Genomic DNA, 59,191 nt, shown 5'->3' on the forward strand with positions numbered 1-59,191 from the left:
CGCCGTTCCGTTGCCAAAAGCCATCAGCCGCCACGAGCGATGTCGCCTCCCGATGTTGCCCGCAACAATCGATGGCAATCGGAACATACTGGGCTTAGCCCCATGCGCACGGCACCTTGCGGCGCTACTTGCACGAGGCCTCTCCGTTCAGTTGCCAAAAGCCATCAACCGCCACGAGCGATGCCAAACACAACTCACAACAACCGATGGCAATCGGAACGTACTGAGTTTAGCCCCATGCGCACGGCACCTTGCGGCGCTACTTGCACGAGACCTCGCCGTTCAGTTGCCAAAAGCCATCAGCTGCCACGAGCGATGTCGCCTCCCGATTTTGCCCGCAACAACTGATGGCATTCGGAACATACTAAGCTTAGCCCCATGCGTATGGCACCTTGCGGCGCTACTTGCACGACGCTCCGCCGTTCCGTTGCCAAAAGCCATCGGCCGCCACAAGCGATGCCCACCACCAGACGTACTACGAGCACACACGAGTACTTGCTGACACGCGTTGCGAACATCTGGGACGTAGCACGGACAAGCCGTGCATGCCCCCAATGCCCACGCCGCATGCCAGCGTCCCCCGTGCATGCCCGCCTCGGCCAGGCAGCAAGCACCTTGAGGTGCCTTTCAACACCTCTACCCCCCTTATATATGTCTTAAAAAAAAAACCCAAGTGACAGGAGTAGACATGTTTTGGCCAGAGAATCATAATAGACATGTACAACACCAAAATGCACAAACCGAAGTACAACTTAGCTAATATATTCACAAATGACTTTTAAACATTGTAAATGATATATTTTACAAAAAATAATATTTTTTTTAATAAATATTTATTATAAAACGAAAAAATACATAATAAAATACAAAAAAATAAGAAAATTATTATAAATATAGAAAAAACAATGGAGAAAATTTCCAATACATCAAGTAATAATATAACACATAAAATAATAAATATTTTATAAAACAAGTACGATAAAAACTATTTAAAAATACAAACAATGCATAAAATTTAATAAAAAATATGTAAAAAATAGGTAAAATACATAATATTATTATAAAAATATATAGATGACCAACCACCAATAACCATGACGCACCTCCATTGTGACAACCACCATAAGTGATTCCGATATCAAACCACCGCTGCAAACCACCAACCATCGCCGATCACTACCGCTCGAACCACCGCAATTTTCCACCACCGCCAGCCACGACCACCAACCACCAACATCATTGTGCTTGACATCTTGTTAAACATTGGCTAGCACTAGATATGGTGCGACGTGGTGCGACGTCGTGCCATGGCCACGCCCTGCCATGTCCTGCGTCCTGCCGTGGCCATGTCCTGTCATGTCCTGCATTGTGCCATGGCCATGTCCTGCCACATCCGACGCCGTGCCATGAGACGTCCGATGCCGTGCCATGGACACGCCCTGCGTCGTGCCATGGCCATGTCCTTCCACGTCCGACGCCGAGCCATGGCCACGTCCGACGCCGAGCCATGGCCACGCCCTGCCATGTCCTGCGTCCTGCCATGTCCTGCGTCCTGCCGTGGCCACGTCCTGCCATGTCCTGCGTCCTGCCATGTCCATGTCCTGCGACGTCCGACGCCGTGCCATGAGACGTCCGATGCCGTGCCATGGCCACGCCCTGCGTCGTGCCATGGCCATGTCCTTCCACGTCCGATGCCGAGCCATGGCCATGTCCGACGCCGAGCCATGGCCACGCCCTGCCATGTCCTGCGTCCTGCCAGTGAATGATTCAAAATGAGGTTTTCCTCAGTGTATGATTCAGAGGTTCGACATTCTATTTCCAGCATAGGAAAGGCAATTGGACTATGAATGTTCAGGTTTGGGATATATAGTAACGAGACTTGGTATTTTCGAGCATGGTGGAATTCTCAACTGTGATGTGGTGTCATCGTCCTTGTTGAACACGCTAAGGTTCGCCGGTGTTACTGTCTTCATCAATTTTCCTTCGGGGCAGGGTAGTGAGGAATGGTGCCAGAGAGGCGATTGTCAGAGATAGCGGGGTGTAGCAATTTCAGAATCAAATGGGTATTTCTAATATTGGTGGCTCGAGAAGGATGATCTTCTAGGAGGCTTGGAGTTGGTGCAATTTATTAGGACAAGGAAGGACACGTGGGAGGTATTTTGCGGTGGGTGAGTTACAAACAGGTCAAGTATGAGAAGCAGAGATCGAGTAGTTACTTAAAGAAGATGGTTTAGCCGACGTGGGAGTGACAGAGTAGCGTATGGATTCTGCGGTAGGATAGCCACATGACTTGAGGAAGTTTGGAGTAATTTGGGATTCATAGTGGATAGTGACTAGGTCTACAGACTTAATTTGAAATGTTGGCTACTATACTGAGGAGGATTGGATACGACAAAGAGAAGTCTGCTTGATACGAAGGAAAATTCAACATGACTTCGGATTGGAATATATTGTCGCGCTTTTAGTTGATGTCAATGAGGAGTGAACGGACTTGTACAGCTGGTGAGTAAGCACGGGCTTAGGAAGGTTTACCGATTTCATAGTAATTATATACAGCGCATTGCCATTGGGAGATGTCAGCATAGAATTCCCACAGGTGAGTTATCTCCTATGAGCATGTTAGCGGTTGCGTGATGTTGATGAAGCTTCTACGAAGAATTCTACTGGCTATCCGGTAAGAGGTCGAATATGTAAATATGGATAGTGATTCAAAGTATTCATAAAATATTTAACAGAAAGATTTCGAGAAAATTTGGTGGGTTGATTGTGCAAGATCATGTCCACGAGGAAGAAGGGATCTTGGTGGGTTCCAGGGCTATGTAATGGTAGATTCAAGCTAAGTGGGAGAACTCTACCATCTACGAATTGAGTGCATGGTTGTCTACTTGTGAGGTTCCCGGTTATCGGTGTATTGGTGGGTATTACGACTAAGGAAAGGAGACATCAATGGTAATTTGAGCAAATGATTTGAGGAATGTGTGTTATACTTGGGCCTTATCGATTCATGTTCAGTTTTGAGAAGACTCAGAGTTTCTGCTTCTAGTGGGAGTAATGTACAAGGGAAAAGAATTCAGTTAGGTTCTTCTTTGATAGGGTGTTCACGTGCTGACAGAGCACTAGAGTTTGGCTTATACTCAGGGCTAAGACAGAGTGGGCGACTCTCAACAGTGGTCCTGGTGGGTTCAAGAATTTGAGTACAGTGCCTAAGGACTTAGAATGTTCTACGTTATCATTGGGTATGCGGTGCGGTATTGGAGGAAGGGAATAAGTAGCTTTGGATTCACGGAAGGTCTTGCAGAACGGGTGTACCAGTTGGCGATGCTATTGTGCGCTTAAGGAGAATTTGAGATGGTTCATGGGTATTGAGACGATGTGGTCTCGTGGATTGGGTCACTCGGGATGAGTGTGGTTGGGTTTCGTTACGTTAATGAATGAAGCTATTATTATTTCTAAGGCAAGTTGAGAATAAATTGGAAGAAGACGGGTCGACTAGTAATGGTTGAATCGATATGATTGTGGCCTTGATTAGTTCCTCCAGCGTGTTAAGTTATATATGTGATTTGTGGCGGTACATGCAAGGCTTGACAGGCACCATAATTCGATTGATTTGGGAGGTATTTTGTTCTAAGCACTAGGTTGAGTAAATGAATTTCGGAAGAGTCATGGCGGTTTAGATCATGACAGGAGGCTTGTATTTCCCGCGTTTTGAGAATTCAGTCGCGTGTTGCAATGGTTTTCCAGAAATGAGCTAAGTGAAAGGCTTCTATATGACGGAATAAGTGGTTCAAGAGTTATGATGAAATTCTTGTGCTCTCATGTATTTGTAGGATAGGTGCAGTGAGCGACATGGAAAATGAAAGATGAGGATCAAGGTTACGGTTCGGTATTGACAAGAATGTCACGAGCTCGGATGAGCAGGAAAGAATTCAGACGTTTAGAGTAAGCTGGTATTGTCTTTAGCATCTCCTGAGATCGGTGTCATGTGGAAGAGGCTTTGTATATTGACTTGCGAATTTTTGATTCACTTTACAGAATTAGAGCGATTGGCGGTATGGATGTGCGGACCTTGCTACCTGAGCGGAATGATCGTGGGAGCATGCCCCACGAGGAGATTTGTATAAGTGTGATATATCAGTCACTTGATTGTTAAAGATTGAAACCAGATATGGAGGTCATGGTAATATCGCAAGTGCGAGAGTTTATGCCTAAAAGGCATTCTATTCCTTGGGTTGTGACCGTGTGAGTCTATTCCTGATTTGACGATTGTTCTTATGTGTCGTGAATAGGTCAAAGTGGGTCTTTGAGAGGCTATTTGCCAAGTATGGTATGATCAGAATCAGTTTGAGGTCGGTTGATGGGTCCAAATGTGGATGTGTACTCTACGCCAGCCTGGGCGTGTTCATTCAGCATATCATTCCTTATGGAAGAGCATTCGGGCGTTGGATGTTATTTTCGTCGTCAACTATTTCACGTAATACTCTATTGCGTCATGTGGGTTATGAGGCAGCTTGATTATTCGCGCATGTGTTGTGGTCCTGTGTAACTTGCGGTGTTTGATGTTTGGCTATAATTCCATATTTTTAGTGCATTACTTACCTTACATTTTGGAGCTTTAATGCTAAACTATACTCTATTTGTGCTTAATTGAGTTATTTTATGTGTATGTACGTTGGAGACGAAATTGGGATCAAAGTAGAGATTTTATGTATATTTTATACATTACAAGAATGATTCACGAGTATTTAATTATTGGATAATGATTTAAGGTTAGTATTATAAAAAAATAAAAAAGACAAAAAAATGAATTGGAAAGCTAAGAAACGAAAGTCATTGGAATTGAGCAATGATTGGCTAAGAAATAATGCAAAGGATTTTTGAAAAAGAAGAGAAAACGTGACTTTGAAGAGTTAGGCAGCAGAATTGAATTGATGAAGCAACAGGCGTAGCGAAGGAATTTTCTCGCGAAACAGCTTGCGCCGCAAGGCCTGAGGCGAGATGGAGCAGGCGTTTTGCCTTGCGAGGCGAGGTCCGAGCGTGTTTCGAATTTTTAAAGCCTATTTTGTATCCTATTTGATTTTGGATTTGGTTATTTCGTTTGGGTATTTTCCCTACACATATAAATAGTCATTAAACACCATTTTAAGGGAGTTTTGCGACCGGAGGCAAGAACATCACGTGGAACAACTTTCGGAGGAGAAAATCATCGAGTTCTTCATTCCTTTATCTTTTCTTTGTATTTTGTTTATGCAAAATACCTAAGAAATTTTTACTACGAACATGAGTGGCTAAGCACTCTAGTTCTAGGGTTGTGGTTGACATGATTATTAATGTTTATTAATTACATCTTCGTTAATTCGGATTATCATCTTGTGATTGTTTCTCTAATTTTGTGCATAATTACTTAATTGTTTGGCCAGCAGTTGAGTTCTATTTACTATCTATGCTATGCTTGGGAAAATCGTGTTTAGATTATAGTAGAATTAGAGAGAGCTTATTTCTGAACTCGTGGCTCGGGAAACGATTCGCGGTTAGGATAGGAATATACCTAACAGTCTTGCTTAATTGAATACCATATTATGTTCGTTCATGATAAACTCAATAACATAGGAATATATGGTTGATATATTGTGGACTGGCGAATAGTATTGTGGGAACATGCTATTCATATAAATGATCCGATTAATTAGCAACCATAGATAATCTGGATTAACGAGTGTGATTATTGAACTTAATAGGATTGATAAACCAACCACAACCCTGGAATTTTTACCTCCTATGAAGTAAAATCTCGTCATACAAAATTGCATTCTTGATAATTTAGTTGTTACTTGTTTAATTTTCGCAATAGTAGAAAATAGAAAAAATATCACTCTTAAATATCTTGGACAATTAATTGATTTTAGTTTGCTTAGTTAACGATCAATCTAAGTCTCTGTGGGTTCGACATCCGACTTTCGAGTCACTTTATTACTTGACGATCACATATACTTGTGTATGCTTGGGGAACCAACAAGTTTTTTGCGCGGTTGTCGGAGACTTAGTTATTGATTGGTTATCTAAGTTAAGCTTTTAATTGATTTCTGTTCAAGTTTTTAATTTTTCTATTTAGTTATCTAGATTAGACTTTTACTTTTATCTTTACAGGTTTTGCTTATTTTTTCTTTTTGTAAATATTTTTATTTTTATAACAATTTGATTTTTCTCTTAGTGTCTTCATAGTTCACTCAACATGATATATTGGGATGAAATATCTGGAGGTAAGGTTATTGATGAAGACGTTTGGTTGACGGAAGACTTTTATGGCCTGTCGTTTTGGGCTTGTTATGACCTGAACTCTGGGAGGTCTAAATTTGAATATGGGGGTAAGGGTTGGTATTGGGACAGATATTCACGATTAAGAGAATATGAGGAACGACGTTATCTTCTAACAGAGTTGGTGAATGACTGGTCGAAGGAGAGAGTTGATCTTGCACAAGAAATTGACAAGTTTGGCTTGGATTTGCACAACTTGGATGCAGATTTGAGTACAAAGGTTGATGAGTTCAACGCCCAATAATTTAATGATGAGTTGTGTGAAACTGAAAAAAATCTTCTAGACCAAATTGAGGAGCTAAAACGAGAATACCAAGCATTATACCATATTTTTCTTGAGGATGCCAATGCTGAGAGGAGTGTTCTAGAATCATGTGAGGAAGTAGATAATATTATATTTGAAGACTCTAGTGTGTGTACATATGAGGATATAAAGAGTAATACAATTCTAGAGTTAGGGCGTATTGGTCCTCGTTCCATACATTTTTCAACATTGTGTTTGGATGATGACATGAAAATCGAGTCATCTGAGCCTTTGGAGGAGCCAATGGACGAGGAACGGGGTGCCTATGTTCTTGAATGTGTTGTGCCAAAAAGCAAAAATTACATTCTTCATCTAAAGGTCAAGAGGTGTAGAGCAAAAATTTTATTGCTTGGCCTGATTTTCCATAGCCACAGACTGGATGCCATGTTAGGGGTACAATTCAAAAGTTCGAGGTTGAGGAAAAAGTGGTTCAAATCATGCCGCGACGTTAAATCAGACACTTGTTAGGAGGCAACCCAACTTTACTGCTTTTTTTTATTTTTTATTTTTTATTTTTATCTTATTGTTGTTGTAGTGTCTGTTTTTGTTTTGTAGGATTATAAGCATAGGAGGCAAAGCAATTGGAAGAGTGCAAAAGCGAAATAGATGGTGAGAACTAAGTATGGGGTGACCACATAAAGGACCATGCCTGGGGGAAGTCTGAGTACTCGTAAGCCGCCATTGCTTCGGCCTTTGGCCTTTCAGGGAGTTTCTTGTCCACCCTCATTATTATTTTACTTTATTTGTGCATTGGGGACACTGCACTCTTTTAAGTGTGGGGTGGGAGAATTCTCTAAAAAAAAAAGTAGTAGAAAAATGTTAACTTCTTATTTTTGTTTTAGTAGTTGTGTAGTATTTTAGTAGCTATGAAAAAAAAATGAAAAAAGTAGAAAAATTAGATTTTTCCCGACGATGGATCTCATTCGACAGGTTTCTTGAGAGATTTAAGTTGAAAGAAAAGACAAAAAGATTTTCTTTTGTTAGGTAGTGTAATAATTCTCCCTGGATTTTTCTTTGTGCCGCGGTTATTTTTCAAGGGTTTTGTTTGAATCGGGTGTAGTTAGTTTTATTTTTTTAGGAGTAGAAGCCACTGTGAGATGAATTAAATTGGAGCAATAGCTCTTGACGTTGTTATGCCTTGAGAATAGTGAGTACTTTGGTTGTGATGCTTAGGCTCAGTTTTTGACTCTTGTATACGTACATTAAATTGTATAATCTTAACTTTGCTTAGCTGCTTTGACTAGAGTATCTTGATGAATCCAATCTTGAGTGAGTTATGTGCCATGTGTGTGTGAGGTTTGTGTGTTATTCTGTACATTGCATTTGATGTCTAGACCTTGTCCCGTATGTTTGCAAAGTGAAATTGTAGTTTTGTTCAGTCTTGGAAGTGATATAGACGTTTATTTGTTGAGCCAAATATATATTTTATCCGCCTAATTGTTATGTATCGTAGTTAATCCCGTTGAGCCTGTAATCATATTTCTTTGTCAACCACATTACAAGCCTTACCCATTTGTTGGGTTAACCATCTATTTGAACCTTTTCACCTCTCATGAGCACTTGAATTATTATGAACTTTGTAAAAGTGAAAGAGTGGGGTGGTTGGTTTGGTTTTTGAGTGGAACTAATGAAATAAGGAGAAATGTGCACTGTTTTGAAAAAAAGAAGAAGTAAGAGCCACTTGAATTAAAAATAAAAAATAAAAAATAGTTGTATTGCTCTGAAAAATATTCCTAAATAGTGGTGACTCTTGATATTGTGCTTAAAGAAGTATGGAGTTAATATACATTGATTTGAAGGTAGAGTTATGGTTTGATATAAGTATAGGATTTGAATGTTAAAGTATATGTATTAAAGTGCTTAGAGGGGTGTAGTCACTCTTATATCCAAATGTATCCTACCCGACTTGCAGTCTACATTATAACCAATTAAAGTCTCACTTGATCTTAGACTGAATGAGCTCGATTAGTAGAGTAGTACACTACGGGCAAGCCTATGGTGAATTTTTTGTAGCATATGAATGTTATTTCTGAGAGTGAGTGAATTCCTTCTATCTTGAGTTCCTAATTGTTCTTAAAATTTTATTGTGTGTGGAACTACTCTCTTTTGTTGTGTGAGGGCACTTGATTCATGAAGGAAATGTAATGTCATTGACCTCTATGTTAGAGTAAGTGAGTGAGTTGTGGATAATGTATAGTACTTGTGAGTCAAAACTTGAGGTGAAGATGTTACACTCTTGTGCTTAGTCTATTTTAAAGATTCTTGGCGTGATGAGTCAGGAGAATTATTTAAAAAGGGTCGTGTCTATATAAAGTGTAGTTTGATTGCTCGAGGACGAGCAACGTTTAAGTGCGGGGTAGTGATATTTGGCTATAATTTCATATTTTTAGTGCATTACTTACCTTATATTTTGGGGCTTTAATGCTAAACTATACTCTATTTGTGCTTAATTAAGTTATTTTATGTGTAGGTACGTTGAAAATGAAATTGGGATTAAAGTAGAGATTTTTATGTGTATTTTATACACTTCAAGAATGGTTCATGAGTATTTAATCATTGGACAATGAGTATTAGAGTGTATATTTATGGATTTGCACATTTATTGACTAGTTTTGGAGCGTTGGGCATCGGTTGGAGTTGTTGGAAAGGCTTTGGAGCCGGTTACGGAACTTCGGAGCGAGATAAGTCTCCTGCCTAACTCTGTGAGGGGGAAACTACCCTTAGGTGATATATTTAAATATGTGCAACTTATTGCGGGGACTACATACGCACGAGGTGACGAGAGTCCGTACGTAGTTAGATTCATGTTATTGTCCGGGTAAACTTAGGTTCACACCATGTTGTACTTGTACAATAGGAATTATCCTTGCTCGTTTAATTCTTTTAAATCGCATTACGACTTGAGACTAGACATGCGTAGAGTAATAGACTTACTATTGTAGAGATTTTCGCGAGTTTCATGATTTGCCAAGGAATAGTGGTGTTCCTCTTTCGGATTTCTCACGAGTTATGCGTTTTCATCGAACAATTTTCCTTAAAAATTATAACTCGCATGTTTATTCGTGAGTGGGTGTCAAAGACCCGTTTAAGCTTCTTATTCTAATGGGATCGGGCCGTTTGCCTCGATAATTTATTAGATGTATCTATGGTTCGTGCCGTTCGACCCTCGACAATGCACATATTATGATGGGATCGGGTCGTACGCCTCGACATTTCTATAAAATATCCTCACAGAATCGTGCGTAATATCCGACAATAAGCTAGGGTATCTGGAAAGAATACTCAATGCGCCTAAAATTCCTATTGCTTATACACACACACACACACACACATACACACACACACACACATACACACACACACACACACACACACACACACACACACACACACACATATATATATATATATATATATATATATATATATATATATATATATATATATGCTCCGGTTGAGGAGGAATTTGCTAATTGAGAGCTTGAGTTTATTGTAAATATGAGAATTGTACCACGTATTTATACTTGTTTATTTTATTTATTTACTCTGCCTCATATTTGTTCACCTCCTTACTGTACCTGATATTATTGGACCACTAGTGAGTGTCGATGTCGATCCCTCGTCACTACTCCTCGGGGGTTAGGCAAGATACTTACTAGGTACACGTTGATTTACGTACTCATACTACACTTGCTGTACATTTTTGTGCAGGTACATTTATGTCCGGTGGTCCTTTAGGCTCAGAAGCGCGGATGATGCAGGGACTTGCCGCGAGCCGCATTTTATGTTACGCTCCGCAGCCAGCAAAGTATCCCTCAAAATTATTTATAATTTTCTGTCCAACTTATATTCCGGACAGATGCTGTATTTTATTTTACTCCCTAATTGATGCTCATGCATTTGTGACACCAGGTTTTAGGGGTGCTTACGGGTCATTCAATAATGTAGTTGCGAAGTTATTCTTATTCACTTGTAAATCCTATTTTGTACTATATAATTAAATAAAACTATGATTTCAATTTCTAAAATGAGCAATTAAGGCAATAATTTATTATTGGCTTGCCTGACAACAGTGTTAGGCGCTATCACGACCTTTAATGGATTTTGGATCGTGATATTTTGGCTCCAGGGTTTGTCTCTAAACCTCCATCCGCGCGTTAACACCGCCTCGAATCTCGTCAATATGTACTATGTCATCTACAAATAACATGCACCATGGTACCTCCCCTTGAATGTGACGCGTCAGTACATTCATTGTCATGGAAAATAGAGATGGGCTAAGCGTTCCCTGGTGCAGCTCAATCACGACCGGAAAGTATTTTGAGTCTCTTCTTGTTGTCTTTACCTGGGTCTTAGCACCATCATACATATCCTAAATTACCCAAATGTATGCTACAAGCATGCCTCTAGTCTTCAAACATCTCCATAAAAGAACCTATTTGGACTATATCGTATGCTTTCTCTAGGTCAATGAACACCATATGCAAGCCCTTCTTTCTCTCCCTATATTATCCCACCAATATCCTACAAGGTGGATAACTTCTATAGCCGAACGCCCCGACATGAATCTAAACTGGTTCTCGAAAATAGACACACTCATCCTCACCTTACTTCTACCATCCTCTCCCAAACTTTCATAACGTGGCTTATCATCTTGATTTCCCTATAGTTGTTATAATTTTTGATATCTTCCTTGTTCTTGTACAACCGATCATCATGCTTCACTTCTATTTTTTTAGCCTCCTCATCGTCTTAAAAATGATATTAAACTATCTAGTAAGCCAATCCAACATCCTCGAGCTTGGATTTTATCTGGCCTAGTCGCTCTATCCTTGCTCATCTTATGCATAACTCCCTCAACCTTCTCAAGCTTCATATGCATGCAATACCCAAATTCTCAATTACTCTCGGAGTGCTCTAAATCATCTAGTATAATGTTCATGTCCCCTTCTTTGTTTAAGAGTCCATAGAAGTATGTCGCCCATCTTCATCTAATATATGCTTCTTCCACCAATACTTTTCCTTTCTCGTCTTTGATACACTTTATTTCGTACATGTCAAAGGTCTTCCTTTCTCTCATCTTGGCTAGCCTGTACAACTTTTTGTCCCTTTGGACCCAAGTTCTTTATATAAAAATCCAAATGTTGCAGTCTTAGCCACCGTAATCACTAATTTCGTCTTCTTCCTAGCCTTCTTATACCAGTCCCTACTCGTCCTTTTCCCCACTCGTCCTTTTCTCCTCCTCGTCTTTGCTCGCCACTAGCTTTAATACGTTGCTTTCTTGGATTTTACTTTATCTTGGACCTCTTTATTCTACCACCAGACCCTTTTGTGGCCACCTAAGTAGCCCTTCGAGACCCATAACACCTTTCAAGTTGCTTCCCTAATGCAATTCACAGTCGTGAACCACATACTACTTGCGTCCCCACTACTCCCTCATGCCCCCACTACTAACAACTTCTCCTTTTCTACTGCGCTCTATCCTTAGTCAATGCTCCCCACTTAATCTTTGGTTGACCATACACATTCCTCTGTTTTCTTTTCTTTTTAATCTCTATTAGCCTATTTGGCTAAGATTCTAAAATCAGCTTTTTTTGAGAAGTGCTTTTCAAATAAATGCTTTTGGTGAGAAGCAGTTTATGTTTGACTACTTAATTTGAAAAATAATTTCGAGAAACAATTAGTGTTTGGTCAAAACTTTTAAAAAGTATTTCTATATATATTTCTCTCAAAATTATTTTTCAAATAAGCATTTCTGGAGAGAAACTAATTTTTTTCTTCTTAAAAATTATTTCTAATCAAAAATATTTTTTTATTTTTAAAAGTTTTATCAAACACCTTAATTTATTTTAAAAAAAAATACATTTGGCAAAAAAAAAAAAAAAATTTCAGCACCAACCAGGCTATAAGTCCATTACCAAGAACGTGTTGTGGTTAGAGAAGCTTATCAACAAAATGGCATTTCGTGTAAATAGATGGTGAAAGGAATGGCCAATTTTGCGAAACTGGCATTGCTTTTGAGATAAAGACACATGCATGTTACTCTGCTCTCAAGGACATATATCTACCGTCCGATCATTCCTTTTAACTCAACCAGAGTCAAGATTGAGCTTACTACTTTGGTTAGTCAATAGAGATGAGGAGAGACACTTCTCTCTCTTTCTTCCTTTTTTTCCTGAAGACTGATGAGTGGTGATGATGTGAAGCACTTTGCTTAGATATCTTATCATCATATTGAGATGGGGGGGAGAGAGAGAGAGAGAGAGAAGAACAGTTTCTTCTCTGATGAGTGAGTGATAATAATAATAATAATAAGAGATTTACTGCCCACGGAGGGAGCTCTGTCTCTCTGTCGGAATAGCTTCTTCACTTCAGATCTGCTCATTTTCATAAAGTTGTTCTCTAATCATCGCTTCTTGATATTATTATTATTTTATATATGATGGTGATGATGACTATATTCCTTATCTGATTAATTAATATCGTATTTCTTGAATTTCATTTTTTTTTTCTCTTTCAGATCTATCCAAATGTTCTACTTGTAGTACCATAAAGGTCAAGTCTTTAGATCTACTCTCTCTGTGTTGTTAGATCTAGTTTTTGTTCAAAAATGTGAAGTTGTTCTACTTAATAAGTATGTTGGAAGGGTAGTGTTACCATCAAATAATGTGTTTGTGTCAATGTATGATGAATTACTTCCCTGAGGAAGTGTTGGAGCATGTCTTCAATTTCTTGACTTCCCACAGGGACCGAAATGCGGTCTCTTTGGTCTGTAATTCCTGGTATAGAGTTGAGAGGTTCAGTAGAGAGAAGGTTTTTGTAGGGAATTGTTACGCGGTAAGCCCCGAGAGAGTGATTGCTAGGTTTCCGAGGCTTAGGTCGCTTACCTTGAAAGGGAAGCCCCATTTTGCGGATTTCAATTTGGTCCCTCATGATTGGGGAGGTTATGTTGACCCTTGGATTGAGGCGATGGCCGCGAGTGGTGTGAACTTGGAGGAGCTTCGTTTGAAGAGGATGGTGGTTTCGGATGAGAGCCTTGAGCTACTCTCGCGATCCTTTCCTAATTTTAAGTCTTTGATATTGGTTAGCTGTGAAGGTTTCTCCACTGATGGTCTTGCTGCTATTGCTTCCAATTGCAGGTATATATTCCTTTACTGCAGCAAATCTTTCAGCCTAATAGAATATATATGCATTATTATTTCTTACTTGTCTTATTGTTGGTGCATTCGATATGTGTGTTTGCTTTTCGTGAATTGCATTAATGTAGCAGTAGTCCTTTCCTATATTGCTGCAGTTCTTCATCCTTGTGGCTTCTCTGAGTATTCGTTCTTAACCAAGCAATATACCAAATTGTGCTGTTGGGATATTTCTCTGTTTTGCGATGTCAGTTTAGTTCTGCATGCTTGTTTAGTTTTGGCTATTAAACTCAGTCTACAGTTTACGCAAGTTCTGTTCTTCGGACTACTTTAATAAGTTCTAATAGAATAAGTCTTTCTCTTTTTGGTGGCTCATGGTAGTTCATGTTGAAATGTCATGTTTATTCGCAATCAACTGTCTCTTAATGCTGCAAGCTTCTTTATAGCTCACTCTGCGTATGAAGTAAGATATGTAAACACCTTTCTTCGCTGCACCTTGGTTCTCTACAAATTTTCATACCCATGATGTCTTGGTGAAGAACGTCTGTGAGGAGCTGCAAGGATGGTTTGAACTTGTGTTAAGGCAAAATTGTGATGCATTTGAATGATACACAGGGTAGATGATTAATTGAAATTGATCGTCTGATTCTTGACAATTTTGGCAAGGGTATCTTCACTTTGATCATTTGGTTTCTTGTTAATTGGTTCTCATTTGCAGGTTTTTAAGGGAGTTGGATTTGCAGGAAAATGAAGTCGAAGATCGTAGAGGGCAGTGGCTTAGTTGTTTTTCAGAGAGCTGCACTACTCTTGTCTCTTTGAATTTTGCCTGCCTCAAAGGAGAAGTTAACTTGGCAGCTCTTGAGAGGCTAGTGGCTAGATGTCCAAACCTAAGAAGTCTGAGATTAAATCATACTGTGCCTCTTGATGCTCTTCAAAGGATTTTAGTTAAAGCTCCTCACTTAGTGGACTTGGGGACAGGGACTTTTGTCAGTGATCCAGTTTCTGAGACTTACAACAAACTAAAGAATGCTCTGCAGAGGTGTACTTCTATTAGGAGCTTGTCGGGGTTCTTGGAGGTTGCTCCTCGCTGCCTGCCTGCTATTTATCCAATTTGCCTGAATTTGTCGTCTCTGAACTTGAGCTACGCACCTGGAATCTACAGTGCTGAACTTATAAAGCTGATTCGTTTCTGTGGAAAATTAGAGCGCCTATGGGTTGATATTCTTGCCCCCCTTTTAATTATTTCCTTGTTGCCCTATTTTCCTACAAATGTTTGACACAGTAAATATTGATTTTACAGATTTTGGATACTATTGGAGATAAAGGGCTAGGTGTTGTGGCTTCTACTTGTAAAGAATTGCAGGAATTAAGGGTCTTCCCATCTGACCTTCATGGATTTGGCCATGCTGCTGTAACTGAAGAGGGCTTGGTTGCAATATCAGCCGGTTGTCCAAAACTCAACTCATTATTGTATTTCTGCCAGCAGATGACTAATGCTGCACTTATAACCGTTGCCAAAAATTGCCCAAACTTTATTCGTTTTAGATTGTGCACTCTTAACCCAACTGTGCCAGACGCAGTTACCATGCAGCCACTAGACGAAGGTTTTGGGGCAATTGTACAGTCGTGCAAAGGCCTCAAGCGGCTGTCAGTCTCTGGTCTTCTAACTGATCAGGTTTTCCTTTACATAGGAATGTATGCTGAGCAGCTTGAGATGCTCTCCATAGCCTTTGCTGGAGATAGTGACAAGGGGATGCTATATGTGTTGAACGGGTGCAAGAAAATGAAAAAGCTTGAGATCAGGGATAGCCCTTTTGGTAATGTGGCACTTCTGGCGGACGTGGGGAAGTATGAGACAATGCGATCCCTTTGGATGTCGTCCTGCCAAGTGACTCTTGGAGCATGCAAGGCTGTTGCTCAGAAGATGCCGAGGCTCAATGTGGAGATCATCAGTGAGAGCGACCAGACAGACACTTGCTCTGATGATAGGCAAAAGGTAGAGAAGATGTACTTGTATCGAACATTGGTTGGTCCCAGGAAGGATGCACCAGATTTCGTCCGGACGTTGTAGAGGACATGTGTGCATTTGCTTCCCTCTGCCTCTTGTAACTTTAATTTGTTCAAATGAACTGTTATGTATTCTTAGTTCAACTATCAACTTATTGGAATGGAGACCATTCACTTTTCTGAATCTGGTGATCCACAAATTTAAAGGGCATTTCTTTATCTTGCTGTATGGATCTCTTTGCATATTTCCGGCTTCATTTACTCCATAGCCAGGAAAATGTGGATAGATTTATGCGTGTTATATTTAACTTTCTACTCTAAATTCTCTCTGCCCAACTATATGATTTATAATCATTTTCAGATTGACTACTCTTTTAACTTGATAAGACTAGGATATGAATTAGTATATAAATGAGATTCTGAGGGATAAAAGTCTAAAACTTTTCTAAAGTTATTCCTCATTAAATTTATAACTGATTACTTACGTTGACTTAGGCCGCTTTTCGCTCTTTTCCTCTTACATAACTTAGATGGAGGAGGATCCCCTATATCGAACACTCATTCCTATCTATTGATAGAAAGATCTTTGTCAAATACCGGACCAGCAGTTCTTCCATACCAACTTAGCCCGCCGTCGAGAGACTTTAATAACTATAGCATGCCAGACCCTTGAAAGAGTGCGTAATAGCTCACTGATCGAGCACGACGGGAATTGAACCCGCGCATGGTGGATTCACATGGAACTTTTTAATTAAAGAAAGGTTTTGAAACACAACTACATTAGATCTTTAATTAGAGCAATCATATGCAATAAACATATGAATAAGCTCGCATCTCCTGCGATTACCTTGCAAGTCACAGAAAGATTAAAGTCTTACTCAAACCTAATCTGCTCTCTCAGATAATGATTTTTAAAGAACCCACCATTTGGGCAAGCAAAACTCTTTGCACCTCAACCTCATTAAAAAAGAAGAAAAAAGCACTGGAAGGAACCATAAGAAAATGAATCGTTGCTGCTCAAGAAACAGGCGACTGATCTGTTGTTCAAGGACTAAAACTATGTTCAACATTCTCTTACAGTGAATCTGTAACCTAGAAATCTGCGGAGAAAAAACAATTCAGTTTACTGATCAATTCCTCAGACGTTGTAGTGTAAATCTAAACTGGTAACCTGTGATACCTACGACGCAAAAGAACTAAAACTGAAGGTGTCCAACTTGATATGCATCCTTGCTTGAATAAAGACCAAGTTGTGGAACCAACATTCACCGTTTCTTTTTGGTTCCCTTTGCGACACTGGATTTTGATGGGGTTGCAACCAGGTATACAAACAGAACCACAATTGAGACCACAGAAATCAAAGATCCATATTTTACCAACCAACTCTGCAAAAAAACAAAGACAGATGAAAGTTAGGACCTAATTCTTAAAACTTTCCACCGAAGCCATCATAATGCAAGAGAAACCCCACATTACTTTTAAAGAAGGGAATCACGTGAGAGATGTAAGATACATCAATTCAAGATGTCATAAAACACGTCCAACTTTGGGGAGGACTAGGGGATATCAAATGAGACTATACTCCATGTTTCACACTGTCCTCAAATTTTCTACACCATGTAGTTTACTTTTAACATTTGCAGCCAAATACATCGGCGTCCCCTTAACCTTGGCACTAATTTTTTTTCTTATCTTAGGGTTCGACCTATTGAACACCTAAAATATGAAATACAACAAAAAAAGGAAAGGTCTTTGATGCCCAAAAAAGAAAAAAACTTTCTTTCCAGATAAGTATTTCTTCTCCCCCCTTCCTCACGTCTTCTTCATCTTCTTTCTTTCTTGCCCAAATCGATTTCTAGTTTTACATGATTGTAATCATTCTCAAAACCAATAATAATACAAGCAGAAATCATACCTTAGCCTGTGAATTTTTGCCAGCAGTGTAAGATATCCATGCAAGAAAAATAAAATAAAATTAAAGGAAGTCATTATAAGAAACAACGACCAGTTAAACCATATTTAGATGGCCGTGTGCAGCTGCAACTAGTACTTAATCTTACCCAATCAAACTTTTTCTGAGGAGGTCTATCAGCTAGTATGTCAAGAGGAAGGATTGGAGTTGAGTATGCCTCTTAGAACAAAAACATTTAAGATCCAACACCATCCATATTCCATATCAACCAAACAGGTAAAAGCATGTCAAGAAACTGACGAGAATGTCAAACCTGCAGAGCAGCCTTTGTGGGGATGCGGAATGTTATAACTGCTGGTGCACCATAAAACACTGTTTTTGTCTTAGCCTCCAACTCAAAGGTGTGAGAACCTAATTTTTTTTGACTATATTTGAATTTTTATCATCTTCTACTATGTAAATATTTTTAAAATTTAATATATATTTTTTTAACTTTGTTACACTTATACATATATATATATATATAGAGAGAAAAAATTATTAATAATTTAAAAGGTCAATTATTATTTTTAGTATTATTTTTATTATTATTTTTATCTTTATTTTTAAATAAAATAAATTAAAAACCGAAAATAAATAAATATTAATTTTTTTTTAAAAACAAATTTCGGATGAGAATTAAAAAATAGGAAAAGTAGAAATATAAAATTAAAAAGTAAAAGTAAAAGTAGGTAGAAATTGTTTAATAAAAAAAGTAAAAGAAAATAAAAAATTAAAAAAATAAAAGTAAAAAAATGTGGAAATTTAAAAAATGAAAAGTAAAATAAACTTTGAATTAAAAAATAAAAGTAAGAGTATATGATTTTTTTTTAAAAAAAAAAGTAAAAGTAAGTGGGAAATAAAAAAATAAAAGTAAAATAAGTGGGAAATAAAAAAAGAAAAGTAAAAAAAGTAAAAAAAGTGGAATTTTAAATATATTAAAAGTAAAAAAAGTGAGAAATTAAAAAATAAAAGTAAAGAAAAGTGGGGAATTATTTTTTAAAAAAAATCATGACTAAATTTGTAATAAAAAGAGTCATTTTGTAAGTTCACTACTGTTTTTTACGATTGCGCGAAGCGCGAACAATTTAACTAGTAGAAGATAAATGTGATGAAAAAGAGAGAGAGAGAGAGAGAGAAAGGAAAAAATAGGGAGGAAGGAATTGAGAAAAATTTATTTTCTTCTTCTAGAATAAGGAAATTTCTACTTGTGTCATTCTTTCTTCGGCTTTCTTTCGAAAAATCCAGCAGCTTCACCACTCCAAAACCACCAGCCCTTGACCACTTTTGAGCCATCATTAACCCCTCCCCCCCCCCTCCCCCCCCCCCAAAAAAAAAAAACCTCCAAAAATAGCCACTAAATCGTCAGTTTTGCAAGGTCGATTGAGGTTGCAAGTTGAGATTTGCCTCTCGAGTTTTTCGTGGTCCGAAGGATCCAGTTGAGAGCTATCCGATCATTGAGTGGTTATAATTTAAATCCACAATCATCAATACAAAGGTTCACTTCTCTTTCTATTTTTTTTTCTCATTAATGTTTTGGGTCACTCTGTTTTAATTTAACTTTGAGTATGATATGATCGAGTTCGCATCTGAGTGTGCTAAGATTAATTTGTTCTCATATTGAGTATTTGTTAAGATTAATTTATTATCCTTTTTAGTAGTACATATGGTTAATTTTATTGATGAATATGTATTAATTCGTTACTTTTCTTGTTTATTCAATGAAGTAATGGCTTTCCATTTTAGCATGCTTTAGTTTCATTTTGATCTCCTATCTTAGTGACTAAATTGGTCATGTCTGTATCTATCTTTTTCTGCCATAAATTTAGTCTAATTTCAAATATTGGTTAGCAGTAAAATTATAAGAGATTAGGTTGGGCCATGATTGGTGTAAGACTTTAATTGGACTTCCCTAGCGTATTTATGGGCTAATTATTGCACATGACCAAAAACAAATAAACATTCACAAGCTAGCCAACTTTTTTCATAATTAATTTACTTCATTTCCTCCAAAACAATATACATACCTCATGACCTTACAATAATGTCAAAATTAGTAATTGAATAATATTCGAACACCGTAGCTTGATTTAGACGCGATTAATAATAAATCATCGTGACTATGGGTACGGTTCCTGTGGCATAGTCATGATACGTAAACCCCAATTCGAGTGTGCGTTTCACGTGACTCGACCACAACTTCAAACAATAATAAATAAAATTAAACACGTTATAGATTGCGGGTGCGTTTCACGTGACGCGATTTGCGATGTGTATAAACAACGAGTGTACGACAACGTAACTCGTCTCATATTAATTCCATAAAAGTTTAAAATGCAGTAATGTAATAAAAGCGGTAAAAGGAATAAAAATGCACATATAGTTTTAAAACATGTTATAAATCAGATAATTACGCCAAGTATTAATTGTTAAGTGATCGTGCTAAAACCACAGAACTCGGGAGTGCCTCACACCTTCTCCCAGGTTAACAGAATTCCTTACCCGGTCTTCTGTGTTCACGGACCAAAAATAAGAGCCAAATTTCCTCGATTTGGGATTCTAAAATAAATCGGTGACTTGTGACACCATAAATTATTCTAAGTGGCGAATATGAATAAATAAATAATCCCATTTCGAATAATGTCACTTAAAATGAAAAAACTCCCTATCCCCTATCCCCTCGGGGAAAAGGAGGTGTGACAGCTCTGGCGACTCTGCTGAGGAATAAGAACCCAGAATCTCTGGTTCAGGGTTCAGAATTCGAGCTTAGAATAGCTGTTATACTTGGCTTTTATTTATTATCTTATTTTTACGTGTTTGAGCCTGATATGCTAAATGCCGCTTTTTACCGCTTTGATATTGCTTGAACTGTATATAAACTGTTAAGAAACCCTCTTCTCTTTGAATCTTCTAAATCTTTTGGGAAGCGTGCGCTTCGCGTGACTTCTTTTCTGTTAGAGTCATACCCTAATTTTAGAACGAGGTTCGGACAAGTTGCAAAGCTGGTGAACCTTCTGTATTCCCGGTACGCTGCCCCCCTCGGCTCGAGTTGTCTGCTCGGGTAAGCCAGGTCTAGAACAACACACCTAGGATCTAAACCTAGAATAACATAGCCTCATGCCGGATCCCTAGTAGGAACATTTATTTGCATCACGTGCATTTGACTTTGGGAACTCAACATAGGGGTTGGGTTCGTCTAGGACAGGTGTACCCAATATATTGGACCATCTTAATGCATTTTACGTGCTATTTGTGCATATGTTTGTTTCGGCTTGCATGTTGACCGGCTTCTAGAATAGGAAAAGGGAACCAAGAAAAAACAAAGAGTGAGGTAGGAGAAAAAACAAATTTACCCGGTTTTGAAAATTCAGGTATTTGAAAAGTACTGAAACTCTGCCGAAATTTTGATATTACTCCAAAACCTACCGAACTACGCGGGTCTGATTCTCACCGGATGTGAGATACGTAGGCAAAAAATCCAAAAAATCCAAAAAATTTCCTTCTTTTATAGAAGTTTTTCTTTTGGATTTTTTTTTTTTTTAAAAAAAAGTCAAAATCCAAAAATATTTTTCTTTAATTCATTCTTTAGAAGTTTTTTCTTAGAAAATCCCAAATAAATAAAAATTTAAAACCAAAAAAAAAAAAATTCTTTATAGAAGTCTTTCATTTGAAAAAAGAAACAAATCAATTCAAAATCCAAAAATATTCTCTACAAAGTCATGCCATTCGATTTGAAAAATGCTGGGGCAACTTACATGAGAGCCATGACTGCCATCTTCCATGACATGATGCACCGGAAAATTGAGGTGTATGTGGATGATGTGATCATTAAATCCAGAACACAAGAAGGCCATGTGCAAGATCTGAGAAAGTTCTTTGAGCGTCTGCGCAGGTATGATTTGAAATTAAATCCAGCCAAATGTGCATTCGGAGTTCCATCTGGGAAACTTCTGGGGTTTATAGTCAGCCGGAGGGGTATTGAGTTAGATCCGGCAAAGATAATGTCTATTCGGGATTTGCCACCTCCGAGAACCAAGAAAGAGGTCATAAGTCTACTAGGGAGATTGAATTACATCAGCAGGTTCATTGCTCAGCTTACTACCACGTGTGAGCCCATATTTAAGTTGCTGAAGAAAGATGCAGTGATCAAATGGACAGATGAATGTCAAGAGGCTTTTGATAAGATCAAAGAATATTTGTCAAATCCGCCAGTGTTGGTTCCACCCGAGCTAGGAAGACCTTTATTCTTGTATCTAACAGTCTTGGAAAATTCCTTTGGCTGTGTCCTGGGGCAACATGATGTGACCGGGAAGAGAGAGAAGGCCATATACTACTTGAGCAAGAAGTTTACCATTTATGAAGCCAAGTATACTTTGTTGGAAAGAACTTGTTGTGCCCTAACTTGGGTCGCCCAGAAGCTCAGACATTATCTTTTGGCCTATACCACATATCTCATAACTAGAATGGATCCTCTAAAGTACATATTCCAGAAACCAATGCCCACGGGAAGGTTAGCAAAATGGCAAATCCTGCTCACTGAGTTCGACATTGTCTATGTCACTCGTATAGCAATGAAAGCTCAAGCCTTGACGGATCATCTAGCTGAGAACCCGGTTGATGATGAATACCAACCCCTAAGTACTTACTTTCCGGACGAGGAAGTAAATTCAGTTGAAGTAATTCCAGAAGACACCAATGCTTGAAAAATGTTCTTTGATGGAGCTGTAAATACAAAAGGTGTCGGGATTGGGGCAATTTTGGTTTCACCCACCGGTCAGCACTACCCGGCCACAGCCCGGCTTCGGTTCTTCTGTACCAACAACACCGCTGAGTATGAAGCCTGCATTATGGGCATGAATATGGAAGTTGATCCGGGTGTGGAAGAATTTTTAATCACAGGAGATTCAGATTTGATCATTCGGCAAGCCCAAGGTGAATGGAAAACTCGAGATATCAAGCTTATCCCATATAGGCAACATGTGGAAGATCTTAGCAAACGATTCAAGTCCGTCGAGTTCAGGTATATTCCTCGATTCCACAACGAGTTAGCTGATGCATTAGCTACTTTGGCCTCAATGCTGCCATATCCGGGCAATGTCCATATTGACCCGCTGGAAATCCAAATTCGAGAGAGGCATGGTTATTGTAATACAATTGAAATAGAACCAGATGTTCAGCCATGGTATCATGATATCAAAAGGTTTATGAAAATAAAGAAATATCCCGAACAGGCTAGTGGAGACCAAAAGAGAACCATTAGAAGGCTTGCCAGCAGTTTCTTCTTGAGCGGAGAAATCTTGTACAAAAGAACTCCAGATCTGAATCTCTTGAGGTGTGTAGATACCCTAGAAGCTGAAAAGATCATGAACGAAGTACATTCGGGAGTATGTGGACCTCACATGAACGGATATGTCCTTTCAAAGAAAATCCTTCGGGCAGGTTATTACTGGATGACCATGGAAAAGGATTGCTTCAGTTTTGTCCGGAAGTGTCATTAGTGTCAGATACACGGTGACCGAATTCATGCACCGCCTTCAGAGTTACACCTTATGTCAGCACCTTGGTCGTTCGTTGCCTGGGGTATGGATGTCATTGGGCCAATCGAGCCGAAAGCTTCAAATGGGCACAGATTCATCTTGGTTGCCATTGATTATTTCACAAAGTGGGTTGAAGCAGTCACTTTCAAAGCCGTCACCAAGAAAGCGGTAGTGGACTTCGTGTATTCCAACATTATTTGTCATTTTGGTATTCCTAAAACTATCATTACAGACAATGCTGCAAATCTGAACAGCCACTTGATGAGGGAGGTATGTGAACAATTTAAGATTACGCATCGTAATTCTACCCCTTATCGGCCCAAAGCTAATGGCATTGTTGAAGCTACAAACAAGAATATCAAGAAGATCCTCAAGAAAATGATTCAAAGTTCTAGACAGTGGCATGAAAAGCTGCCTTTCGCATTATTGGGATATCGCACAACCGTGCGCACATCAGTTGGGGCTACGCCTTACTTATTGGTTTATGGCACTGAAGCCGTAATACCTGCAGAAGTTGAAATTCCCTTTCTTCGAATCATTGTTGAAGCCGAGATCGAGGATGATGAATGGATAAAGGCCTGATTGGAAAAATTAACTATGATTGATGAAAAGCGAATGGCCGCAGTTTGCCACGGGCAGTTGTACCAACAAAGAATGGCTCATGCCTACAACAAGAAAGTACGACCCAGAAAATTCGAAGTGGGGCAACTCGTTCTGAGACGTATTCTCCCGCATCATGAGGAAGCAAAAGGAAAATTTGCTCCAAATTGGAAAGGTCCGTATATTATAAGAAAACTATTGCCGAAAGGAGCGTTGTACTTGGAAAACATTGAAGGAAATGACCCCGAAATAGCTGTCAATGCAGATGCGATCAAGAGGTATTATGTTTGACCCTTTTTTGTTTCTTTGATCTCCCGCTTTGGAACCTGGAAGTTACTACGAAAAAAAAATGATTAAAAAAAAAAATAAAGTTCCTTGAACTACGTTTGACTTGATTCCGAAAGGATACGTAGGCAGCATCTCTTTGGGGTTCAGTCACACCAAAATAAAAATCCAAATTCCCTCAAAAGTAAAACTGGGGCAGATGTTATAATGGTTTGGCGATGGTTTTGTCTAAAAGGTTCCAAAGTTGTAATTCAATCCAAATCCTTTTTACCCAAATCATTTTCAAGTCCTTCCGATCAATCGACAAAGAGATTCAAAATGGGAGGATACAGTAACTCGGATCTGATACAACAAAATAAGAGAAATAAAATAAGAGAGTCTTATTGATGAAAACCTCACGGGCACCATAAGGCGATGGTAAGCAGAGAAATTCGAAAATGAGAGAATCTTGTTAGTGAAAACTCACAAAGAGCACTATAAGGCGATGTTGAGAAGAGAAATGAGAGAGGCCAGCTGGTGAAAACCCGCAAAGGGCGCCACTGATCGAAAAGAGGATCCTCACAATCACTGGCATTGACACAGTCCTGGGCAAAGTTTCTCAGTCTCAAAGCAAGAGTTATGATGAATTTCTGAGAGTTGGACGATTTACACAGATCATGCATCTAGTCCAAGAGGCATGTCATGTTCATTGAAGTCTGTATACACTCCAGATAAGTCCTTCTTTCTTTTCCCCGAAAGGGATACCTCTTGTCTAAATTCATTTGTCCATTCCATTGTTTGCTTTTCTTTGAATCCTTTTCGATTTAACTCTGTTATGAAACTAAGACAAAGAAGGGAAGGCAGGACTGATTTACAGGGTTCTCACTTGATACAAGCCAATATGCAAAAGAAAAGGCACCCAATCTCGGCAAGGGCATCAAGTTGACTCCAACTAGCCATGTTGGCCGATGTTTCGAAATCAAAAACTGTTGAAAGAGGAAATTCAAAGTCAAATGCCCACAAGGGAAAAATAAAAGTTGAAAAGGTTAAGTCCCACGTGACTAACCATCATGGCAAAGTCCGAAAAAACCAGAGATTCTCCGAGGTTAGAAATGCAATCGATATTCAGGAAACAACCAGTTGCAACTGAAAGGACCGAGACCAAGTGACTGAAACAATCAAGGCCACAAAACCAACCACCGTTTCAAACTGACAAATTGTTCTTTGTTTGAAAAATAAAATAGGGAAACATGTGCAATCCAAAAGCAACCTTGCAAGAAGCAGGTGCAACCAAAACGAAATTACGCAAAGGCTAGAAATAGTTTTGCAGCAACTACTGCAAAAGGGAAGTCTTCTCCAAACTCTTTCCCGCATTTTACTCATTATCTTAAAAAAATATATGAAATTAAAAAGAAAGAAAAAAAAATAAAAAATCATAGTAGTATAGGGTCTCCAATCCCTAGCTAAAAATCATGGTAGTATAGGGTCTCCAATCCCTAGCTGTGTTTTTTAACATAGGGTCTCCAACTCCTTAGTTGATTTTATTTTAGACATAGGGTCTCCACTCTCTAGTCTCTTTTCCAACATAGGGTCTCCACTCCCTAGTTGATATTTTTAGACATAGGGTATCCATTCCCTAGTATGCTTTTTCAACATAGGGTCTCCACTCCCTAGTTAATGTTTTTAGACATAGGGTCTCCACTCCCTAGTCTCTTTTCCAACATAGGGTCTCCACTCCCTAGTTGATATTTTTAGACATAGGGTCTTCACTCCCTAGTCGCTTTTCCAACATAGGCTCTCCACTCCCTAGTTGAAGTTATTTTGGACATAGGGTCTCCACTCCCTAGTCACTTTTCCAACATAGGGTCTCCACTCCCTAGTTGATGATTTTTAGACATAGGGTCTCCACTCCCTAGTCGCTTTTCCAACATAGGGTCTCCACTCCCTAGTTGATTTTATTTTTAGACATAGGGTCTCCACTCCCTAGTCGCCTTTTCCAACATAGGGTCTCCACTCCCTAGTTGATTTTATTTTAGACATAGGGTCTCCACTCCCTAGTCGCTTTTCCAACATAGGGTATCCACTCCCTAGTTGATTGATATTTTAGATATAGGGTCTCCACTCCCTAGTCGCTTTTCCAACATAGGGTATCCACTCCCTAGTTGATTGATATTTTAGACATAAGGTCTCCACTCCCTAGTCTCTTTTCCAACATAGGGTCTCCACTCCCTAGTTGATGATTTTCTAACATAGGGTATCCACTCCCTAGTTGATGATATTTTAGACATAGGGTCTCCACTCCCTAGTCTCTTTTCAAACATAGGGTCTCCACTCCCTAGTTGATGATTTTCTAACATAGGGTCCCCACTCCCTAGTTGATGATTTTTAGACATAGGGTCTCCACTCCCTAGTTTCGTTTCCAACATAAGGTCTCCACTCCCTAGTTGATGTTTTTAGACATAGGGTTTCTACTCCCTAGTCGATTTTCCAACATAGGGTATCCACTCCCTAGTTGATATTTTTAGACATAGGGGCTCTACTCCCTAGTCGTCTTTTCCAACATAGGGTCTCCACTCCCTAGTTGATTTTATTTTTGACATAGGGTCTCCACTACCTAGTCGCTTTTTCCAACATAGGGTCTCCACTCCCTAGTTGATTTGATCTTAAATGCAGGGTACACCATTCCCCGATATCTTTGCCAATATAGGTATCCCATTTTCTGGCCACATTTTTCCAACATAAGGTACACCAATCCTTAGTTGAGACATCCTTTTGACAATAAAAGAACACAATCCCCAAAAAAAAAAAAACATGACATTTTCAGGGTACACCACTCCCGACCTTTTATTGCTTTCAATAAAGAAGTAGTTTAGAATTTTGTTACAATAACTCACAAAATTTTTCTAGTGCAAATTGGGGCAGAAAAATTTTGTTCGATTGTTTATTTTGGTGTCTGAGTAGGTTTTACCTCGAGGCATAAGGTTCGAGATGACCAAAAGAAGAAGTTTCAATTCAGAATAAAAGAAAAGAAGAAAATAAGTGAATCCAAAATGCAAAAGCAATAAAAAAAGATGTGGAATGCTAAGACATGACTGAAGCCACGAGCATTGGAGTCCCGTTTTGATTAGACGAAGCTATAGAACAATGAACTAGAACCTATAGCTAGCGAGCATCAACGTTTAGATCAGAGTCTGCATGAAGAACCAGTCAAGACTCAAGAACAAGTTTCTGAAGACTCATAGATAGGAATCTTGTAACTCATAATTGATAGGCTTGTTTAGTTTTTTTTTTTTTGTGTGATATAATAGCAGGACCGCGGACCGGAGCCTCGACGGAACCTCACTCGACTCTTCAACTCATCATTCCACCATTCTCTTTGAACTACACACGACCTGATTCCCCTATAACCCAGGATATGTAGGCTGTCCAAAACCAGGACTCGGTTGCACCCTATCTTTTATTTCTTTTCCTTTTGAATAATGGGTTGGTCAAAAATTAGTCACGTGGCTCACCTAGTCTTTGCCTGAAAACTCTTCATATTTCCAAGCAAAGAGGGGCAGTAGCTGTGAGCACCTAATTTTTGACTATATTTAAATTTTTATCACCTTCTACTATGTAAATATTACTATTAGTATTATTTTTATCTTTATTTTTAATAAAATGAATTAAAAATCGAAAATAAATAAAAATTAATTATTATTTTTTTAAAAAAAAACAAATTTCGGATGGGAATTACAAAATAGGAAGAGTAGAAATATAAAATTAAAAAGTAAAAGTAGGTAGAGATTGTTTAATAAAAAAAGTAAAAGAAAGTGGAAAATTAAAAAAATAAAAGTAAAAGAATGTGAAAATTTTAAAAAATGAAAAGTAAAATAAAGTTGGAATCAAAAAATAAAAGTAAGGATATCTGATTTATTTTAAAAAAAAAAGTAAAAGTAAGTGGGAAATAAAAATAGAAAAGTAAAATAAGTGGAAAATAAAAAAAAAAGTAAAAAAGTGGGATTTTAAATAGATTAAAAGTAAAAAAGTGAGAAATTAAAAAATAAAAGTAAAGAAAAGTGGGGAATTATTTTTTTTTTAAAAATAAGAAAAATGGGAAGTGAAAATTCTTTTTAATTAAAAATAAAAAATAAATAAAAAATAAAAAATAAAAATCTGAAAATTCCGAATTTATTTTTATATAAATAGAAGAGAAATGTGATAAAAAAGGGAGAGAGAGAGAGAGAGAGAGAGAGAAAGGAAAAAATAGGGAGGAAGGAATTGAGAAAAAAATATTTTTCTTCTTCTAAAATAAGAAAATTTTTACTCGTGTCATTCTTTCGAAAAATACAGCAGCTTCACCACTCCAAAACCACCAGCCCTTGACCACTTTTGACCAATCATTAACCCCCCCTCCCCAACAAAAAAAAAGCTCCAAAAATAGCCACTAAATCGTGAGTTTTGCAAGGTCGATTGAGGTTGCAAGTTGAGATTTGCCGCTCGAGTTTTCCGTGGTCCGAAGGGTCCAGTTGAGAGTTATCCGATCATTGAGTGGTTGTAATTTAAATCCACAATCATCAATACAAAGGTTCACTTCTCTTTCTATTTTTTTTTCTCATTAATGTTTTGGGTCACTCTGTTTTAATTTAACTTTGAGTATGATATGATCGAGTTCGCATCTGAGTGTGCTAAGATTAATTTGTTCTCATATTGAGTATTTGTTAAGATTAATTTATTGTCCTTTTTAGTAGTACATATGGTTAATTTTATTGATGAATATGTATTAATTCGTTACTTTTCTTGTTTATTCAATGAAGTAATGGCTTTCCATTTTAGCATGCTTTAGTTTCATTTTGATCTCCTATCTTAGTGACTAAATTGGTCATGTCTGTATCTATCTTTTCCTGCCATAAATTTAGTCTAATTTCAAATATTGGTTAGCAGTAAAATTACAAGAGATTAGGTTGGGCCATGATTGGTGTAAGACTTTAATTGGACTTCCCTAGCGTATTTATGGGCTAATTGTTGCACATGACCAAAAACAAATAAACATTCACAAGCTAGCCAACTTTTTCCATAATTAATTTACTTCATTTCCTGCATAACAATATACATACATCATGACCTTACAATAATGTCAAAATTAGTAATTGAATAATATTCGAACACCGTAGCTTGATTTAGGCGCGATTAATAATAAATCATCGTGACTATGGGTACGGTTCCTGTGGCATAGTCATAATACGTAAACCCCAGTTCGAGTGTGCGTTTCACGTGATTCGACCACAACTTCAAACAATAATAAATAAAATTAAACACGTTGTAGATTGCGGGTGCGTTTCACGTGACGCGATTTGCGATGTGGATAAACAACGAGTGTACGACAACGTAACTCGTCTCATAATAATTCCATAAAAGTTTAAAATGCAGTAATGTAATAAAATCGGTAAAAGGAATAAAAATGCACATATAGTTTTAAAACATGTAATAAATCAGATAATTACGCCAAGTATTAATTGTTAAGTGACGTGCTAAAACCACGGAACTCGGGAGTGCCTCACACCTTCTCCCAGGTTAACAGAATTCCTTACCCGGTCTTCTGTGTTCGCGGACCAAAAATAAGAGCCAGATTTCCTCGATTTGGGATTCTAAAATAAATCGGTGACTTGGGACACCATAAATTATTCCAAGCGGCGACTCTAAATAAATAAATAATCTCATTTCGAATAATGTCACTTAAATTAAAAAAAATTCCCTGTCCCCTATTCCTCGGGGAAAAGGAGGTGTGACAAAAGGAATGCGAGAGAACAGTTCCCGTGACATCAGATAATCAAGTATGATAAAGAGATAAATTTAAAGATACTTAATTGTCAGATACCACAAATAATATGAGAACTCACGCATCCAGCCTTTCCCATGACATGGATGTGTTGCCAGCGACAATGTCAAACACATTTTGAGACCAGCTATCATTAAGGTTTAGATCATATGCCGTCCTGAACAAATAAGAGCTTATTCGTATCAAAAGATCAGCAACACATTGTTTTTTACAAAAAAAATAAAGAAAGAACACAAAGAATCCATTTCATAGAAATAGCATCACCAAATCTCCGAGATCTAATGGTGGATAGACACAAGAAAGGGAAGATTCAGAAAATAGCCTTGCTAAAGCAGTATTAAATTTAAGGCAGGTAAAAGCATGCACACACAAGTTTGAGATAAAAAATGTTAACAAGGTAGGAAAGATTTAATTGACCAAATATCATTAGTGGTTAATTTTCAGAGAATTAACAATGTTTTCACTAATAAAAGATCTTATGCTTGCAACTACTCAAGGGGCTTAAACAGCTGACTTGGATCCCTCAACTTCTCTTTACCTCATCTACCTCTTACAAACGGCAAAAAAACCCCTTTCCTCTGCAGTCATTTTCCCTCATCCTCCTCTGTTATGTCAATTTGGCAATAAAAGTAGTAACCAGAAGAGAAACAAGTGGGATCTGGGGGAAAAGAGATGAAAACGTACGCAGATCCTTTATTATAGATATCAATGGAGATAAAGAGTCGTTCGGCACCGGATTTGAGGCGAGTAAGAGTGGCCTTCTTGTGTGCCACAATGAATGGTCCCTCGGAGCTGGCGATCGTCAATAATAGAGCTAAAACTGCAGCTATGAGGACGGAATTACAATCCGCCATGGATGAAGAAACTAGCAGCTATGAGATAGTAGCAGTGTAAGCAAACTAGGCTAGGGTTGGGTTGGGTGAGTACTGTGTGCCAGATGTAAAATGATCTGCTCTGTCTTTTTATCAAAGCTCGTCTTTCCTCCACATGCACTAACATCCCAGTCGCTCCAATTGATTGATTTGCATTCATATTTCCAAATCCGAACATTAACCCCCACTTTTTTTTTTTTTGGGTAAATCAGTTACTAATACTTGTATTGTATTATGATCATGAGTTGATGTAGAGTTTGGACACAGATTCATCTAAATAAATTTACTTTAGTTTATGCATACATTTTGGGTGTGTTTGGTGAAAATATTTTAAAATTTTCTCCTGTTTGCTTAAATATTTTTTTCGTGGACTAATTTTCATCCAATTTAAATCAAAAGGAAGAAAAATATTTTCTAAAATCTTTTCTCAACCTACCCCATCTTATTCTACACCTCCACCTCCCGCCTCGCCCCACTCACCCCTACCCCCATCCCCGCCACCCATCCCCTTAACATCTCTACCGTCACTCCGACCCCTGGACTTGGACCTACTACCCTCCGCCCCTTACCCATATCGTCTCATTTAGTATTTGTCTTAATAATATATTTTCAAAAATATGTTCTATTACCTAACCAAACATTTTCCTTTGTACCCTTTATTTGTTTACTCTTTTTATAAGTCCTTAATTTGGCGAAAAAATAGGAGCCATATTGGATTTTGACCATAGCTTTAAACTGTCAAAGACTTGCTATTCTTGGTCATCGACATTTCTTGTTCCTCTCCATATGCAGGAGAGGATGATGCAGAAAGGGAGGCCAGCGTAAAGAAGACAAAGATTTGAGGAAATAAAGGGATCTGAGGTTTGAAATGGGTTCGCACGTAATGGAACCGGATGACATAGCGACGTATGCTGAAATATTTAAAGCTGGTGGAGAAAATCATTCCTCCATTTGCATGTCAATCGGCAAGATTCAATCCAAAGGGTCAATCTTTTTCCACCATGCAAACCCATTAGATTACTCAGTTCCTCTCCTTCTGGCTCAGCTTTCCCTGGCCTCCCTTTTCGTTCTCTTGACTTCTACCCTCCTCAAACCCCTCGGCCAACCTACCAATGTCATCCAAATATTTGTAAGTTCCTTGTTTTTTTTCTATTATTTGACCTTTTCATATTCTATGATAGTTTGGCATCCCAAACTCTGTGTACAAAATAAGCTAAGTACATGTGCAAGTGCTCTGTAGTATAGTTGTTAGGCTCTATCACCCCAAAATTACTGCTATAAAGTTTGCTGGTTCAAAGCCGTGGCGAAGCCAGAAAATTCAATAAGTGTGTTCAATAAGGGACTAGTGGGCTATGCTAGGGTATCAATAACAAGTAATATTTTATCTTGTACATAGTATTCCCTCCGTTCCAATTTATGTGAACCTGTTTGACTGAGCACAGAGTTTAAGAAAAAATAAAGACTTTTAGAATTTGTGGTTCTAAACAAGTCAAAAAGGGGTCCAGGGTATTTGTGTGGTTATAAAAGCTTCTCGTTAAGGGTAGAATTGGAAGTTTAAGCTAAATTGTTTCCAAATTTAGAAAGGGGTCATTCTTTTTGGAACGGACCAAAAAGGAAATAGGTTCACATAAATTAGAACGGAGTGAGTATAAGTTTTGGACGAAGGGTGTTCAGTTGACCACCCTTGGCCGCACATAGCTTCGCCCCTAGGCTCAACGATGGTCAAAACATAATTCTTATTCTTATGAATTTTCAAACTTTGAGTGGTGCCATTTGCCATTTGACTAGTTGGTGAAAGCCTTCAACTTGCCAGATAGTTGCCCGAAGTTGGTAAAGTCAGTGGGCTGGCAATAAGCATGGCTGAGAGAAGCTAGTTTATCTAACACTTCATTAGCCTCTCTATAGCAATATTGCTTGACAACTATCCCTTGCGCTCTTCTATTAATTAATTTGTCTGATAGCTTCCAGTGTACTCATCATCCTCCATGGTGGATCTCCTTGTTGCAAAACACATGTAGTGAGTACCATAGAATCAGTTTCAGCAATGATCTTTACATATCCATTTCTAGCCATTTTCTTGATCCCAGCAAAATACCCTTTGCTTCAGCCCAATTGCTAGTGCCTGCTCTATAGTCCCCCTTCTTTGCAGCTTCCATCAGTTTTTAATTTAACCACCAGGCATGGTGATTTAAACCATTTGATCATGATAAACTTGTGTATTGATTGGGCTAGGATCCGAAGTATGGTTTCCCATTTGATGTGCTGAAGTGCCCTTGAAATCTGTGATAGTGAAAATAATCAGAGATTGATACAGGCGTGATAGCATATGGTTTCTCTCAGTTCTATATCACCCGATCGGGATAGACGGGCCTGCCTCGCTGCGGGTCAGCACCTCGGGCTCTCTTTTTGCTTTCTGTCTGTCTACAAGCGGAAGGGTTAATGAAACCTAATCCTAAAAGGATAAAACCCATCACAGAACAATCATAAGAAGAGAAGAAAGAGGTTCAGACCAATTCTTCCCTTCCTTTACTTTAGTAGGAGCCGAACCCCCTTCGCCGAAAATTAATTTTTTTTTCATGGATATATATTAGATGCTGAATCCCCTTAGCTTCTTTGCATGTTTATTTTTTATTTTTTTTTGAATCCCTTTGGTAAAATCTTGCTTCCGCCACTGTTTGCCAGCATATTTTGATCTCCATAACTCCCAGCAAACTATGGGAGGTAGAATCAGTTTGATTAGCTCAAATTTCGTGCAAAAATATTCTAAGTCCAGCCATTTTGATAAGTATTTAATTATCATCTTGTAAATTAGCCTGAATGAAATCACATGCATGCATATCCTAGGCTTAAATATCTAAGCACTAGGATCCCAATTACAGCACATTGTAAGATGTTTGCTTTCGCTGCAGGGTGGTATAGCACTAGGTCCGTCGTTTGTTGGACGGATTGGTGGATTCATAGAGCTTTTTTATCCTTACAGAAGTCTGGTACTCATCGATGCGGTTGCTCTATTTGGGTATATGTTCTACTTCTTCTTGATTGGAGTACAAATAGATCCTTGGATCCTGAAGAGAGTTGAGAAGAAGGCGTTCATCATTGGTGTATCAACTGTGGCGGCTTCTATTGTACTAAGCATCACCACCTCTTTCATTCTGCTCAGCATTGAAATAAATGTTGAGCCATTAGTGTCGGACTCACTCCCCGTAGTAGCAACCATGTCATCGGTGCTTGGCTTCCCAGTCATCGCTCACTATCTCACTGAGCTTAGGATGGTCAATTCAGATTTTGGAAGGATGGCAATGTCGTGTTCCCTTGTCAGCAATATGTTTGGGTTTTTAATCATAACTATCACCAGCCTGTCAAGTCAACCCTCTCTCGAGAAATTCATCATTCTCCAAAACATCACAGCTGGTATTGGCTTTACTATGGTTATATTTTTTGGTGTGAGACCCCTAATAATATGGGGAACGCGAAGAAATCCTCCGGGGGAGCCATTAAAGCAAGGTTTCATTTGTATGATATTTATAGGCGTCTTGCTGTCTGGATTTTGCAGCAAGGCTCTAGGCCTACACATCTTCTATGGGCCATTAATTTACGGTCTAGCCATACCAGCTGGACCTCCCCTAGGTTCTGCCCTGGTGGAGAAGCTTCATTTCATCGTTTCTTGGCTGTTTATGCCCATCTACTTCGTCAAAACTGGGTTGGTTACTGATATATTTTCTGTGAAACTCAGGAATTATTTGCTTCTGCAATCAGTTATTCTCGTTGCTTGTTTGGGGAAATTCCTTGGAGCACTTATCTCTTCAATTTGCAACCAAGTTTCACTCCGAGATGCAATCTCAATTGGCCTCGTAACCAACGTCCAAGGTGTTCTGGAGCTAGGCATGTTTAAAATGATGAAGCAAAATGAGGTAAACTATATATAGTTGCAAAAATATCCTTTTTTCCTAAGAACGTAATTCACATTTTGATATATACCTGTGAATTGGTTTTCGTCGAACACAGGCAATAGCAGATGAAGCTTTTGTTGTCTTGTGCATAAACCTGTTCATTGCAACTGCTATCGTTACTCCAATACTGAAATCCCTGTATGATCCACACAAAAGATATGCAGCACACAAAAATCGGAATGTCCAGCATTTGAAGGCCCACTCTGAACTTCGGGTTCTTGCATGTATACATGATCAAGAAAATGTTCCAGCCACAATAAACTTGCTGGAAGCACTTCACCCCTCAAACCAAAGCCACATGGATATTGCCATGCTACATTTAATAGAGCTTGTTGGCCGTGCTCATCCGCTTCTCATAAACCACAAACTCCCAATGATGAAGCACGTAAACGAGGCCTCAGCTTCGAAAAGAATCATCAATGCCTTCAAAGTGTTTGAGCAGAACTTCCGTGAGACAGTAGCCATGCATCCCTTTACGGCTATATCTCCTTATGTTATGATGCATGACGAAGTCTGCAACATGGCGCTTGAAAGGAGGGCATCTCTCATAATGATTCCTTTCCACAAAAGGTTTAGTTCCAGCAGGAAGACAGTATCCAAGGTAGGTATTAAAATTATGAATGAAAAAATCCTGCAGACAGCACCTTGTTCCGTTGCAGTAATTGTAGACCGGTCACTTGTGAACACCTCAAGGCCCATACTAGATGCTTGGTCTTCGTATCGTGTTGCTGTACTTTTCTTGGGAGGACCAGATGATAGGGAAGCACTCGCTCTGGGAGAACGCATGGCTGGAAAACGAAACATCAGCCTCACAATAGTCCGATTGCTCCTTCAGCAAGAAGAAGGCGGTAAAATAGCAACGACTGATTATGACACAATACAGAAGACGATGGATAATGAAATGGTAAGTGAAGCAAGAAGTGGTATGGCAGGAAATTATCGGGTCAAGTATGTAGAAAAGATGATACGGGATGGAACAGGGACAGCTGCTGTTATGCGATCAATGGAGGACGAATATGAACTAATCATTGTTGGCAGACGTCATGACACACAATCTCCATTACTACTTGGCCTTTCTGATTGGGTTGAAGAGTCTGAGTTAGGGCCAGTAGGAGACATGTTTGCTTTAGCAGATTCTGAAAGTATTTCCACAATATTAGTTGTGCAACAACATACCGATTGAAGAACAGGCTTCCAGATTCAATTTGAAACCACAATTGAATGCTGAATAACTGTACAAAGAACAAGACATTTCTAACTTGTATAGTTCGAGAACTAATTTTCCTTCCAACCCAGAAAGGAGAACCTCCACACCAGAATGATATGGATTTTAAAGATTACGTTATAGATTTTATTGTGATTTAATCGGCCACAATTTCTTCCTTTAGCACAGAGCATAGGTGTACACAAGTATATCAGTGCAGTGAAAAAAATTATATCCCTGCAATTAGTTGCAGATAAAATTGGCTGCCAAATGATATTCCAGTTGCAGCCTATCTTCAATTAACCAGATAAGGAATAAAGTAGATCAGCTAGGTGAGAAACTTTAATAATACCAAAAGTTCAGAAAGTATCAAGTTAGGAGGCCATCTTATTAAATCAATAAAATGTAAAGTTCGATATTAAAAACTTATCACATTTAAGATATTTTCTAGCTTGAACTGGTGATTCTTCAAATGTTGAAAATGATGCATCAGTGCCTTGATCAATAGCAAAAGAGTATGGATGATCCCTCGGGGGAGAGAGATTTAAGGTTTCTTAAGACAACCTCAAATTAATACTACAGTAATAAGAAGTAAAAGTTACCAGATTCACGTAAACTAATAATAGACCCTTTAGATTCGTCACTGCTTCCCAACCCGACAATAATAGATGATAATAATATGCAATATAACTTTGTCGTATAAAGTACGACCAATGATGCTTTAGTAATGTGATGGAGTTGGCCAGATTTCTAATCGATCGGATACTAGTCAAAATAGACTTGGTTTTTACTCTAGGAATTCTTTTGTTTGTTAATAACTATAGAGAAAGCAGATAATCATAAAATAATGATAAAGTGGAGGTTTGGGGTGGGGGATATGATAAATTACTTTTACTCTTACCGTTGATTACATGCAAATAAAGATGTTATTTTTCCACATCCCCATAATTAATTTCTCCAAAATAGGTTCGGTGATGTAAGTTAGTTCTAAAACAGATAGACACTTTTAGGTTGCGGCCAAAACAGAGTGAGTGAGGGTGAGACAAGACGTTTTATTAATATTGGGCAAGGCGTAATTCTTGAGGCGCGGGCATAATTTTAATATTTTATGTATAAATAAAATATATAAAAAATTCAAAAAAGAAATATAAAATTAGTAGGAAAATGTACGTATATATTATAAACATGCTAACATTTGTACAAACCCTACAAAGAATATGTTTTTTTACTTGAAAAATAAAAGACATAAAGATGCATTATACCTATAACATGACTAAAATCTTCAAAATAATATCCAAACTAGAGCGATATCAAAAGAAATTTTAAAACTAAAAACTAACTTAAAAAGAATAAATTAAAGAAATTGAAGAAAATGAAGCATAAAGAAGGAAAATTCAAGTGTGAAAGTAAATAAAGAATTGAAAGACAACTTTTTGCTTTGTAGTTTGTCTTTTGATAGACAAAGATTTAAAGTATATTTGTTATTCAGTAAATGACGAAGAGAAACGTTTATGTAATTAGGATAAACAATTAGAAAAAAACGTTTGATTTTTGAGATTTTTAGTTTGAAAATTTACAATAAGTTAACTTTTGAATATTTAAATATATATATAAAAAAAAAGAGAATTTCTTAAGCGATTTTGGTTCAAATTAATATTCTCGGGGCTTATACCTCAAAATGAACGCCCAGAACGTTGGGGCTTACAACCCACGATACTTATGTCTCGCTAGTATGCTTCGGTGAGTTTTTTTAAAGAGAAAACTACCTTGTATGGCCGGCGAAAAAAATTATTAGCCCAAAGTTTTGCACGTAACCCAAAATGTCTAATCGGATAAAATTAATATCAAATTATAGCCTCGTCCAATAAAACCAACGGATAAAAGACAAGTAAATTTTGGTACAACTTTTTTATTTTTTCTTCCCAATACCAAATTGTTTTCTCTTTCTCACGTATCCCACTTGACTTTTTACCTTTTTCCATATTTATTTACCTTTTTTCTTCAATTCTTTGAATTCTAACACTTTTCCTCTCTCTTATTACTTTTACTTTTTTAGTACTATTTAAATTTATTTCTTACCTTTTCCTAAAATAGTATGTGATTTTACATAGCCACTTATTAGACTTAAATAATATTTATCTATCAGCTATTTTTATTTAATTATTTTTTCTCTTTGTTTGTTGGTTATATTTGTCGGTTTAACTATTTTTGTTTGATCTCTTTCCTCTCTTTGTATGAGTATATTTGGGGAGTTTTGTCTAAGTACCTAAAAAAACGTTATCAATAACAATAACAACAATAACACACTCAGTGTAATCCCATAATTATGGAGGTCTAGGGAGGGTAAAGTATACGCAAACGTAAAAAAGTTATCGAAATTTCAATTTAAGTCTTAAGAAAAATTCTACGATTAATCCTACGATAATTGATGATGGGGTGATAGTAGAAGAGGTGAGATTTTTAGCTAAGTTCTACACGTTGATGATGGTGTATGTTGGTGGTATGGTAATTTTTGTGAGGATGTGACATGTTATGGTCAAGCTCTATATATTTAATTTTGTACATCTCTTCTTCTTCTTCTTCGAAGATCTTTTGAAATGGGTATTGATGGTGGGTTTGGATTTAATGGTGGGCGAAGTGTAGCGCATATATATGTATGTATAAAGTTGTATATTATAGTTTTGCAGAAAAGTTTATATATATATATTGCAATGTATAAATATTGTATCCTAAGTTCGACAGTGTATCCTTAGTGTATATTGAGCCTATCTCGTGTGTGTGTGTGTTTGTGTGTGTGTGTGTATATGTATATGTATAAAGTCGTACATACAGGATAATTTTAAAATATTATAGTTTTGTAGAAAAGTTATATATATATATATATATATATATATATATATATATATATATATATATGCGTATATAATGTCATTTAAATTCTTTTTTTACAAGATTTTGAATAATTACTTGAGATTATTGAAATATGTTTTGAATAATAAATAAACCAAAGAACTTTTTATAGCTGATGAAATTAAATAATTTATCATTAATATTTAATAAATTCAATAAATACGATAGGAATACGATTAACCTTCAATTAAGAAAATAAGAATAAAAGATTTAGAAGAAGAGAGAAAAGATAAATACATTACTTAGCTTAGGAGAGAAGTCACATCATCTCTATAGATCAAGGCTATATATATGTACAAGACATCGAATCGTTTAATATCAATACACTCTCAATAATCTTTGAAGTATATCTTCTCCACAAAAAACTTTGTTTTGTCAAAGGGTGTTGTCAACGTGATCCAACTTATTGGTTAATACAAAATTATGGCTTTGGCTCCCTAGCTCGCATCATGCTTTGTATATTGTATTCCTTTGTGGCCTTAGAATAAATGGCATGTATCAATACATATTACTCTTAATAAACATTAATGATAGGAATGTTACTTTTAATGAGAGTGAACGAAAAAAATGTTGGCAAAGAAGGCTTAATAGATATACTGCGCAAACACCTGATGTGGAATTTTTTTTTTTTAATGCAAATACATGAAATCAAACACCAACCAAACATAAAGTTTCGTACCTTCAAAAGAAATTACCAATAGATATTAGACTATTATTCGAAGAGAGCCGACATTGCCATTAGATATTAGACTATTATCTAAAGAGCTAGACAAGCAAAATTCATAATCACCAGAACACCCTATTGATGGAGTTGTTTTAAAAAAAAACTCAATCCTTTCATACTCTCACTAAAACAAATGTAACTACCTAATAAATTGAAATTTAAAAAGTATAGTTTATGCTATATGAAGTACTAATTTTATCTATTAGTTAATTCAAAAATGTTATTTTATAAGTTGAGTAAAAAAGAATGAGATAAATTATTTCATGTAAAAATTCATTCATTCTAAATATTGATGAAATCACAACTATGAAATATGATTATTAGAATTAGAGCCTAGATGAATTTCGTCTTTCATTATTATATTTTCCTTAATAAATAAAAAAATATAAAAATATTTTCAAATAAGATTGTCACTTTTAGATGTAATATGTGTATGTGTAGTTTTACTACATAGTGATTCTCTTAGTCTAATATTAAATATAGGTATTTTGATTTCTTTCTTTCAATGCTCTTCTTTTTTCTTTCTTTCTATCTCGTAATATCTCCATAAAAATTCTTCACCCCCTAAATAATCTCTTATATATCACAGAAAATTCGTTACTTCCCCTCAATCTTCTATTTTATATTTGTTCATTCATTTGTTCCCTCGCTCTTTCCTACGGTTTGTCCATAAGTCTATAAACTTTACTTCCATTTTTATGCCTAGAAATCTCTATTAATCTTCTTCTCCAATTTTCTATGGAATTCCCAACAATTTGCTTCTTGCAATTTTAATGTTTTCATCATCCATACTAGTAAATTGAGAAAAAGTTAAAAAGAAAACGGGAAAAAGAAATCCTTTAGTAAAACCAAAGAGATCTAAATGTAGAGGAGCTAAGAAGTAATTGTCATCACAGCAAATGTAAAAACTTAATTATAAAACTTATCATATTTGGCATCTTCGTATATTCAGCACGGGATAAGGCATCCAATTAGGGCGTAGCAAATACTTCCTCAACATTCTTCTTCCTAACGAAAAAGAGAGAGAGGACTATATTCAAGAAATAGACACGAGAGATATATATTCAACACTGATAAATAAAAATGCATACTATATTAAATTTAATTGCACTTATCAGTATCACAAAGGTAATTTAAAGCTTGCAATTCTGATCATATAAAAAAAATAAAAATTTAGAGAATAAAAACAAACAACAACAAATTCAGTAGTTTTCCATGAGAATCAAACTCAAAAAAACACATCAAAATAAATCATCAAATACAAAACTCAACGAATTCACTAAAATAATTACAACTATAATCTAATCAAAATTCTTTGGGGGAAAGAGTAGAGCAGCATCAAAATAAAAAAAAACATTAGAGAGAATTAGAGATCAAAAGATAAAAAGAGGGTGAAAGGATTGGGACGGTTTTCCCATTCTTCATCGTTGAGGGACTAACACTAAAAATTAAATAGGTGAAGGATGGTTTTACCTTTAAAATTGTGAAAGTTGAAAAGCTAGAAGTTTTGGATTTAGAATTTTGAAACGGTTTTTTTTTCTTCCTATTTATCATGCAATTAAAATAATTTTAAAACGGTGTCTTTGTTTGTCCTTATTTATTATGGGGCTGAAATTAAAGCCTTAAGTCTTTTGAAATAGTGTCTTTCTTTTTCTGCCTCTTCCTTCATCGAGGGAGTATGAAATTTTGAGTAGTAAATATTGAGACATTTAATTTTTTTTACGATATGACGTATGAAAAAGTAGAGTAGTAATAATCGAACATTTATTCCTACAATAAGTCTTTTACAATAAGGAATAGGAAAGGGTGAAGTAGTAATAACTGAAATATTTATTCATGCATAAAATAAATTTAATAAAAAGTAGGGAAAAAACAAAAAAACGGAGAAAATTTATAAAGCGGAGAAAATCAAAGGATGTAAAAGCTAACAATATGAAGGGATATTACACTTGTTTTTGTCAGTTATTTTTATTAGAATGTGTATTTATATTTTTATACAATTTTTTTTTTAAAGTAATGTTTGATTGAAGGGCAAAGTGGTCACTTAGTTTCTAGTGGGTAAATTTGTAAATAAACTTTTGACTTGGGGGTGTTCCCACTTTTAGTATAGTATGATGATATATTGTATCTTAAGTTTGATAGTGTATTATTAGTGTATATTGAGCCTATCTAGACTGTGCTTGTGTATCTAAAGTATATAGTTAGTGTATCGCGAGTGTATTTTGTATCATGAATGTATAATATGTCTATACAATGTATCAAAACTGTATACACATGTGTATTGCCTAATATGTAAACATAGTAGTGGAGGTTTTAGGTAAACTTTTTAACTCTCTCTCTCGGCGCACGTTAGGTGAATAACTAACCTACGCTATCACCGAAAATGGGGGGGGGGGAGGGGGAGAGGAAGAGCGAGGAAGAACACCAGCAAAACGCCAGTCGTAGAAAAGAAACTAACGAACATCATCACACGCGAGCAAGGGAAACGAACTACTAAAGCAAAAGAGAAAATGCAAGAGGAAGATCTGGACCAAGACAGCGATAGCGACCCAAACTGGCTAGATCTGGGCAGTGATCGAGTCAAAATGGTAACACCGGTGAGTTCTAGCAATCAATTGACACTTGTGGTGAACTCTGGGAAAGGAATTGCTAAAGCACTGATTACAAGTGAGCAGTCAAGCTCGAGCAAAGCGCAGACCAATGAAACAGTACATGCAAGCCCAACTAAGGAACAAAGAAATACAGAGCTCGATAACCAGAAGAAAACTTAGTAGAAAAAAATAGAACCAACTGTGGAGACGGGAAGATCATGGGCAGGGCTATTCCAGGAGAACAAATTGGCAGCAAAAGGTATGAATCTAACCTACATACCCTCAGTGATGAAAGATGGTGAAGTAGTGGTACAATTGATGGAAGAGGACATCGAAGACGAGAACCAAAAGTAGAACCGAGCAGTTATACTCTATGTGGTGGGGAATACACCATAATTTGGGGCTATTTAGAGATTCATAGCTAATCAATGGATTAATGTTCATAAACCTAAGGTACTCTTCCATAATGATGGGTATTTCATAGTACTGCTAAATAACAGTGAAGAGAGGGAGGATGTGATGCTGAATGGGCCGTATACAATTAATAGCAGGCTAATTATAATTAGACCGGTCGGAAAACTTTAATTTCAATGAAGAAGTGTTGAAAACCATTCCCCTATGGGTCAAGTTCCCAAAACTACCACTCAACTACTGGAGCAAACATGCCCTAAATAAAATTGGAAGTGGTTTGGAAAATCCATTGTATGCTGATGCTTGTACCATAATGGCTGAAAGAGTCTCATATGCTAGGGTCCTGATTGAAATGGATGTCACAAGGCCACTGCCAAAGAAGATTAAACTGTATGATTCTAGAGGCAAGGTGATTGAACAAATGGTTCAATTTGATTAGAAACCACCGTACTGCTGCCAATTAGGCCATTCATGTAGGGATCAAAAGAAGCAAAAACAGGAAGGAGTGATACAGAAAAGTATGGAAATAAAGCAGAAGCAGGAATGGAAAAAAGTCAGAACTCTTGAGCCTGCTGTAGATAAAATTGATGCTCAAGGTAGATTCCTTGATCAGTTGGAGGTAGTAGAAAATGTACAGCTAAATCAGCAGGAAGCTGAACCACGGTGGCAAATTGGTCGAGGAAAATCTGCTACAAAGAAGAATGCAGAAGTTACAAAGGAGAATGAAGTGGACATTGTCAATGCTTTCAAAGCACTAGTTGATACAGCACAGAAGATATTTCAACTATCTGAAGCCCAGGGTGTGAGGGAGAAGCAGAATAAGAAGGATAGGGAAGGAGTTCCACAACAAATATCCATATCATGATGAACATTATAGCATGGAATGTTAGGGGTTTGAATAAAGTATATAAGCAAAAAGAACTAAAAAAAATTGTAGAACAAATAAAGTGGTACTTGTGGCAATTATAGAACACAAAGTGAAGAGAAGCAATGCATATTCAATACTAAAGAAGACTTTTAATAACTGAAAATGGGTTGACAACTACAATAAAGCTCCAGGTGGTAGAATATAGGTAGCATGAGATCCAACTCAGGTGGATTATTTGATGACCAGAACTCATGAGCAATTTATAATGGGGAAGGTAACTATGATTCAGCATAGAACCAGTTTTAATTACTGTACAGTCTATGGTAAACACACAATTCAAGATAGAAAAAGCTTATGGGAGGAATTGAGGATGACAGTGCATGGAATAAACAATCCTTATCTCATAATGGGTGACTTCAATACTATCCTGACTAGTGAGGATAGGATTAATGGCAACCATGTGCAAGAGATTGAGATAAGGGATTTCAAGAATTTCCTAATAGATGCAGGATTAGATGAGCTGAAAACTGTGGGAAGAAAATACACATGGTCTAATAACCATGTCCATAGTAGGATTGATAGAATCCTTGCAAATGCAGAATGGATACAACAATGGCCTCACATGGAGGGAATCATTATGAATTCAGGTTTTTCTGATCATTGTCCTCTCAGTGTGGGGTTTGACATCACTAACCAAGCAGGCATGAGACCTTTCAAATTTCTCAACTGCTTGGCAAGCCTAAGTGAGTTTGATGCAACTGTAAAGCAAATATGGAGGAGCAACAAAAGAGGACCTGCCATGCTGTAGAGAAGACATTTAATTAGTCAAGCTACTACACCAACACTTCCAAATGTTCTCAGCAGCCTCAGGCCTAATTGCTAATCCAAACAAAAGCTGCATTTATTTTGGAGGAGTGAATAATCTGCTTCAACAGCAAATTATGGACATACTAGGCTACACAAAAGGTGAACTACCTTTCGTATATCTAGGTATTCCATTGAGCACTAAGAGGTTGTCTGCTATCCAATGTGAGCCCTTAATAGAGAGGATGTTAAGGAGGATTCAAAGTTGGACAATAAAGTTTATGTCATATGCAGGAAGAGCAGTACTAGTAAAGAGTGTGCTATTTGCTATACAAACATCCTGGGCTCAGATCTTCATTTTGTCCAAGAAAATTATCCACTTCATAGAAGCAATCTGTAAGAGGTTCTTATGGACAGGATATGCTGAACCAACAAAGAAGGCTTTGATAGCATGGGACAAATTGTGTCTACCAAAGGTAGCTGAGGGATTAAATTTTACCAATGTGGAGATATGGAATAAAGTATCCATATGTAAGCTACTATGGAGTATTTACACAAGAAAAAAAAAGTTGTGGGTATAATGGATACATACTTACTACATAAAGGGAAACACAATCTGGACTATAGAACCAAAGAATGCATCATGGGCCATACAAAATATATTCAAAGCAAGGAACTACTTTGCGAATGCAGGGTTCTCAGAAGAAGATGTCCAGAAGATGGAGAAATGCTATGTCAAACAAATATACAAAGCCATGCAAGGAGACTTTCCAAAGATGACATGCAGGAAATTAGTATGCAACAATTAGGGACAACCCAAGTGGATATTCATACTAGGGCTGGCAATTCAGCAAAGACTTGCTACTAAAGAAAGGCTAGCAAGATGGGGTATAATTGCAGAACAAACATGCTCATTATACAACAAAGAATATGAGACAGTGCATCACCTATTCTTTGACTGTGAGATATCAGGAGAGATATGGTACCGACTACTGGAATGGCAAGGTATACGAAGAATAAAGAAAGCTTGGCAGGAGGAAGTGACATGGCTAGAACAGGTGAGCAAAGGAAAGAGTGCAGGTGCAACAGTATGTAGGATGACCCTAGCAGCTAGGGGTGTCAATGGATATTAAATGGATATTAAAAAACTGACTAAACCGATCGAACTATACCGTACCGAACCAATTTTTAGGTTTCTTTTAATAAAACCATAGGTTTTTATATAAATCTATAACCGTACCTATAATTAGGATTGGTTTTTTATTTTATAAAAATAAATCGAAAAAATACCGAACCGTGCCGAATAAATTTACATGTTAAAAATATATTTATATATTAAGTTTAAGAATAATAATGTATTAAAGTTTTCCCTGGATCTTGGAATTGTGAAAACGGTTACAAGCAAACAAGTAATTAAACTCAAAATCTTAATTCCCAAACCTATAATGCTACTCCTATTGAAACTAAATTATTTCCAACATATTCACTAGCAAGACACAAGCTATTCTAGCGATTAGTAGCAAACTACAATGTATTGAATAATATGTTTCCTTTCCTATAATTTAGATTTATCTTTTTGAATATTTAATCTTCTATAGACTTTATTCTTGAGTTCCAGCATGGTTAATATATTTTCACTCGGTTAATATCTTTGTTTAGTTTCTTTTACGCTGTTGTAGAATAATTGATGGAATTATACTTTGACCATCTTTAATATTTTCTTAATTCATCACCCTTTAAAGAGTAAAAATATCTAAAGAGTTTGTTAAGTCCTATAAAAGTATGTATGATATTGCATTCTACTTCTATTAATAACTTTTACATGATATTTAAAACAAAATACCGAAAATTAACCGAACCGAATCGTACCGATACCGAAGATAAACCGATATGATTGGGACGGTTTCGAAAAGTTTAATTTTGGTTATGCATAATAGAATAACCGAAAAATTAGTACGGTATAAATTTTAGAAAATAACTGTCTGAACTGAACCATTTACACCCCTACTAGCAGCTGCAATCTACCACATTTGGCAAGAAAGGAACAATGTGATCTTTCAGAAGAAGAGGAGAACAAGCAATGCTATACTACGATTGATCATTCAGGAAATACATGTCAGGGCTGCCAATTTACCTCATTTCGATAGAGCAATGGCTAATTTGAATTGGTATCCTGAAGTAAACTAGAGCATGAAGTAGCAGTTAAGCAATAGAAGTAATGGTGATAGGTAACTCCTAGCTGGGCTTCATGTCCAGTAGGAGGTATGCTAGAGCTTTTTGTAGTAGATTGTAAGAATTGTAAATATTGTTACTTGGTAAATAAATGTAACGACCCGACTTGTCGTTTTTAGGATTAAAGCCTCGTTCAGCGACTTAAGGTCCCGAGCAACTTTGTAACATGTATTATGACTCGCGTGTGCGGTCGAGGTTAGTTTTTGGAAGGTTCGGAATTAAATTGAATGAGAAATTCTCATTTTTGAAGCTTAAATGGAAAGAGTTGACCAGAGAGTTGACTTTTGAGCAAACGACCCCAGAATGGAATTTTGATGATGTCAATAGCTTCGTATGGTGATTTCGGACTTAGGCGTATGTTCGAATTGAGATTTGGAAGTCCATAGGACAATTCGACGCATTTTGGCGAAAGATAAAAAATAGAAGATTTTTGGAAAGTTCGATCGAAGGTTGAATTTTTGATAACGAGGTCGGATTTCGATCCGGAAATTGGAAAAGCTCCATTACATCATTTATGACTTGTGTACAAAATTTAAAGTCATTCCGGGTTGATTTGATACGTTTCGGCGCAAAATATAAAAGTTGGAAGATTTGAAAACTCATAATTCGATTCGTAAATTCGGCGTTGTTTGACGCGGTTTAAAGCCTCGACTTAGTTCGTATTATATTTTGGGATATGTTGGTATATTTGGTTAAAGTCCCAAGGGTCTCGGGTGAATTCCGGATGGTTAACAGATTGATTTTGGACTTGAAGGAACTGCTGGAAATCTGCCACTGGTGTCATCGCACATGCGATGAAATTGATCGCAGATGCGCCCTCGCAAAAGCGAGGTCGAGTTTGTATTTTATATAATAATTTAGTGTTATTGTCACTTGAATTTTATGTGAATTCTGTGTGTTTGTTGATTTGATATTTTTCTTGGAATTAAATTCATGATGAAATCCTTATCTGTAAATATTTATTAAATAAGTTTAAATTGAGGAGTTAATATAATCATCAAGAATTTGTATTAATGAAGGCTTTGCCCTATACTGAGTATTTTTCACCTATGTTGATTGATTTGAGGTTTTATATACGTTGTGTGGAATCTTGTGCTATTTGTTCAGAAATTTATTGATTCTGCTACATATTTGGAATTTGGTTGTGGTGAGGGGCAAATTATGATATGAATTGTTGTATTGTGTATTGGTTTAAACACCCTCCTTGATGTTATTTATGCTTTCTACCTTGCTTGTTAATGATATACATGTGCTTGGTAAGGAAGAGTGTAAAAGCACGAAGGGTGATATCATGCCATTGAGAGTGTAAAAGCACGAAGGGTGATGCCGTGCCATTTGAGAGTGTAAAGCACGAAGGGTGATGTCATGCCATTTGAGAGTGTAAAAACACGAAGGGTGATGCCGTTCCATTTCATTTATATTATCAGGTGAGGATGAGAGTAAAAACACGAAGGGTGATGCCGTACCATTATTTTTATATTATCATATATTCATGGCACGAAGGGTGTTTCCGTGAAGGCGAGGACGAGAGACATACATTATATTGTGTTATCGTTTTGTTGTGTATACATTCATGCCTTTATCTTGAGATGTTATTGTGTACATATATTTTCTATGTGACTTGTAGTCGTTGTTGCTTACTGTGTGCCTCCCACTTTATTTCTTTTATTGTTATTGACTTTTCTCCCACCTAGTTGGTATTGTTATATGTATGCACGGTGAGAAAGAGATAAATGCACTTAGGGTGTTGCCGTACCAATTTATTTGGTTATATATATATTGGGTGAGAATGAGACAAGTGCGCGAAGGTATTGCCGTGCCATTTGATGTGATATGTTGAATATATTTCTCACACCAGGGAAATTAAATGAGGTATCACATGGTAACTTTTATTTTTAAAAATTATATTTGCAAGATATTTACTTGAAAGAATTGTATTTGCAAGATATTTACTTGAAAGAATTGTATTTGAAAGATATTTACTTGAAAGAATTATATTTGAAAGATATTTACTTGAAAGAATTATATTCGAAAGATATTTATTTGAAAGAATTATAATGGAAAGATATTTATTTGAAGGAAGTATATTCGAAATATATTTATTGGAAAGGATTATATTCTATAGACTTTTATTGAAAAAATTATAGATAAAAGATGTATATTGTGAAGGACTTGATTAATTGGTTGTACGTGTGTTTATTATTCGTTTGAGCAATAATTATGGTGTTCCTGTTGCCTTGCTGTTTAAATCACTAGTTTATTGGTGTTTCTATCACTGTTATTTGTTTTCTATTATTTTTGTATGCTATATTGCAGAGGTTATTTGACTAGTGAGTGTCTTGACTGTACCTCGTCACTACTCCACTGAGGTTAGTCTTGATACTTACTGGGTACCGACTGTGGTGTACTCATACTACACTTCTGCACATTTTTGTGTAGAGCCAAGTATTGAATTTTGACAGAGATTAGAGTATGATCGCAAGGATTCAAGGTAGGATTGCTTGGTCGCCGCAGTCCCTTGGAGTCTTTTCATTTTATTGTACTAATAATTATTATTCAAACAATATAGATTATTCGATCCTTGAGATCATTTCATGTATGCAGTTAAAGCTCGTGACTCAGTATTACCAGTCTTGGGAGTTTTTTGTAATTATTTCCGTTGTTGGTTTACAACACCTGTATTGAATTCAAAAAAAAAAAGCTTGAATTATGATTATAATCGGCTTACTTAGTCTGAGAGACTAATTGCCATCACGACGCATATGGTGGGATTTTGGGTCGTGACAAGTTGGTATCAGAGCTCTAGGTTCATAGGTTTTACGAGTCACGAACGAGTCTAGTAAAATCTTGCAGATCAGTACAGAGACGTCTGTACTTATCTTCGAGAGGCTACAGAACTGTTAGGAAATTTTCACTTCTTTCAGTCGTGTCGTGCGAAATTTGTTGATTTTGGAATTTGAGCCTTTGTATCTCTATTCTCTCACAAATGGTGAGGACACGTGCTACCGAGTCAGCTTGGACTCATATAGGAAAAGAAACAAATCAATTTATTGGCATTATCTTTTTCATACTATGAATTTAAATGATATACTAATGTGTATAAAAAGAATGTAATGACCCAAACATGTGTGATTATTGTGTACACGACACCTGTCCTTTTCCCCTTCCATCAGATGATAAAAATCAACATTTATGACAAAAGTTTTATTTTTATATTCCTCACAAGTATGTATAAAATATTAAATGTTTTCCTATGAACAAATTTAGAGCAATCTCAATATTTTACCTTTCAATTCTCGTTCCCTCATTTCCCCTTGTGTTCCGTGTCAGTTTGATTTGCTAATTTCAGCAGCTAGCCATTTGAATAAGTTTTGGACTATAAAAATATATATTATAATTTGTGGCTAGCGGCTGATATAAGTTTCGAGCGGGAATGATTTTCCCTCTTTTTTTATGCCTCACTAATCATGAAATAAAGATGGAGTAGGGTGTCTGCATCCGTACTGATAAACAGTGAGCGCAGTATTTTAAATACTGTATTTATAACCTGCAGTAATGAAGATTGCAATGTCAGTACACCAACTTGCCAAGGTACTTTGATCAAACACTTTGCCCTATAGAATGCAACAACTGTTTTTCATGTTTCGTTTTCATGCACAGAGCTCTCTCGACCTAAAGAAGGGAATTCTCATGTTGTTTAGTGCCTCGCACTTTAGCTAAAAGTAGAATCCTTCCCTCAATTGTTTCCTCACAAGGTCCCATCGCCCATCTCTCTCTTGTCTTGACTGCTTTGGCCCAACGTTACGTTGTTTCACCTATTTTTATACTTACAATTATTAACTCCAACAACATGGAAATATCTTTATTTGACAAAACTCACGACTTGTTTTTTTCGGCCTGGTTCCTCACTGCTTGTCGGGTGATGAGGAAGAATTAATTAGCATCTCTTATAAAATCCTTTTATTTCGATTACACTCATATCCTCTCTTCTCGATATGTCTAGAAATTAAAACAATCCAATAATGTTAAATGCTCACGATATATAACCAAAGTAGCCCAGACATGATTAAACAACATCTTAACCACCCTAAATATTACCTATTCTTCTTCTCCATATCTGGTTACACATAATAGTCCAAACGCAAGCAACATGATTTCATAAAACCAAACAAATATATATATATTTAACATATATTTGCGTGTGGCTAATAATGTGCTTTAAGCATTTGGCTATCACCATTAATCGTACATTTTATTATTAACTTAAGCAAATCTCACATTCTACTGTTCCAATAGGAAGACAATTTAACTTTAAATATTATTTTTCCTCAACAAATACCATAACATATTTAGATTAGAAGTTCAAAAAATCTTACTTTCTTGCTTAAACTCATCAGTCAGGTTTTACAGAAAATGAAATGGAGAGGGTACTTAGTACTAAAATTTACTATATATCAATATACACAAGTAGCACATGAAATGGAAGAAAGGGGTTGTTTACATAGCAACAATTAGATGGGTTTCAGTGATAAAATAAACTAGAAGGATGAAGCACCACGTTAGCTGTTTAAGCACTTGCACAAATTTTGGTTGTTAATTTTGACAAGATGATAAAAACTGTATTTAACAACTAAAATCCCTTTAGCGAAGGCAAATAAAATGTTCCATCAACAGTTCAAACTAAACCAAACTTCTCACACTTAATCTATAATCAACAGAGTGACATGCAGCCTTCTCAATGAGGCCTTGGCACATGATAAAAACTTTCTGATCACTCGCAATTGCAATAATCAAATATTAAACGTACACTTCCGGAAGCCAATTCAGAAGACAACACAGATATATTTCACCACTCAATACTGTAACAAACCTGAAGGGATACTTGGAGTAACGCTAAAGCTGTCTCCATGTGACCTATAGGTCACTGGTTTGAGCCGTAGAAGCAGCCACTAATGCATGCATTAGGGTATGCTGTCTATATCACACACCTTAGGGTGCGTGCACCGGGCTACCCAATACTGCAACGAACCTCGTGGTTAGTAGGATGTGTCTTATGATTCCATGTAGTCAAGCCTATTAATAAGAATGCAAGCAAAGTTAGATCATACTCAATTACTCATGCATTCTGTTCTGGAAATTATCAGATGCCAGGCCAACATGACAGACATATGTATTAGGAATCTATATGCAGCAATCAAGTGCAAACTTGTATACACGTGTGCCCATATCACACTGTAGCATCTTCAACTTGTGGGTCTCAAAACCACTTTGATCTCAACTTGTCTAATCAATGCAATATTGACAAGAAAATAGCCAGCCACTATCTTGTAATCTTCTCAATGTACTTCTTTCCCTTCCTACGGATGCTGGCTTTCTATTCAGGAGAAAATAATGCTGAAACATACCTAAAATTTTCCTTTATCTAGTCTTGAATTTCTTCCTCCAACTACCAAGTAAATATCTTTCTTCTAACACAGGTTTCTCCAAAAACTCTCGAACGAGCACCCCGGTTTCATCTGCACTTCTCCAGATAGTTCAAAATGAAGGTGAGTCCAAAATTAAAGTCGCATATATATCTGGTTATGCTCGATCAAATCAAACTTTCTAACTTCATCAGTGTTGCAGCTACTAGGTTGGATGCACCGTAAAGCAAAGCAAAACAGCAATGAGTCCGCGAAGAATATCATACTAGGTATGTAATTATTTCACACTGCATATATCTGCTTTCAGTTCTTTCCATTTGGAATGAACTCTTTTACACTATCCTTTTCCTTTCAATTGTTACATTTTTATCTTATTTTTCTCACTATTATGATCATCATTATTTTCAGGAAACTCTGCTACTTCCTTCTCAGCTGGCACATTATTTGAAGAGCAAGAATACTATGGAGAAGCAAACTACAGCTTCACAATCTCAAAGCAACCTGCTTGCAAGGAAGTTAAAAGCACCGAAACAGAATTGGCTTTGGAAGAAGAACTTTTCCATGGTTTTCTTTCAATCGGTACTCTTGGTTCTGAAACAATAAAAAGTGACCCTCCAACTCCTACACTTCCTATGCATCTTGAGCATGTAATTCATGGTGAAGTAAAGCTAGACATAAAAGACAATGAATTGAAGCTTATAAATGATGAGCTAGAGAAGTTTCTAGAAGCTGAAGTTGCTCATGAATCATCAGAGAGAAGCAGCCATGCAAGCATTATTACACTCAGTGGCGGAAAACAATTAATTGAGGAGGCTGAATTACCAGAAACTTACGATAATTCTGTCGAATTCCCACTCCAGAAATATCTATTTGGCTCATCAGTTGAACTTTCAGAGACAGAAGTCGAGGGAAAGAAACCAAAAGGAGAGCTCCTTATTAAGAGGAACAACATAGCGGGAGAGCATCATATAGGAAAAGATGGAAAAGAGAAGAAACAAACCAAGGGAAGACATGCAATGCATTTTATGAAGAAAATGCTGAAGAATCTCCACTCCAAGTCAAAGAGCTGTACAGATCCTTCTTCTGGAGATGTCAATGAACCTGTCTCAAGTAAGAGGAAACTCCCTCAGGTTGGTACCATCTCGACCTATCAAAGATTAACTCTTAAATATCATTTGAAAGGCTTGCTCGTATTATTTATAATCAAAGTGACTACAGATACCAGCCTCCACCTAAGGAGAAGGCTGCCTGAAATGGCAGGACAAACATGCAGTCACTGATTAAGACAGTGCAGACAATAGATTCCTGTCCATGAAAAAGACTTCTCCTTTGAAGGCCTAATATGTTCTCAAGCCACTTTCGGCATTGGAAAAGGTCCCCACACAGAAATTCTTGAAAACGTGATTCTATTTTAAATCATCAGCATGAAAAATGTCGAAAATAACCTGACTGCTGGATACCTAACTGTCACACATTTTAGTTGACTTTCCATGTGCTTTTAAGAAGATGATATTATGAAAGTACTCAAAACAATGAGTTAAAATCATCAGCATATATCACCAAATACCTAAGTTATTCATCTATCATGTACAGGTCCTAAAAATGTTAAAAAGGAAAGTTCATCCAGCTGAGGGATTAACAGATAAGAACAAGCCACTAAAGGATGAGATCAGAAACATTTTCTGCGAAGCTGGTAAACTGGGAGCAAATGGTGAACCGAACAAGATGTTTTCTAACGCTTCTGTTCCCACTAAGATATTACATGCTTCGGAAGTATATCCAAGTGACATGGAATATGATGTGTCAGCAGTGAACAGGGAGCATTGGATTAAAACAGATGCTGACTGTAAGTAAACAGCTTATGCTAAAATTCATGACTTGTTGTCAAGTAAACACACAAATAGACTATTATCTGACTCTTTTTCCTCATTGTGTAATGTAGATTTGGTGCTGGAGCTCTAGATGGGAAAATTTAGAAAAAGAATGTAATGGATCCTCTGCATTTCTACTCCAGGAGCACAATATGCGTGCAGTATTGAGCTGTCAATTGGGAACAAATAAATGAATCTCTCTTTTGCTCTACGTGTGTTGCTAAGTTGTGTGAGAACTGGGTTGTTATCATCAAGTTTGATCTATTGTTGATGTGCTAAGAATTGTTGAGAAAGTATCCTCATGCTCTGATGTTTTCACTATCACGGAACATTTCCAATGATACGTGAAGATCGTTATCTGTGTTAAAGAAGTTAAAACTTTGATTGTTATGATTAAAACCGTAGTGCAGTAGATATATCATTCTACCACCAGTAAATATGAATACTTTTATATAGTTAGATCAAGTCCGGAAGGCATACCCCTTGAACTTTCACAAGAAGGCTGTCATGGACTTTGTCAAGTCACTTGAACCACTAAAATGAAAAATATATAGTTTACTTAACCACTAAAAAGATGCAGTTTCCTATTTACCATAGTAGCTACATTTCTAAGGCTAGCTTTGTAACTTCCCCACAGAATGAGCATCAGTAAAGCTGAATAAAGATGAGAGCATGCGCAAGACGCTTCACAGTTGTACTCACAGAGTCACATCGCATTCATCACTTGAGAAAATTGATCAAGGATTATATAATAAGTCCTGACTATTAAATGGTTAGCATCCATATTTAAGTACTGCCCCCTTTTTTGTTCTCCAATATTAATCCACCAGAAACTACTATCCTAGCACCATATATGTAGCTGTACGAGGAAGAACCAAACTTGACACACTAAATATACAAGGTACATGGACTGTCCATTTTCACAAGCAGACATTAAGTATTGAATACAAATCATGAAGCATGAATCTTGACATAATCAGCTTGATATTACAATAACAACAACAACAACATCCCCAATAATATCCCACACCGTGGGGTCTGGGGAGGGTAATGTGTACGCAGACCTTACCCCTACCTTGTGAGGATAGAGAGGTTGTTTCCAATAGACCCTCGGTTTAGGAAAGCATAAGCACCACATTAACGAAAACATAGACAAGAAGGGACAGTACCAAGAAGCCATATAAAAGCAGAATAAAAACAACCAGATAGCTTGATATTGTTTTCAATAAAATCTCACCTTATCAAAAAAAAAAAAGTCATGAAGCATGAAGATGGATCATTAGGAACACATAGCAGCAGACGAGAAAATTTTTGAAGGCGCCCAACAGAATACAATCAGTTTCAACAATGAATTTAGTCTTTCCAAATTCCCTGTTTAGAAACTTAAAGATAGAGTCGAACGCAGTTCTGTAATATCTATGAGAAGGAATATGGGCCACCACTAGCTTTTTGTAACTTTAGGCACATGATTGAAAATGTAAGCAAAGATATTAATGATTACAATTCTTCTATTATTACTATACAATTATTGTAACAGTGACATTCACATGCATGCAATCTTGTGATTCACTAGCCGACTATTTGGGAACTGCTTTATTCAATATGATCTGCAGAAACAGTGTCATTCGCATGCAGCAAAGCAGTGAAATTTAAATGTGTTACCTGAAGCTTCGTCCGTTTGTGTGTATCTTTATGCTTATAATTGGTTAATATTCTATACCAGCACAGCAGTTTTCCCTGGTCTAGGCAGTCTTGTACAAATCAGTATCCCTATTGCATTACGAGTGACATAAAAAACAATTTCTACATGTAAAATATGACTACTACTTTCCTTAAAGTTTAGCTTTCATTGCTGTTCTGTTTGCTCTTCAAATAGTTTCACTCTGTGGTTTCTGGGTAGGTGAAAATTGCTCTGCATTTTGATGGTCCCCAACAACGTGCAACAATCATACCACGTGTTACTTTTCCTGGCCTTGTCCAATCGAAAAGAGAATCATGTTTGTGTTACTGTAGAACAAAATACATCTTCAGATCTCGTCATTATCATGAATGAATGAATGTAAATCTCATTCCTTTTAGTCCTGCCTGATAGTCACAAAGACATCAATGCATTGCCCAACCTCACAATGATGAACCAACAGGGATGATAATATTCAAGTGTGCACCCTCTCCTGTTAACGCCTTACTAGCTTTACTCTCTACTTTAGCAACTCAGCACAACAGATGTAATTCCAATACAGTCCGAATATAATAGCATGCACTTGGTTGACTTAGCTTGGCATCCAGAGTAAGCCTTTAGAACAAGGTAATGAGTCCCCCAATGCCACCAATATGAAAGCCAGAGAGAATTTTGCTCAATATCTGCAGCTATCAGAGGTTGAAATATTGGGTTCCCCGACAGAGTCATTCTAGAGTAACTAACAAGCATACTAAGCTTGTCATAGTGAATAAACAGGTCATCTATCTATTCCAACAAGGCGATAAAATAAAGTAGGTAAAACATGACAAGGCCACTAACTAGTTTCAATGGGTATGGTAGACTTGAAATTGCTACCCTAAGTGCTATTTTAAGTAAATCACCGTGCAAGAGTTGAGCTCATTGTGTTTATGCATTTAACGTAACTGGTCCAAAAGTTTTAATCATTAAGGAGTTGTGCTGAGATCTAATGACAAATTAGATATGACCACCTACAAACTCCACAATTCTTCTAAAGAATAATAGAGTTGCAATTGCATTTGCTTTTCTTTTGCGAAGGATAAATTTCAGATCTTAACATGTCAATTTACTCCACATTTGTCGTCCGCAACTTCAATTAATAAAAGCCCATGATTCCTGAATAAAAGAGCAAAGCAGGTTCACTATCCTTCAAATATTCATCTCCCCGGCATGGTTTTGCATCAGTTATATCTCCAGGCAATAGTAAAATGAAGAATTTCCTTCATGAATCAATACAGAACGTGAAATAAATGATCATTTCTCACCATAAGTGCATTTAACGACCATATCCTGCCTATTTATCCAAATTTCATGAGCTTACGCCAAGGATATATTTTTTTTATAAGGTGAGGTTTTATTGGAAACAGTATCAAGCTGATACTGTGACAGTACAAAGATAAGGCTGGACTTGATTACATCAAAATCCTAAGCAGTCTAGCAGTCTAGCAGTCCAGCAAGCTCTGTTAAACGATGACTTCCAACAAATAGCAGTAAAATTAAGTGAACATATGGATATTCATAGGGGCACATGTACCAAGCAGTTGAGTAGCTAAGAAAACAGAATAGTAATCCACTATCAGAAATCAAACTGTGAAGAATTTTACACAGATAGAAGGTGAAGCACAGGTGAGAAAATGCAAATTATGAAACTATCAAGATTCCTGAGGCATGTCTCATTCTTGTCCTGCTAGTGAATGTCTTCTAAGTATCTCCTTTGGTTCTTCCCTCTCTATTTCATTATAAAGATTCCTGAGATACGTCTAATGCTTATCCTCCTTAGGAATGTCTTTGTGAGGTATCTCCTTTGGTTTTGCCTTCTCCAATTCCCTATAGAAACATCAGTGGAATTTCATAACATCATGACAACGATATATACACTACAGCTACAGGATTTCAAAATCAAAAAGCTAACGGAAGAAGCTACAATGAGAAACCAATTTAAAATCTAACGTGGATAGATGTCCCTTGTTCAGAGAAAACTAAGGAACGAGAAGGGAAAGGAAACAAAGCTAACTATCTTTTTTTTTTTTGATAAAGCCAAAGCTAAAGATCCTAAACCTACAATTAAATGATAAACTTCAAATATTATTCATCATAAATTACATATTAAAGAATTGACTATAAAAGCATGAGCCTCAGCTGAAACTGCAATGCCAGACTGCCAGTCTTTGCAGCACAGGAGCAGATTCCCCAAAACATCCTTGGGGACAATGAAAAAAGAGAAGATATCTCGATAACAAAAACTATAAGGGACTGCCCAAAAGAAAAACCACCTGAAGTTTACTTGACTTGACTTGCCTAGAACTCTAATTTTTATATCACTCTTTAGACTTTACCAAGCGAGAAACAAAATAAACCTCAGAAGCAAACTGTTGCTTTTGAAATCACCAAGAACATTCAATACCGCTGGCATCTAGATAACCTATTAAAAATCCCAAAAGCTATTGCCGAGGAACAAAAGAAAAAAAAAAAAAGAACGATACAGATTAAGAGACATAACATGTAGGAATAGTGTGTTACATACATCGAATAAGCTGTGGTCATAGATTTTTGGCATTATTTACGTGCTTCATTGACACAACTTCAATCCGTCCATTACATGGATACTTTATTTGTACATCTCCAAAAACACAAATTTGCAAAGTAGTTTCGTAATAACTGTTTTCATTTTTCAAGCTACCAGTATATTACGTTGTGTTTCAGCGATAATGATGCAGGAGCCAGGAGGAGTTACTGAAGCAGCTCAATGTAGCTAAGTTGAGCTCAATTCCAGCTCAGTATAGCTGCAGTGGAATTTGCAAGAGAAGGATCGAGGAGTAATAAAAGATAGCAGCTGGAGAAGAAGCTCGAAGATGCCACGTCAGCATTAGTTAGTTAAAGCAGTTAGTTAGTGGTTGATTCAATTTGGAAGAACATTTGTTTACAGGTTAGTTACGGGAATGTAAAGTGATTCTTTGCAATTCCATTGTATAAAGGTCTCGTTTTTATCAATCAATCAGAATAATAGCACAGCACTTTCGATAAGCAAAAAATATTGAAGGGAAAAGGGAAGTGTAAGGGCATACTTGGCGGCGGAAGAAGACTCTTCCTCGAGCCAATGGCGAATTTGACGGACGTTACGCCTGAAGATGGAAGCAGACTGTTTGACATCGCTCCTCAGCAATAATATCGCCGCGCTCACTCCGACCACCGTTAGTATAAAGTTCGTTAACGCCATTGAAGGATAGAGTATTTCAGTCTCAGAGCTCTTAATCACGGGAATATGATTGATTGATGATGCAGATGAATTCGATCTATAGGTTTTTTGGCAGTGGAGGACAGGAGGAATGGTACTTGGAGAAGAAATTTGTCAAATCGCTGAATTGGAGTGTTAAGAGGGATTTTGGCGGGCCCGGGTAATTTAGGCCCAGACCCACTGAAAAGGTGAAGCCCGCATAAAATTCAAAAATAGCCAGATTTACAAGTGGTAATTGAAAAATAGCCACAGTTTCAAAAGTAATCGAAATTTAGCCAATTTTCATGTAAAGATAAATTTGAATGATACTGGAGTTCCAGTATAATGTACAAAATATTCCAACATAATATGCTGGAGTTCCAGTATAATATACCGGTCCAGCATAATATGCTGGAAGTTCATGCACAGGTGCTACAATCTCCACTATATTATGCTGGAACTTTCCGCGTG

The 59,191-nt window shown here is 37.0% G+C and overlaps 4 protein-coding genes and 1 long non-coding RNA gene across 8 annotated transcripts; 4 read left to right on the plus strand and 1 right to left on the minus strand.

Moving 5' to 3' along the window:
• Positions 1 to 12,702: 12,702 nt before the first annotated feature.
• LOC107781894 (protein AUXIN SIGNALING F-BOX 2) lies at positions 12,703 to 15,943 on the plus strand. Its single transcript, XM_016602716.2, has 3 exons — positions 12,703 to 13,755; positions 14,471 to 14,966; positions 15,053 to 15,943. The coding sequence occupies exons 1-3, from the start codon at positions 13,283 to 13,285 to the stop codon at positions 15,821 to 15,823; spliced, it is 1,740 nt and encodes a 579-aa protein (XP_016458202.1). The 5' UTR covers positions 12,703 to 13,282; the 3' UTR covers positions 15,824 to 15,943.
• A 633-nt stretch (positions 15,944 to 16,576) lies between these two features.
• LOC107781886 (uncharacterized) lies at positions 16,577 to 18,054 on the minus strand. Its single transcript, XR_012698848.1, has 2 exons — positions 17,675 to 18,054; positions 16,577 to 17,144 (listed from the first exon to the last, which is right to left on the minus strand). It is a non-coding gene; the product is annotated as an uncharacterized LOC107781886 (long non-coding RNA).
• A 12,087-nt stretch (positions 18,055 to 30,141) lies between these two features.
• LOC107813844 (cation/H(+) antiporter 15) lies at positions 30,142 to 36,113 on the plus strand. Of its 4 annotated transcripts, XM_016639149.2 has the most exons (4): positions 30,142 to 30,819; positions 31,594 to 31,930; positions 33,711 to 34,712; positions 34,807 to 36,113. In XM_016639149.2, exons 2-4 carry the CDS (start codon positions 31,670 to 31,672, stop codon positions 35,932 to 35,934), a joined length of 2,391 nt encoding a protein of 796 aa, XP_016494635.1. In that variant the 5' UTR covers positions 30,142 to 30,819; positions 31,594 to 31,669; the 3' UTR covers positions 35,935 to 36,113. The 4 variants fall into 4 exon arrangements, with proteins under 4 accessions (XP_016494635.1, XP_016494637.1, XP_016494638.1 ...); XM_016639151.2 differs by lacking the exon at positions 31,594 to 31,930 and having other exon boundaries at positions 30,145 to 30,848; XM_016639152.2 differs by lacking the exon at positions 31,594 to 31,930 and having other exon boundaries at positions 30,145 to 30,819.
• A 7,611-nt stretch (positions 36,114 to 43,724) lies between these two features.
• On the plus strand, positions 43,725 to 44,267 carry LOC142169104 (uncharacterized). Its single transcript, XM_075230314.1, has one exon. The coding sequence runs from the start codon at positions 43,725 to 43,727 to the stop codon at positions 44,265 to 44,267; it is 543 nt and encodes a 180-aa protein (XP_075086415.1).
• A 6,722-nt stretch (positions 44,268 to 50,989) lies between these two features.
• LOC107774114 (protein LAZY 1-like) lies at positions 50,990 to 57,270 on the plus strand. Its single transcript, XM_016593583.2, has 5 exons — positions 50,990 to 52,041; positions 52,121 to 52,187; positions 52,327 to 53,048; positions 53,512 to 53,764; positions 53,861 to 57,270. The coding sequence occupies exons 1-5, from the start codon at positions 52,036 to 52,038 to the stop codon at positions 53,878 to 53,880; spliced, it is 1,068 nt and encodes a 355-aa protein (XP_016449069.1). The 5' UTR covers positions 50,990 to 52,035; the 3' UTR covers positions 53,881 to 57,270.
• Positions 57,271 to 59,191: the final 1,921 nt, after the last annotated feature.

The sequence above is a fragment of the Nicotiana tabacum genome, chromosome 14 (assembly GCF_000715075.1).
Source record: "Nicotiana tabacum cultivar K326 chromosome 14, ASM71507v2, whole genome shotgun sequence".
NCBI classification, from domain to species: Eukaryota; Viridiplantae; Streptophyta; class Magnoliopsida; order Solanales; family Solanaceae; genus Nicotiana; species Nicotiana tabacum.

Bases quoted from the DNA above. Each gene is read 5' to 3' on its own strand.
- LOC142169104 (XM_075230314.1), top strand. From the start codon at position 43,725: ATGGGGAAGGTAACTATGATTCAGCATAGAACCAGTTTTAATTACTGT.
- LOC107813844 (XM_016639149.2), top strand. From the start codon at position 31,670: ATGGGTTCGCACGTAATGGAACCGGATGACATAGCGACGTATGCTGAA. The intron at 31,931-33,710 runs GTAAGTTCCTTG...CTTTCGCTGCAG, and splicing joins CCAATGTCATCCAAATATTT to GGTGGTATAGCACTAGGTCC. The intron at 34,713-34,806 runs GTAAACTATATA...CGTCGAACACAG, and splicing joins AAATGATGAAGCAAAATGAG to GCAATAGCAGATGAAGCTTT.
- LOC107781894 (XM_016602716.2), top strand. From the start codon at position 13,283: ATGTGTTTGTGTCAATGTATGATGAATTACTTCCCTGAGGAAGTGTTG. The intron at 13,756-14,470 runs GTATATATTCCT...TCTCATTTGCAG, and splicing joins GCTATTGCTTCCAATTGCAG to GTTTTTAAGGGAGTTGGATT. The intron at 14,967-15,052 runs GTTGATATTCTT...TTGATTTTACAG, and splicing joins GAAAATTAGAGCGCCTATGG to ATTTTGGATACTATTGGAGA.
- LOC107774114 (XM_016593583.2), top strand. The intron at 52,188-52,326 runs GTATGTAATTAT...CATTATTTTCAG, and splicing joins CGCGAAGAATATCATACTAG to GAAACTCTGCTACTTCCTTC. The intron at 53,765-53,860 runs GTAAGTAAACAG...TGTGTAATGTAG, and splicing joins GATTAAAACAGATGCTGACT to ATTTGGTGCTGGAGCTCTAG.